General features: G+C 43.4%; 1 protein-coding gene across 3 annotated transcripts; it reads left to right on the top strand.

Moving 5' to 3' along the window:
• The first annotated feature begins 17,712 nt into the window (after window positions 1–17,712).
• On the top strand, window positions 17,713–67,240 carry ATP6V0D2 (ATPase H+ transporting V0 subunit d2). Of its 3 annotated transcripts, none has more exons than XM_043483951.1 (8): window positions 17,714–18,263; window positions 31,468–31,639; window positions 55,233–55,411; window positions 56,593–56,672; window positions 58,463–58,540; window positions 63,011–63,169; window positions 64,355–64,432; window positions 66,307–67,240. In XM_043483951.1, exons 1-8 carry the CDS (start codon window positions 18,134–18,136, stop codon window positions 66,466–66,468), a joined length of 1,038 nt encoding a protein of 345 aa, XP_043339886.1. In that variant the 5' UTR covers window positions 17,714–18,133; the 3' UTR covers window positions 66,469–67,240. The 3 variants fall into 3 exon arrangements, with proteins under 3 accessions (XP_043339887.1, XP_043339886.1, XP_043339885.1); XM_043483950.1 differs by having other exon boundaries at window positions 17,724–18,263; window positions 63,011–63,187; XM_043483952.1 differs by lacking the exon at window positions 63,011–63,169 and having other exon boundaries at window positions 17,713–18,263.
• The last annotated feature ends 4,849 nt before the right edge of the window (window positions 67,241–72,089 follow it).

The following is a 72,089-nucleotide window of genomic DNA, read 5'->3' as shown; positions in this document are numbered from 1 at the left end:
GACACAGGAGATTTGGGTTCAGTCCCTGGGTGGGGAAGATCCCCTGGAGGAGGGCATGGTGACTCACTCCAGTGTTCTCGCCTGGAGAATCCCGTGGACAGAAGACCCTGGTGGGCTACAGTCCACGGGGTGGCAGAGAGTAGGATACGACGGAAGCACTGAACACATACGCACGCATGAATAGTTTTTGGGGGCTTCCCAGGTGGTCTGTGGTAAAGAATCCGCTTGCCAATGCAGGAGACGCAAGTTCAATTCCTGGGTCGGGAAGATCCCCTGGAGAAGGAAATGGTAACCCACTCCGGTATTCTTGCCTGGGAAACCCCGTGGACAGAGGAGCCTGGCTACAATCCATAGGGTCGCAAAGACTCAGCATGATAGTGACTAAACAACAACAAACAACAGTGTGAATAATTTATGAGTCACTTTTTAAATAGTAGAATGAATCATAAACCTAGGGTCAGAATATCTTTATCTCCAGATTTGCAATTATTGATTTGTAATATCTGGGTTTTTTTTAATCCTTAACTTTTTTGAAGTTGGGCTGCCTTTCTTTGAGGTAAGAAGTTTGGTTTTCTGTGGGTTTTTTTTTTTTTAATATTTATTTATTTGTTTTTGGCTACGCTGGGTCTTGGTTGTTGTGCACAGCCTTTCTCTAGTTCTCTCGTTGTAGGAGCCTCCCTGGTGGTTCAGAGGGTGCCGGCAACACGGGAGGCCTGGGTTCGATCCCTGGGCCGGGAAGATCCCCTGGAGAAGGAAATGGCAACCCGCTCCAGCATTCTTGCCTGAGAAATGCCATGGACTGAGGGGTGGGCTACAGTCCATGGGGTCGCAAAGAGTCGGACGACTGAGCGACTTCGCTTTCCCTTGCACTAGCTGTAGAGAGTGGGGACCACTCTCTGGCCGCCGTGTGCAGACTTCTCGTTGCAGTAGCTTCTCCCGTGGGGGAGCGCAGGCCCTGGGACGTGGGCTCGGCCGCTGCGGCTCAGGGCCTCCGCAGTGCAGGCTCAGCAGCTGTGGCCTTTGGGCCAAGTCGTCCCGCGACGTGGGGGAGCTTCCTGGACGGGAGATCCGACCAGTGTCCCCTACATTCCCTGGACCACCAGGGAAGCCCAAGAAGACTGCTTCTGAGGTTCCTAAACTCTTTATAATTTCCAGTACGCTTCATAATCTTACGAAATGTGACACTGGGATAGCTCAAATCAAGAAATTTCTTTTCCAGACTCTGTAAAGAATTCGCCACGAAAAGCCATGAGTGTCTCCATACTTCTTCGGTTGGTATGACATCCTACCAAATTTTCTCTGATAACATCCCTTCCTATGCTAAGATTATAAGGTTTGTATGTATAAAACTGTTTCTGATTACAAATCTTTCTTCTGTGCCATTTTTAAAAATGCAAATATAATGTATAATAATGATCTCTATAATAATGTAAAGTAATGGCCTTTCTACCTAATAATTCATTTTTTCTTAGTTCATATTTTCTCATAGAAATAATGTTCTCAGCATAACAATGCCATTTATTATTCCCACTGGTGAATTTTCCATCATCAGTTCTCGTAATTACCATACAAGCTTACTGTTGTAGCAAGACAGGTCTTGGGATCTCTGCCATCAAGACAGAAAACAATGAAAAATCAGAAATATCTGCAGTGGAAAAGAAAAACACTGTAAGGGTATTACATTTTAAAATACACATGAATTCAAAAATAGATAATTTCTTCAAGTAAAAACATGATTATACAATCATGTGATATATGAGTTTTATAACTTTTTAAAATAACTGATGTTATAAATCAGAATTTCTCAAACACTATTCAAAAGAATACTACTTCTTCAAGTCACTAAAGACATTAGTTGCCCAAACAAAGGGAGCCATTGTCCAATCAATTGTTTGGAAAATGCTATCTTAAAGTTAACTGGCTCTGATCACCAAAGGACTTCCCAGACACTTCAGTATGTTAGCATGCATTTTGATTGTCCAAGTTGGGGGGTACTATCTAACCTGTTTGTTCACAGAACTTTTCCTTCCACCATAGAACATCTCCCAAGGAAATATCGATTGAAAATAAAAATTAGAAAACCAAAATCACAGCTTAAAAGCAGTGAGTTTCAGTTTTATTTGGGAACATTACTGAGGACTGTAGCCCAAGAGACACACTCTCAGATAGCTCTGAAAAATGGCTCTGAAGAGGTAGAGAAAGAGCCACCAATATATATGTGAATTTGGGGCTGGAAAATATATGTAGTCAAGCATACATCTTGATAAAAGGTTATTGCTAATCACACACACACACACAAACCAGATATAAGAAGTCAACGAGTTTAGTGCTTTTCTATTTATGGGAAGGTGCAAGAATCTGGAGTCACCAAAATTCTTCCTTAGATATGCATCTTAACTATCTTGGGACCGAACTCCAAAACACAGAACGCTCATCCTATTTTTTCCATCCTGAGTTCCCTGAATTCAGGACTTACTGTTGGAGGCTGACTGCAGTCGGTTGCAATGTAACCCTTTGTGTAACCGGATGACGAGCAACATTCTGGTTTTTTCTGTTTACAGATCCTTAAAACAAGGTAAATTGCAGTGAATATGTATGGTAAATGCAACCTGATTGTGAAATAACAGATGAAAACATTTTTTTTAAATGCTATTTAGGATGAAGAGAAGGGCTTGCATTATGGGGGAAGCCAGTGACGGCTTTGTTGCAGGAAGGGGGACGCCTACCAGGGCCCCTGAGTGGGCTCTTGTGTAACACTGGGAAATGGGTTATCTGAGGAGACGCAGATGCTGACAAAACCAGAGGCTTCCTTGGGAAGGGGCACCCGCACGGAGAGCAGGAGGGCGAGAGAACCCAGCTCTGCCACGAGGCTCTCCATCTCCAGGCTCATGGTGAGGGGATTGGTTTCCAGGTTGTCTCTGGCCAGTCACTCTGGCTCAGGGTCCCTCTTGGTGGCACACGCATCGATCAGCCAAGATGGATTCCAGCAAGGAGGATTCTGGGAGGTGGGTAGGACACATGGACTGCTGTTTCCTTTTGACCTTTCCCGAATTCTTCTGGTTGGTGGTGGCTTGTCAGTTCCTTGCTCCTGACCAGGCCTCCTGTCATAAAATAGCTGTAAAATAACTCATGCAAATGGTCACTGTGGTGCCTGGCCAGGGTGGACAGTTTCAGTCAGCGTTTCCCCTAACAGTCTGGTCAGCAGAGTAAGAGATAGAAAGTAGGAGAGCTCCTTGATGTTTGTTAATGTATGTTAAAGAAAAACGGTAATGTACGTTAAAGAGAAAAACCGTAGGCCACATATAGTGCCACTTGTGCCAAAGCCCATGATTCTACCTGGATTTAACCTAATTGTGGTGTCAACCTTCCTCCGAAATGCAACATTAATGAAGAAGTTGGAATTTTCTGGGCATAAGCCCTCAGGAGGAGGTCACCATTAACCCCACCATAGAGCCGCCAGAACTTCCACAGGACTGGGAAATAGGCTCTTGGACCTTGTGTACCAGGACCCTGGAGAAGGGAGCAGTGGCCCCACAGGAGACTGAGCAGACTTGCCCATGAGGACCCAGGGGTCTCTGGAGGAGGCGAGGGTCGGCGGAGGCCTGCTGCAGGGTCGGGAGCGCTGAGTGTGGCAGTGCATGGACCTTCTGAAGGAGGTCGCCATTATCTTTGTTACATACAATATCCAGTGAAGTCGCGTAGGCATGTTCCACTCTTTGCAACCCCATGGACTGTAGACTACCAGGTTCCTCCATCAATGGATATTTTCCAGGCAAAAGTACTGGAGTGGGTTGCCACTTCCTTCTCCAGGGTCCTGACCCAGGGATCAAACCCAGGTCTCCAGCATTGCAGGCAGAAGCTTTACCTCTGAGCCACCAGGGAAGCCCCTTTTACCTTCATTACCTCCACCATAGTTTGGCCTGAGGTAATAGCAGGGAGGGAACACAGCCCCACCCATCAACAGAAAATTGGATTAAAGATTCACTGAGCATGGCCCCACCCATCAGAACAAGACCCAGTATCCCCCTCAGTCAGTCTCTCCCTTCAGGAAGCTTCCATAAGCCTCTTATCCTTCTCCATCAGAGGGCAAACAGACTGAAAACCACAATCACAGAAAACTAACCAATCTGATGACATGGACCACAGCCTTCTCTAACTCAATGAAACTATGAGCCATGCCGTGTAGGGCCACCCAAGATGGACAGGTCATGATGGAGAGTTCTGACAAAACATGCTCCACTGGAGAAGGGAATGGAAAACCACTTCAATATTCCTGCCTTGAGAACCCCATGAACAGTAGGACAAGGCAGATTGATAGGACACTGAAAGAAGAACTCCCCAGGTCGGTAGGTGCCCAAAATGCTACTGGAGATCAGTGGAGAAATAACTCCAGAAAGAATGAAGAGACGGAGCCAAAGTCAAAACAACGCCCAGCTGTGGATGTGACTGGTGATGGAAGCAAGGTCCGATACTGTAAAGAGCAATATTGCATAGGAACCTGGAATGTTAGGTCCATGAATCAAGGCAAATTGAAAGTGGTCAAACAGGAGATGGCAAGAAGGAACGTTGACATTTTAGGAATCAGTGAACTAAAATGGACTGGAATGGGTGAATTTAACTCAGATGACCATTATATCTACTACTGTGGGCAAGAATCCCTTAGAAGAAATGGAGTGGCCATCATAGTCAACAAAAGAGTCCAATATGCAGTACTTGGGTGAATCTCAAAAATGACAGAATGATCTCTGTTCGTTTCCAAGGCAAATCATTCAATATCACGGTAATCCAAGTCTATGCCCCGACCAGTAATGCTGAAGAAGCTGAAGTTGAACAGGTTTATGAAGACCTACAAGACCTTGTAGAACTAACACCCAAAAAAGATGTCCTTTTCATTATAGGGAACTAGAATGCAAAAGTAGGAAATCAAGAGATACCTGGAGTAACAGGCAAGTTTGACCTTGGAGTACAGAATGAAGCAGGGCAAAGGCTAAAAGAGTTTTGCCAAGAGAACGCACTGGTCATAGCAAACACCCTCTTCCAACAACACAAGAGAAGACTCTACACATGGACATTGCCAGACTGTCAATACCAAAAGAAGATTGATTATATTCTTTGTAGCCAAAGATGGAGAAGCTCTATACAGTCAGCAAAAACAAGACCGGGAGCTGACTGTGGCTGAGATCATGAACTCCTTATTGCCAAATTCAGACTGAAATTGAAGAAAGCAGGGAAAACCACTAGACCATTCAGGTATGACCTAAATCAAATCCCTTACAATTATACAGTGGAAGTGAGAAATAGATTCAAGGGATTAGATGTAATAGACATGGTGCCTGAAGAACTATGCACGGAAGTTTGTGACATTGTACAGGAGGAAGTGATCAAGACCATTCCCCAAGAAAAAGAAATGCAAAAGGCAAAACAGTTGTCTGAGGAGGCCTTACAAATAGCTGAGTAAAGAAGAGAAGCCAAAGGCAAAGGAGAAAAGGAAAGATATACCATTTGAATGCAGACTTCCAACGAATTGCAAGGAGAAATAAGAAAGCCTTCCTCAGTGATCAGTGCAAAGAAATAGAGGAAAACAATAGAATGGGAAGGACTAGAGATCTCTTCAAGAAAATTAGAGATACCAAGGGAACATTTCAAGCAAAGATGGGCTCAATAAAGGACAGAAATGGTATGGACCTAACAGAAGCAGAAGCTATTAAGAAGAGGTGGCAAGAATACACAAAAGAACTGTACAGAAAATATCTTCACGACCCAGATAACCATGATGGTGTGATCACTCACCTAGAGCCAGACATCCTGGAATGTGAAGTCAAGTGGGCCTTAGGAAGCATCACTATGAACAAAGCTAGTGGTGATGGTATTCCAGTTGAGCTATTTCAAATCCTGAAAGATGATGCTGTGAAAGTGCTGCACTCAATATGCCAGCAAATTTGGAAAACTCAGCAGTGGCCACAGGACTGGAAAAGGTCCGTTTTCATTCCAATCCCAAAGAAAGGCAATGCCAAAGAATGCTCAAACTACCGCACAATTGCACTCATCTCACACGCTAGTAAAGTAGTGCTCAAAATTCTCCAAGCCAGGTTTCAACAGTATGTGAACCGTGAACTTCCAAATGTTCAAGCTGGATTTAGAAAAGGCAGAGGAACCAGAGACCAAATTGCCAACATTCGCTGGATCATCAAAAACCCAGAGATTTCCCAAAAAGATGCCTACTTCTGCTTTATTGACTATACCAAAGCCTTTGACTGTGTAGATAACAAATATTATGGAAAATTCTTAAAGAGATGGAAATACCAGACCACCTTACCTGCTGCTTGAGAAATCTGTATGTAGGTCAAGAAGCAATAATTAGAACTGGACATGGAACAACAGACTGCTTCCAAATCGAGAAAGGACTACGTCAAGGCTGTATACTGTTACCCTGCTTATTTAACTTATATACAACTTATATGCATATACATTATGCATCATGAGAAATGCTGGGCTGGATGAAGCACAAGCTGGAATCAAGATTGTGAGGAGAAATATCAATAACCTCAGATATGCAGATGACACCACCCTTATGGCAGAAAGTGAAGAACTAAAGACCCCCTTGATGAAAGTGAAAGAGGAGAGTGAAAAAGTTGAGTTAAAACTCAACATTCAGAAAACTAAGATCATGGCCTCCAGTCCCATCACTTCATGGGAAATAGATGGGGAAACAATGGAAACAGTGACAGACTTTATCTTTTGGGCTCCAAAATCACTGCAGATGGTGATTGCAGTCATGAAATTAAAAGTCGCTTGCTCCTTGGAAGAAAAGCTATGACCAACCTAGACAGCATACTAAAAAGCAGAGACATTACTTTGCCAACAAAGGTCTGTCTAGTCAAGGCTATGGTTTTTCTAGTGGTCATGTATGGATGTGAGAGTTGGACTATAAAGAAAGCTGAGCGCTGAAGAACTGATGCTTTTGAACTGTGGTGTTAGAGAAGACTCTTGAGAGTCCCTTAGACTGCAAGGAGATCCAACCAGTCCATCCTAAAGGAGATCAGTCCTGGGTGTTCATTGGAAGGACTGATGGTGAAGCTGAAGCTCCAATACTTTGGCTACCTGATGAGAAGAACCAACTCATTAGAAAAGACCCTGATGCTGGAAAAGACTGAAGGCAGGAGGAGAAGGAGACGACAGAGGATGAGATGGTTGGATGGCATCACTGACTCGATGGACACGGGTTTGCGTGGGCTCCGGGAGTTGGTGATGGACAGGGAGGCCTGGCGTGCTGCAGTCCATGGGGTTGCAAAGAGTCGGATACGACTGAGTGACTGAACTGACTGAACTGAGTCAGCACATGGGCCTTCTCCCTGACACCACACCAGAGGAAGAAGAGGGAATCACATGATAAAACCCTGGGGTCTCTTCCTTCCAAAAAAAAGTTGTCCTGGCCCCAAATAATCCTTCCTCTTCTTTTACTAATGACTTCCTCACCCCACCCTGCTTTCTGTAAAAGCCTTCTGCCTTGCCCAGCTCCTGGCCTCCTGTAGGGCCCTTCTAGTACCAGGTGGAATGCTTTCTGGCTCATGAGTTGTCGAATAAAGCTAATTACACCTTCAGAGATACTCAGTTGAATTGGTTTTTGACTGGTAAATCAAATGAAAAGGTGCTTGCTATAATGTTATGATGACCCCTTGTGGTTCAAAGTCAAAATGATCCTTTGAAAAATTAATCCTGGTACCATGAGCAGCAAGTATCTTAGAGTTTAAGTAACTCCTTTCAATGTTTGCCCATACTATTGTCAGTGGTTATCTCTTCTGAGTGGTATTAGAGGGATTTTCATCTCATATATTGCTGTAATAGTCAAAAGTTTTGCAAAAAGTATGCGTTGCTCTGGTGATCAGAGCAAAATACAAGGGAAACAATCACCCTTCTCAGGTTGACATTCATTTCTCTGCAAGTCCAAAGATAGAATCTGGATTAAAGTACATTAATGCCCTTAATCTTTCTAAACAAACAGGATTTTACCTTTATTTTACCTTCGCTTTAGAGCTATATAAATATTTTATCTAAATATTATGAGTGATGATTCATTTTTGTACTTTTCTAATCAGATTAAAAATTTTTTCCCTAGAACATATTTTGTAATAAGTCATTAGATAGGGTCATTGAAGAACAGTAAGATATTATGAAGGAAGACACATATTATATCAGGTCCAGGTTTAATTAACATATAAAGGATATTATTTTGATAAAATATAAAAGATAAATCATTAGGGCAAATAGCACATTACAAATTCCTGACAAAATAGATTTCATCACCAGCTAACACGTGAAGTACTTTTAGTCTTCTATTCAGCAAGAAGAAAAATATTAAAACATCCTTAAAACTTTAAATTAGCCAAAGCCAACAAAGCAAAAATACGCCCACTTTTAACCTGAAACAAGGGATTCTCCTGACCGACGTGGCCCAGAAAGGCAATGATGCTGAGGACAGTTGGCCAACCCTCCTGCTTTTAAGAGAGTTAAATCAGGAGCGCCGCCGGGCGGAGCACCGTGATCGCTGTTCTGAATCAGTGTCAGGGGAGCGCCCTGCTTTGCCTGCGGAGTCCTTGTGCTGAATTCAGGCACGTGCTGTCTGGGGTCTCTCACTGTAACCCCCTCTAATCCAGCTGGGATTCTTGAAAAACACACACGGAAGTTAAGTTCATGTGGCTTCAAAACTCAATTTTTCATCATGATGGGGTGTTTTGGACTGATATGGGAAGTTTATGTTCACATGTTCTAATTGGAGAGCTTGCGTACTGGAGAAAACAGTGAAGGAGAAGTAACCGCAAACCCATCGACACAAGCATTGCCTGCCCTGGGTCCACGTGCTCTTAGAAATCACCCACCTGCAGCTTCCAGTGAGCAGTGTGGGGCCATCACACACCACTGAGCACATTGTCCGCCCCCCTGCAGAGAATGTGCTTTTTTCCTGAACACTCTTTTCTGAACTGCAGTGTTAAACCAGAGCTCCTTGGAGAAACAGCTGATTCTAGGTCTGGGTAAAAATGGAACAAAATAAGCATGGACCAGCCTGTCCTTACAGAAAGCAAGGCAGTTGTCGAAGACTGCTAGGGTTAAATCAAAAGAACATGATGGGGACTTCCCTGGTGGTCCAGAGGCAGAGTCTCTGGGCTGTCAGTGCAGAGAGCCTGGGTTCGATCCCCGGTCAGGGAACTAGATCCCACGTGCTGCAACTAAGGCCCTGGTATAGCCAAGTAAATAAGTAAATATTTAAAAAGAAGAAGATGACGACTATGCTTAAAGCTATGTTAATAATAATGTCTTTATCAAAAAGAAAAACCCACAGATAAATCCATGCACCTATGGACACCTTATCTTTGACAAAGGAGGCAAGAATATACAATGGAGAAAAGACAATCTCTTTGACAAGTGGTGCTGGGAAAACTGGTCAACCACCTGTAAAAGAATGAAACTAGAACACTTTATAACACCATGTACAAAAATAAACTCAAAATGGATTAAAGATCTAAATGTAAGATCAGAAACTATAAAACGCCTAGAGGAAAACACAGGCAAAACACTCTATGACATAAGTTACAGCAGGATCCTCTATGACCCACCTCCCAGAATATTGGAAACAAAAGCAAAAATCAACAAATGGGACCTAATGAAACTTAAAAGCTTTTGTACAATGAAGGAAACTATAAACAAGGTGAAAAGACAGCCTTCAGAATGGGAGAAAATAATAGCAAACGAAGCAAGTGACAAAGAATTGATCTTAAAAATATACAAGCAACTCCTGCAGCTCAATTCCAGAAAAATAAATGACCCAATCAAAAAATGGGCCAAAGAACTAAACAGACATTTCTCCAAAGAAGACATACAGATGGCTAACAAACACATGAAAAGATGCTCAACATCACTCATTATCAGAGAAATGCAAATCAAAACCACAATGAGGTACCATTACATGCCAGTCAGGATGGCTGCTATCCAAAAGTCTACAAGCAATAAATGCTGGAGAGGGTGTGGAGAAAAGGGAACCCTCTTACACTGTTGGTGGGAATGCAAACTAGTACAGCCGCTATGGAGAACAGTGTGGAGATTCCTTAAAAAACTGGAAATAGAATTGCCATACGACTCAGAAATCCCATTGCTGGGCATACACACTGAGGATTTCAGAACTGAAAGAGACACGTTTACCCCAGTGTTCATCGCAGCACTGTTTATAATAGCCAGGACATGGAAGCAACCTAGATGCCCATCAGCAGACGAATGGATAAGGAAGCTATGGTACACATACACATGGAATATTCCTCAGCCATTAAAAAGAATACATTTGAATCAGTTCTAATGAGATGGATGAAAGTGGAGAAATAGATGACCAGTGCAAGTTCGATGCATGAGACAGGGCCCTCAAAGCCAGTGCACTGGGAAAACCCTGAGGGATGGGAGGGGGAGGGAGGTGGGAGGGGGTTGAGGACGAGGGGAGGGGAACACATGTACACCCGTGGCTGATTCATGTCAGTGTATGGCAAAACCACTACAACATTGTAAAGTAATTAGCCTCCAATTAAAATAAATATTAAATAAAAAGAAAAACCTTTATTGGTCACTTTTGGAGGATTCTAGGGAACCAACACATTATTTGGAAAGCTGGTAGATGGAATGAGTTAAGTATTTACCCAGTCTTTTTTTTTTTTTGGCGGTGCTGGATCTTCGTGCAGCCTGCTGACTTTCCCTAGTTGCCGTGTGCAGGCTTCTCCAAGCACAGGCTCTAGAGTGTGCGGGTTCAGTAGTGGAGGCAGGCAGCCTTCTCTAATTGGAGCACACGGGCTTAGCCATCCTGCACACGTGGGGCTGAGTTCTCCAACCAGGGATCAAACCCATGTCCCCTCCACTGGAAGGCAGATTCTTGACCCACCAGGGAAGTCCTTATGCTATCTTTCCTGAATGAAATGTAAGCTAAGGTAACCAACAGTTGATGTTGCAAAGTCTCTTTTTCTATAAGTTCTCCGGCTAATAAATGGAGAAGGGATGATAGTCTAAAATATAATCATTTTGTGACAGTGAAACAATGGATCTAAGTAGTAATCATAAATGGCAGGTGAAATTTAAAATAAAAAAAAAAAGATATGTTACATGCATCCTGATAGAAGTAGTCAATACTGCTAGGAAGTGTTCTTACAAAAACTCTAACATGAAAGTGATCAAGCCGCCAGATTTAGCTACCAATTTATAGGAATAACAGGAGATAGAGCAACAAGTTCAATGACACTTCAGGATGTAATCAGCAAATTCCAAACTGTGAAAAACTCTCTAGAATCTATGACCAGGTTTTTTAAACAAAATGCAAAGCTAACAGAGAGAAGGTGTACCTAAAAGGAAATTAAGATACATAAAATACAACTGTAATGTCTCCTCATTAAAGCAAACCAAGTGTAAAAAATCATTACCTTGAGAAAATTTGGACACTGACTGGATATTTAATACTAAGGAATAACTTCAAGTATAAATATGATTATATTATATAATATTTGTTGTTCAATCGCTAAGTCATGTCCAACTCTTTGCAACCCCATGGACTGCAGCACTCCAGGCTTCCCTGTCCTTTACCATCTCCCAGAATTTGCTTAAACTCAGGTACACTGAGTAAGTGATGCCATCCAACCATCTCATCCTCTATTGTTCCCTTCTCCTCTGGCCCTCAACCTTTTCCAGCATCAGGATCTTTTCAAATGAGTCAGTTCTTCACATCAGGTGGCCAAAGTACTGGAGCTTCAGCTTCACCATTAATCCTTCCAATGAACACTCAGGACTGATCTTTAGGATGGACTGGTTGGATCTCCTTGCAGTCCAAGGGACTCTCAAGAGTCTTCTCCAACACCACAATTCAAAAGCATCAATTCTTTGGCACTAAGCCTTCTTTATGGTCCAACTCTCACATCTTTACATGACTACTGGAAAAATCATGGCTTCGATTATATAAAATTTTGTCAGCTGAAAGTTGTATCTGCTTTTTAGTATGCTGTCTAGTTTGGTCATAGCTTTTCTTTCAAGAGCAAGCATTTTTTAAATTTCATGGCTGCAGTCACCTTCCACAGTGATTTTGGAGCCCAAGAAAATAAAGTTTGTCACTGTTTCCATTGTTGCCCCATCTATTTGCCATGAAGTGATGGGACCAGATGCCGTGGTCTTAGCTTTTTGAATGTTGAGCTTTAAGCCAGCTTTTTCACTCTCTTCTTTCACCTTCATTTAGAGGCTCTTTAGTTCCTCTTCACTTTCTGCAGTTAGAGTGGTATCATCTGTGTATCTGAGGTTATTGATATTTTTCCCAGCAATCTTGATTCCAGCTTGTGCTTCATCCAGCCTTGCATTTCTCATGTTGCACTCTTTATAGAAATTAAATAAGCAGGTAATAATATATGGTCTTGACATACTTCTTTCCCAATTTGGAACCAGTCCATGGTTCCATGTCTGGTTCTAACTGTTGCTTCTTGACCTGCCTACAGGTTTCTCAAGAGACAGGTAAGGTGGTCTGGTATTCCCATCTCTTTAAGAATTTTCAACAGTTTGTTGTGATCCATACAGTTCAGAGGCTTTAGCGTAGTCAGTGAAGCAGAAGTAGATATTTCTCTAGAATTCCCTTGCTTTTTATGATCCAACTGATGTTGGCCATTTGATCTCTGATTCCTCTGCCTTTTCTAAACCCAAGTTGTACATCTGGAAGTTCTCAGTTCACATACTATTGACGTCTAGTTTGAAGGATTTTGAGCATTACATTACCAGCATGTGAAATGAGTGCTGTTATGCAATAGTTTAAACATTCTTTGGCAGTGCCTTTCTTTAGGACTGGAATGAACTCTGACCTTTTCCAGTCATGTGGCCACTGCTGAGTTTTCCAAATTTGCCGGCATATTGAGTGTAGCACTTTAACGGCATCATCTTTTAGGATTTGAAATAGCTCAGCTGAAATTCCATCACCTCCACTAGCTTTTTTTGTAGTAATTCTTCCTAAGCCCCACTTGACTTCACACTCCAGGATGTTAAGTTCTAGGTGAGTAACCACACCATTGTGGTTATGCAGGTCATTAAGATGTAATATAGTATATACTGGTGGCTCAGACGGTAAAGCGTCTGTCTGCAATGCTGAAGACCGGGTTCAATCCCTGGGTCAGGAAGATCCCCTGGAGAAGGAAGTGGCAACCCACTCCAGTATTCTTGCCTGGAGAATCCCATGGACAGAGGAGCCTGGTAGGCTACAGTCCATGGGGTCGCAAAGAGTCGGACACGATTGAGCAACTTTACTTACTTACTTATACGTCAGTGGACTTTCCCGGTGGCTCAGATGGTAAAGAATCTGACTGCAATGCAGGAGACCCAGGTTTGATCCCTTGTTTGGGAAGATCCCAAGGAGAAGCAAATGGTTACCCACTCCAGTCTTCTTGTCTGGAAAACTCCATGGACAGAGGAACCTGATGGGCTACAGTTCATGGTATCACAAAAAGTTGGACACAACTGAGTGACTAACACACACACTCACATAACAATATTATATTATTACTAAAGGCTTTTTGTCTTTTAGAGATACTGACATATTTATGGACAAGACATAAGATATCTTTGGTTTCCTTGACAGTCACTCAGGGAAGGAAGGAGATGGGCGATGTTATAGAATAGATCCAGAAACTGTGATCCAGAGGCCAAATCTGGCTCAGCTCATGGTTTTGGTGAAGTTTTACTGGAAAACAGTCAAGTTCATTTGTTTCTGTGATCTAGGACTGCTGCTCAGGCAGAGGTGAAAGTTGCAACAGAGACTGTTTAAGTGCTGCTAGCTTTAAGAAAGGCCTTTGACTTGGCCTTTGACTTTGTTATCGAGGATGGCACCCTGGGCCCACCCCAGGGTGAATCCAACACAACGCGGCCCTTAAAGACACTCTGAGGGACTGTTTGAGGGCAGGTGTGGCTGTCCACAACTACCTCAGAGTTTAGCCCTGGCTTGCCTTGGTCAGCCACATGGTGACCTGCAGAGGACTGCTCGTGGGAAGGGGTCAAGATCTTCTTTGCTTCCTCGGGTCCTCTCGAGAGCCTCAGTCCAGTCCAGTTCAGTTCAGTCGCTCAGTCATGTCCTCCTTGCAACCCCATGAACCACAGCACACCAGGCCTCCCTGTCCATCACCAACTCCCGGAGTTTACTCAAACTCATGTCCATTGAGTCGGTGATTCCATCCAGCCATCTCATCCTCTGTCGTCCCCTTCTCCTGCCCCCAACCCCTCCCAGCATCAGGGTCTTTTCCAATGAGTCAGGTCTTCGCATCAGGTGGCCAAAGTATTGGAGTTTCAGCTTCAGCATCAGTCCTTCCAATGAACACCCAGGACTGACCTCCTTTAGGATGGACTGGTTGGATCTCCTTGCAGTCCAAGGGACTCTCAAGAGTTTCCCCAACACCACAGTTCAGAAGCCTCAATTCTTCTGTGCTCAGCTTTCTTTATAGTGCAACTCTCACATCCATACATGACCACTGGAAAAACCATAGAAACCCACAAAATACCTTCATTCTTCAAATACAATTTCCAGATATAGTGTTTCCTAGAGACACATGGAGCTAAAGATTCTGTAAGTGTAACTTTATCCAGTGGACAGCTATTGAGTATCTGCTTCCCTCAAGGCATTCTAGTAGGCACTTGAGAGACAGAAAGATGAATAAGATACTGTTCCTGGCTTTCAGGAATGCAGTCTAGTTGATGAACTGAAATTATAGTGTTTTACAGTAACAAGAGGAAGAGGAGAAGCTGTTGCAGTTGCTTCTTAGCACATATATCCACACTTGCTAAGTATATTTAGGATTGTATCTCATTTAATATTTACAACAAACTGAGGTGTTATTATCTTCATTTTACACATGGAAACACTGGCACTCAGAGAAAAGAAGTCATTTAAACTCATGCTCTGTCACACGCCAAAGCCCACTCTCCTAAACATCACTGGTAGTTTAAACACGGAAGTGAACATTTTTATTATGCTTCCACCAGAAGGACCCATTTAAGAAGAAGCTCTAGATTATTGTCACTGTACTGGGTTTCCTCTCATATCCCATGAGTTTGGTCTCATTTTTTATAAGTATCTTTAGCAAGAATAAGACATGTCTGCTCATCCAAGAAAAAGGGAAATACTTTGCTTACCTCATCCTCAAATTTCATAAAAGTAGAGAAAGTAGATGTGTATAATTTTAAAGAAACATTGGAACTTAACTGCTTATGAATATAAAATATGAGAAACAACTTTTCACACACACACAAAATCCATTCTTTTTTGAGTGTGTGAAGATTTTGTGTTGCACGGTAAATGCTTAAGAACTGGCTCTCCCTCCAAAATAGGTACATATGTTTCTCATAAATTTTATGATATAATGGATGTGTATCACCCAACTTACAAATAACAATAAAACAATATTTTTTCATATAAATTCCATTTAGCCTATTGATTTTCACAGTATGCTTTCATTGATTTTTGTTCAGCTCTAGTATCTGTTGCCAACATCTGGTTGCAGCTGACAAACGAGTGTAGTTCCAATGACGGTTGGCTGGCATTTTTATTCACATTAATGAGTAGCACAAAAATGAAACAATAAAGACATATGTAACATGACTGGCTTCTTTGTTGAAAAAAAGAAGTAATCGATGGTTTTTGAATACTGAAAGATTATTTCTTCAAATTTTTTGCAATTCACAATGTAACTGTTACCAGAAGGGGCACCCCCTCAGAGCCCAAGAGTGGGTTCTTGTGTAACATCGGGAAATACACTGTCCGAGGAGACACACCTACTGACAAAGCAAAAGACTTTTATTGGGAAGAGGCCGGAGGGCATCAGGGTAAGGGAACCCGAGAGCTGCCCTGCTGCTTGGCACACGGTCTGAGAAATACCGAGAAAGACTTAGAAATGCTGGAGAATTTCTGACACTTCAACTTCAGTTAAGAATTTGACATAACATATATGACAGTGAAATACGACACGTGTAAAATCATGTTCAGGATACTTGGCACAATTTTTGAGCTAGGTATAAGGGAGAACCAGCGTTCCTTTGGAGCAGGAAACAACCATCACATCCCAGCTTAATTATGCTGTGCCTTCTGAGCTGCCTCCCAACTTCTGAGAGTCGGTTCCTTATTTGTGATCTGGGTAATAATACTATGGCTTCTGTGCGTTTGATCCCTGGGGTCACAAAGAGTCCAAGAGGACTTAGCCACTAAACCACCACATGAACACGATGGCATCCCAGGTGGAGAAGTGGTAAGGAACCCACCTGCCAATGCAGGAGACTAGGTTGGCGCCCTGGGTGGGTAAGATCCCCTGGAGAGGTGGTGGTGGCTAAGTCGCTAAGTCAGGTCTGACTTTTGCGACCCCATGGACTGCAGCCCACCAGGCCCCTCTGTCCATGGGCTTCTCCAGGCAAGAATCCTGGAGTGGGTTGCCATTCCCTTCTCAGGGGATCTTTCCCACCCAGGGATTGAACCCGGGTCTCCTGCATTGCAGGAGGATTCTTCACTGACTGAGGTGCCAGGGAAGCCCCAGGAGTAGGGCTATATCCCCTGGAGTAGGAAATGGCAACCCAGTCCAGCATTCTTGCTGGAAAATTCCCTGGACAGAGGAGCCTGGAGGGGCTACAGTAAAGAGCAGGACAGGACCTACCTCAGTAACAGGATCAGTCCAGATACTCCTCTGAGTAAATCCTGAGATCTAAAAGGGAAAACCAGTCCATCCTATAGGAGATCAGTCCTGGGTGTTTTTTGGAAGGACTGATGCTGAAGCTGAAATTCCAATAATTTGGCCACCTGATACGAAGAGCTGACTCATTTGAAAAGACCCTGATGCTGGGAAAGATTGAGGACAGGAGGAAAAGGGGGTGACAGAGGATGAGATGGTTGGATGGCATCACCAACTCAATGGAGATGGGTTTGGGTAAACTCCGGGAGTTGGTGATGGACAGGGAGGCCTGGCGTGCTGCGGGTCATGGGGTCGCAAACAGTCGGACACGACTGAGCGAATGAACTGAACTGAACTGAAAAGGGGAAAAGAGAATGAAGAGCACCTCCTAAAGACTCAGATTTTGCAAAGACAGTGGCTTATTACTATAGAATGACAGCACGGTGTACCTGCTTCCAAGATTGCCTTCTGGTCTCTGCCCCAGGACCGAGCTGAGAGGGAAGCAGCTAGGAGACTTGGAGAAGGCATTCCCAGGGCGTCCCTGGTGTTTCAGACGGTAAAGAATCAGCCCGCAATGCAGGAGACCTGGGTTCGAACCCTGGGTCAGGAAGATCCCCTGGAGGAGGGCATGGCAACCCACTCCAGGATTCTTGCCTGGAGAATCCCCATGGGCAGAGAAGCCTGGTGGGCTACAGCGCATGGGGTCGGAAAGAGTCGGAGGCGACTGAGCGGCTAAGCAGGGCATTAATAGAGTTTTGTTTTGCAGACACTGTGCTGTCAAATGAGCTTGTCGGGGTTCTCCAAACCGCCTGCTCACATTCGATCTATTCACATAAGGTGTGCGTGGGGTGTGTGTGTGTGTGTGAGAGAGAGAGAGACAGAGAGAGAGAGAGAGAGAGAGAGAGAGAATAACTCCTCTCTTCTTAGTAGCCCTCAAGACATTTAAGAAGAATGTATTTGCAATTGAAAGCACAGAAGCTCGACTCGGGGAGGACTGTTTGCACAACATTCAGGTGTAGCCGGGTTGCAATAGCAGAGCGGGGCCGGGATCGGGCGTCTGACCCTCCGTCCCTCCCACGATCCCAGTCTCCCTGAAGGGCTTTGCTCCCGGGTCCCCCTCGGGTTATCTGGCTGATCCACTGTGGATGGAAAAACAGGGCTGGGCCGGCTGTGTGGAAAGCCGCCGAAAGCGGAGGAAACCGGTCACCACAGCGTGACTATCAGCTGAGAGATCGCCGTCTGGCCACCGGAGAGAACCGCGCGCTCCCTTCCAGACCCGCGCGCCCCTGAGTCCCGCGCGCCCCTCCGGACCTGCGCGCCCCTGCAGACCCGCGTCCCTGGGGACCCGCGCGCCCCTCCGGACCCGCGCGCCCCTGCAGACCCGAGCGCCCCTCCAGCCCCGCGCGCCGCTGCAGCCTCCGGCGGCCGCTCCCGCGATGCTCGAAAGCGCAGAGCTGAACTTCAACGCCGACCATGGCTACCTGGAGGGTCTGGTGCGCGGCTGCAAGGCCGGCCTCCTGACCCGGCAGGACTACGTCAACCTGGTCCAGTGTGAGAACCTGGAAGGTAAGCGCCGCTCTTTAAAAGGAAAAAAAAAGGGGCTAACGCCGCCCGCTGGAAGGAAGCTCCAGCCCCTGGCCCAGAGTCCAAGGCAGGGTGTTCAGCCCAAGATCCAGACTTCAGGGGTCCCTGAATTTGGACGAGGGGGACAAAAAAAGATTGCATCTCTATTTTTCGATAATCTCTAAGTGAAATTTAGCATTTCCTTTCATTGCGAATGTAGGCAACAATCACAGCTGGTTAGCACTTTGAATAGAAATTCAGTGTTTTCATATCCTCTTACTGTTCTTGCAGATGCCTTGAAATATCATTTATGCTTTCACTGCTTCAAAGTATGCTAGATATTGGACTCATCCTTGATATTTACTGTCTTAATAAAGAAGTACGTTGTTACACATTTTACAATATCTTAGTAACTCTATTTTGATATATTTTGTTTCCTTTGTAATTCTATACATTTTCATTCTACATATTTACAAATGTTTGGAGAAAGGTGTCACCAAACTGTCCAGGGATCCACAGCCTAACTACCCACCCCTCCCAAATCTTGGTCTAGAAAATTTTATTCTATCCTCTTTCTCGGTGTATATTAGTATGAGGGCATGTGTATTTGAGATTTGTCTTCATTGGAGCATAAGAAAAAAAAGCAAGAGACAGGCATGTGGTGAGGCCATCCTGGATTCAAAAGTCCTGACTTTGATTTCTACAAAAGGTCAGTAGGTGACCTGAGGCTCAAAACCTCCGAGCTTGATTCCTTATTTGTGAAACTGGATGGTAATGCTGCCTGCTTTGCTGAGTTGTTTGGACAAATAAATAAAGCAGTACATAAGAGAATGTGTTAAGAGCTATGAAGCACTCTTGTTGTTCTTTAGTCGCTAAGATGTGTCCGACTCTTTGCCACCGCATGGACTGCAGCGCGCCAGGCCTGCCTGTCCTTCACCAGTTTGCAGAGTTTGCTCAAACTCATGTCCATTGAGTCAGTGGTGCCATCCAACCGTCTGTCATCCCCTTCTCCTCCCGCCTTCAGTCTTTCCCAGCATCAGGGTCTTTTTCTTCCAGTTAATCAGCTCTTCGCATCAGGTGGCCAAGTATCAGAGCTTCAGCTTCAGCATCAGTCCTTTCAGTGAACATTCAAGGTTGATTTTCTTTAGGACTCTACAAAGGCAATTATCTATTTTTTAAACCACTTTACTGAGATATGGTTGACGTAGGAAAGCTGTACATATTTAATGTATACAACTTGATGAGTTTAGGGATAAGTGTACACCTGGGAAATCACCACAGTCTGTGCCATAAACCCATCTGACACCTCTGAAAGTTTCCTCCGGCCCTCTGTTGTTGTGTGTGTGTGTGTGCATGCGTGTGTGAGAACGATACGTTCTGTGCTCTATAGCAGATCTCTAGGACGTACTTGTCTTGTGTAACCAACACTGCATACCCTTCGACCAGTCCCTCCCAATTTCCCCTTCCTCTCTGGAAACTACACTACAATGTTTTCAAAGCCTTACCAAAGATTTCACATCGATAATATAGTGTTTTTATTATTTAAAAAGGCTACATTTACTAACTTTGAAACATGCTCATAAAATCATTATAATGCCAATAATAGGGTGCTTTAAAATGTCTAGATCGTTCTAGAAAAAGCAAGAAAGTAATAAACTGCCAGGAAGAGTATCAGAAAGCGAAAAGGAAACAAAAAAACAAGGTGACTTTGTAGGCTTCTCAGGCAGGGCTGAGGGCGGAGCCAAGCAGAGTTAAGGCAGAAATGCCCCAATTAAGGGAGTGCCTCTCCTTTCATTAGCGATGGACATGGCTGGACAGATCTTGTAGATGATAACTAATCCTGTTGGCTACAAATAATTGCAATATAATCCCAAATCCTAAATCATTTCAGCATATTTAATTTGGAGTTTGGTGCCCGGAGAATGTTAATCACATATAGAAAATATGCATAAATTGAGGTAGAAAAAATTAACACAAGGCAGAATGCATGCTTCTGAGAGAAGCCATTTGAATGAATTCAGTAGTTTTCAGGCTTTTAAATGAGTTGAGAAATGCAGATTTAAACACAAACCATACATAAACGTCTTCATGATACAAAGCAAGGCTTAAGCCTGCTCACTAAAGAATTCAAAGAGAAACCACCCTCAGCTTCAATTTGGGGGAGAAGGAAAGGTTTCAGACTCTTGAAGGCCTGAAGAGTGAATTTCTTAGAAAAATACACACAGGTGCACACATACAGAATTTTCCATATGATTTCAAGGAGTCGTGACCACCTGAAGTCATCCTGAACCCTGAATAAGAAACCTTCCTAAATACACCATTTGTTATTTTCATCATATCTCATGGTTTCTACCTTTCTTTTTTCCCAGTAATAGTTCTTTTTCAACCATTCATTTCACAACTATGTTTGAATCTGTTTCCAATCTTTTTGGAGACTCTTGGGAATATCAAATATGCCCTCAAACTGCAGGTTATAATGACTGCTGAGAAAATCAATCTAAATAAAGGTTTCATGTCTTCAGTTGAAGACTCTGAGGCTTGGCGTGGCTGTGACCAGTCTAACCACCTCACCAGGTGTGAGGTATGCAGACATCTGCATCTATTATACTTTTTCCACTAAAATGTCTGCCTCCTGAGCATGAATGGAAGATCCATGAATAGGTCGCTGTTGCTCTCAGCTCCATTTTGATATAGAAAATAATAAGGTCTGCCTTGCTTGTTTATCTTATAGGATGTTGGGAAATAAGGCACTTGTGAAAAGCAACTCAGCTACCGCATCTGTGAATTTACTGAGAGAAACCAGCCACCTTCCCAGCTGGTTTAAAACACGCGGACACTCCTTGGGACAGAAGTTAAGAACTTTAGGATTTCTGTTTACTTTTGCACACAATATATACCGTACAAGTGATGGGTAAAGAAGGGCAGGTAAAACTGTCCAGATAGTACTGTGTGTTGAAGCAGGCACTTACTGTAAAGGAAAACTAATTTGGCAAAGATTAAATTTGCCTTTAGTCTTTTAAATTTTTCTAGTTTTTAAAAGAAAAGTATCCTGATACCAACCAATTGTTTTAGAATCATTTATCAGGAACATAGGAGGTTTCAGGTCATTTTGGAAGAGAGAAATATGAAGATTTTTGAGAGGGTAACAGGCAGGAAGGCCAGGGGTCTCCAAACGGAGGAAATAGGCTGCAAGTGCCAGACATTTTTATCTCTCTTAAGCAGCAGGAGGAAACAAACTGGCGATATTTTTTTCCTTCTCTATACAAATTGAAAAGGAGGCTTCTCTTAAAATGCTGTGTTGCCGTGACACCAGGTTTCACCTGAAACTAATTACTCTCAAACCTTGAGTTAACCAATACATTTTTTCTTATGGAAATGTTTGTCTTAAGCTATGTTAATGTACCTCAGACTCTGTCTTCAAGTTCCGCCAAATGGCTCAGAACCTTTTAGACAAACCAGCCTGTCATACTCAGATATTGTTCCCCTAATCTATGTAAACGAAACTATTTGTATGGTAATCTGCCCTTCTACAAGATTCAAGTCAGTCGTTTTATGGCCTGGGATGAATCATGTGGTGCCAGGATTAGCACAAAATGCAATTTATGGATGAGGGGCCTGGTGCCATTCTGAGTTAAGACATTCCTTTCTTTAATTAACAGACTGCTAGTGATTGTATAACAAACAGCTGAAGACTAGCAGGGGGCACTCTTTCTGCCCCCTTCTGATGCCTACAGCAGAAGCTTTCTCTATCTCCTTTATACTTTAATAAAACTTTATTACGCAAAAGCTCTGAGCGATCCAGCCTTGTCTCTGGCCCCAGATTGAATTCGTCTCCTCCAGAGGCCAAGAATCCCAGCGTCTTATCATTCAGCAACAACCTTTCATTGTCCACAAAAGCTTTGAAAAATCCTGGCATTTATGATTGTGCAAGTGAGTGTGGTCAGAAATATTCGTCTTCTCCACGGCCTGACCCTGACTAACAGTCACCTGAACCAGTCACTAGGACCCTCCATGACTCAGTCCTTCCCGGGAATAGGAGAGGAAGCCAGTTCACATAGCCTGCCTCACTGGCACTGCACATAGAAAATTCCTAAAAAGTGACTTTTTTTAAAAAGTTATTTAAAATTAGCTTGAACCAAAATAATAATGTAAAAGGGCCATAAAATAGTCTTTAGAAGAATTAGCACTGCTAATTTTTAATTAATTTTTTTTTAGAGCAGCTATAGGTTCACAGCAAAATTTAGGAGAAAGTACAGAGACTTTTCATATAACGCCTGCTCCCACACATGCATAGCCTCCCCCGTTATCAACATCCTCCACTAGAGAGGTGCATTTTGTATAATCCTCGAGCCTGTGCTCGATACCTCGTAATCACGCAGAGTCCAGAGTTTACACTGCGGTCACTCTTACACATCCTGTGTTGTTCAGTCTGTCAGTCGTGTCCGACTCTGTGACCCCGTGGACTGCAGCGTGCCAGGTTTCCCTGTCCTTCAACACCTCCCAGAGCTTTCTCAAACGCGTGTCCACTGAGTCAGTGATGCCATCCAACCATCTCATCCTCTGTCGGCCCCTTCTCCTCCTGCCTTCAGTCTTTCTTCACGGTCTTTTCTAGTGCGTCAGCTCTTCGAATCAGGTGGCCAAAATATTGGAGCTTCAGCTTCAGCATCAGTCTTTCCAGTGAATATTCAGGATCGATTTCCTTTCGGATTGACTGGTTTTATCTCCTTATAGTCCCAGGGACTCTCAAGAGTCTTCTCCAACACCACGGTTCAAAAGCGTCAATTCTTCAGTGCTCAGCCTTCTTTATGGTCCAGTTCTCACATCCATACATGACTATCAGAAAAACCATAGCTTTGATTATATGGACTGTAAGGCATAGTTCCGGCGAGGCAGAAAAGGAAAGACGACCTCAACAGAAGTAGGTTACCTTTATTCAGGCAAGGCGGGGCGACAGTCGGCCTAACGACCAGGCTGAGCGCCGAGAGGGATCAGGGAGGCTTCATACTTATAGGGAGGTTTGTGGAAGCGATAAGGGAAACGTCAATCAGGCGGGATATTTTGAGTATTCTTTTGTTGAGATGACACTTGTAGTTGGGCAGGGGGTGATAAGTCTTCTGGGCGGGTGTAGGGGGTGGTAGGTTTCCGGACAGGGGGTGATAAGTCCCAGATAGATGCAACTGGCCTGGAGCATCAGGATGGAACTAAAGTTATGCTTTGTTTTCTCCGAAGTTAGATGATTCAGCAAGGGGCCTTTGAGACTGTTGTTCTCTTTTCTAGGCCCAAGAGACTCCTTCATGGACCTTTGTTGGCAAAGTAGTATCTCTGCTTTTTATATACTGTCTAGGTTAGTCATAGTTTTTCTCCCAAGGATCACGTGTCTTCTAATTTCAGGGCTGCAGTCACCATCTGCAGTGGTTTTGGAGCCCAAGAAAATAAAGTCTGTCACTGTTTCCATTGTTTCCCCATCTATTTGCCATGAAGTGACGGGACAGACGCCATGATCTTAGTTTTTTGACTATTGAGTTTTAAGCTCTCACTTAAGTTTTTCACTCTCCTCTTTCACATTCTCTGGGAATGGACAAATGTACAGCACGTACCCACCACTGTTACATTATACAGAGTATTTTCACTGCCCTGTGCTCTGACTATTCTCCGTATCGGTGACCCCCTGCGGGAACCGCTGATCATTGTGCCGTTTCCCTGGTTTGGCCTTTTCCAGAATGTCACACCGCTGGGATCATTAAGTAAGTATGTAACCTTTCCAGACTGGGTTCTTTCACTTAATAACATACATTTGAGGCTCCTTCATGTCTTTTCATGGCAACACTGCTATTTTCATTAGATTTTTAAATTACAAACCAGACTGTTGTAAGTATTCTTTCCTCTTCAAAAAAAAAAAAGACAAAGTGGAAAGATTAACACTTCAAAGCTCAAAAATTTAGTAAGAAATAGCCTTCCCTGGTGGCTCAGAGGTAAAGAATCCACCTGCAATGCTGGAGACGCAGGTTGGATCCCTGGGTGGTGAAGGTCCCCTGGGGAAGGAAGTGGCCACCCACTCTAGTATTCCTGCCTGGAGAATTCCGTGGACAAAGGAGCCTGGTGGGCTGCAGTCCATGGGGCTGCAACTAAACAACGAACAACAACAAGCTTTCTCTGGAATACGTGGGGAAAGTGATCCCTGCTCTCAGGTTACGGTGAGAGGCCTGGACCCAGCCTGGACCTTGTCCTCTCTGCCGTCATTTTTGGGAAGCGAATGAGAGGAGCTGGTTACAGCTTACGGCCAATTATTAATGCTTCCTTTTCAAGGAACATGACCTTTATTCCTTTCCAACGGTGCCTTCACGTGGGAATTAATGCATGTACTCAGCACTTTCTAGTTAGAGCCAAGGAACGAAAGATGAAAACGATATACCCCACCCTAAAGGGCTCCCACTCTAACAAATAGAAATATTAAAAGAATAAGAGCCCCTTAATGAGAGTGGTTGGGCCTCAGAATTCTAAATGCATGTACACTTGGCCTGGGACTTCGTGTAGCACTGTTGGGAATGGCAGAAAATGACAAACAAATCAAATGTCCACGGTAAGGGAGCTGGTTAAATAAATGATGGAGCAGTTATATAATGTAATATCCTATAACTACAAAAAAAAGGAAATAAGGAAGTGTGAAAGGATTCATATGGAACTAAAAATAGTAGTTACTGGGGCTAGTAATAAGTGGCAGGGGTGTGGATATTAGTTTACAAGTAGGAGGCCTTTACCTACTATCTATTAAAAGGTAGTCTAAATTTTAAAAAACTCTCACAGAAGGAAGGCTTTTATTTCAAAGGGCTTTCACCAATCTCCTTTACACATTATTTGTACCTCTCATTATGTGAAAATGAAAGTGTTAGTCACTCAGGCATGTCCAACTCTTTGGGACCCCGTGGACTGGGGCCCACCAGGCTCCTCTGTCTGTGGGATTCTCCCCAAGGATACTGCAGTGGGTTGCCATGCCTCCTCCAGGGCATCGTCCCAACCCAGGGATGGGACCCAGGTCTCCCGCATTGCAGGCAGATTCTTTACTATTTGAGCTACCCAGAAAGCCCTAATTAGAGTACTTATTTTCTCTGCCTTGTATTAAAAATGCATATACAATATTGTCAAGTGTTCAGAAATACTCTCATCAGGCAGGATAAACTTAGCTCAGTTTAAAGGCTAGATAGCTTGGCTGGTACAAGGATCAAACCAGCAATCTTGGCGTTGTTAGCACCACAATCTAACCAACTGTGACTTCTCTGGTGGCTGAGATGGTTAAGAATCTGCCTGCAATGCAGGAGACCTGGGTTTGATTCCTGGGTCAGGAAGATCCATGGATGAGGGCATGGCAACCCACTCCAGTATTCATGCCTGGAGAATCCCACGGACGGAGGAGCCTGGCGGGCTACAGTCCACGGGGTCACACAGAGTCGGACACGATTAGAGCAGCTGAGCAGCGGCAGCTAACCAGCTGAGCTGAGGCCAGTTAGCATCCAGTCTCTACCTGGGAAGCGCTTCCTCAGAGCTCTTCAGCCTTTTTCTAAGGTTATTCCTCAGCCACAAATTCCATTCTGCATCTTGCTTACCTGGAGAACACCCATTTCTCTTTGAAGTCTCCATTTCGAAGTCACTTTCTCTATAAACCCTTTTCTACTCATTTCTATTGGGATAGAATTGACAAGCCTCAATTTTGTGATTCATCGAGCTGAGTAATGTACCTAATTCTGTATAGCATCTGTGATATTTGCCTAAGTATATCACTCTGGGGCAGTTTGTCTCCTTTATCTGTCTCTTCCCCTGAGTGATCACAGTTAAGGGCTTAACTCTTAAGTGAATAAATGAATAAGTGAATAAATGAATCTATCCCCTCCTAAACTGTAAGCTTCTCAAGGGCAGAAACTATAAATACGTCTGCTTATAGAGGTGTTAGTTAAGGAGGTGGGAGAATCCTTTCACAGCGTTAAGAGTGTATCAGAGCACCACGATGTATACTTTAAATGCCTTAGAATTTTATTTGTTGGTTATACCTCAATAGAACTGAACTTTAAAAAAAAAAACAAAAGACTTTTTTAAAGTATAGAAACCACACCATATCCTTCTTTGTCTCCTAGCTTCCCTAGCCTAAGGCTGTGTTTTGCGTGTAGTAAGAATTTGAAGTAAGAATTTGAAAATACACAATAGAGACGTCTGCATGTTTAAGTCCTGACTCTGCTTTCTGGCCCTGGGATGTTAAGCCAACTGCTTAACTTTTAGCCATGGTGCTTTCCTTTCTGGTAGATGGTATCTCCCTGGCCTAACTCCCAGTTACTAAGGGAATCAGAAATTTCTGAAAATGTTTTGTATACTGTAAATCATGAGAATTCCCAGGAAGTCATAAGAACACCGCCTGAACTGCCGTGTATATACAACAAGAGTTAATTTACCCTCTTCTGCTGGACTTTTAAATTCCTGAAGTAATCTGTTCCGTTTCTTGGTTATGGTTAATGGTGTTTGGTGTATGCCTCTATGTTGTTGATTCTGTTTTCCTTCAAAGAGCACTGGTTTGTTTTGGAAACAATCATTCTATAAATAAATAAAAACTATTAAAATTTAAGAAGAGTTTATAGCTAGAGGATATATTCGAAAGTAAGCTGAATCTTGAAGGACAGTGGGTTGGGAAAATGCCAGTGGAATGGGGACCTGGAGGTGGGGTCAGGGGAGTTGAGATGATAAGATGTCCTAGGCTCTTGGGGAGAATTAATGGGCTATAAATAGAAAAACATAAAAGCATAATGGTGAGGATAAAGCGGTTGCCTGCAATACTAGAGTATTACAATAACGCAGGAGTTTATGCTGTGAAAATTTTTGAGGGCCATCAAAGGTCTAATTATGGAACTTCAGAATATTGAGTGAAGAGAGAGGCGTGTCTGAATCTTCAGTCAAATACATGTATGCTTGGAAAGATGGTCAAGTTGTTTCTCTGAGTCTTGGCTTCTTCATCTATGAAATGGGGATTATTGTTAAGGCTTATATTGGTGTTAAAATCATCTGTCAGTGGTAAAATAAAAGTAATTTGCAAATTGCTTTTAATCTGCCTAAAATTCAGTAGCTCCAGGATACTTAAGAGGATTATTCTAAAATCCAAACATTTCTTAGGAAAGATTAAAGTTTGAGGCATGGAGGACAGAAGGGAAACAAACCTGGGAGAATCTATTAGAGATTGCCACAGTGATCTAGGTTTACGATATCATCATTCTAAACTGGGGTATAAGGAGAGGAAATCTGGGAAGATATTCAGAAACAATGCAGGGGATTTGAAGTTAATAAATCTTCAAAGAGGACTTGAAGTTTTATAACCGTGAGATGGCAGTACCTTAGCAAAAATGGAGAAAGAAACATCTGGCTTTTAAAATACTGATAGGTGTATTCAAATTTAAGTAACTGTAAGGTATGATGGTAATATACTGTTTACAAAAATTCTGATTTAGGGAATAAAAATCAAAGTCTTAGCCAATCGAATCAAATTATTTTGGAAGGAGATAGGTACAAGTAAGGGGGCAAAAGAGGTCTTCATCTACATTATCTTCTTTAAAGCTCCACAGTAACCCCAAAAGCATACATTCTAACCCATTTTGTAGGTGAGAAAACTGAGTTCAGAAAGGTCAGGTAATTCCCATAAGTTCAGCATCAAGCAGAGTGTGGGGAAGAGGTAGGGGGCTGCTCAAAGATAGCATCCTTCACAAGCACAGGTGCTGCCTTGGCATAAAGCTACCTGGAGTGTGAACAGTCTGGACGTTCATATTTAAAGAGCTCCAACAGGAAGCTGCACGGGAATGAAAAAGGAACGACCCAGCAAAGCAACAGAGAAAAGATAGCAGCCAGAGAGTGTTCCTGCCTCACTAGTCAAGAGATCTCAGCTAATTCCCCGAGCCCAATGACTGCAACCCACGGAAGAAGCATTTTTACATTATGACTCTTTGTACACGCATATAAGCTATTATACTGTGTGACATGCTCAGATATTTTTTATAATAGCTGAATCTGTTCCCATTGTGCTATTGTGTTTGGGACCTGTAAAACTGATTTAGTTGGCAGTGATCTCATGGTTCCTCATTTGAATAAAAAAGAAAAAGTGTCACTTGCGACACGACTCTGGATAAAAAAAGTGTAATTTTCCAAAGCGTGCTCTGTGGGTGGCTGCATTGTTTTCTAGTGGCTTGGGAAGTTCTGTACCAAACTCTTTCCAAAGAAATCATTCAAATGAATGTATTAAAGGCTTTCAGTTCCTGCAGTGAAGAAGCCTGTTTATTCCGAATGTATCTGACCACAAAGCTCTATTTATCACATACCTATTAAGATAAGCATGGCTTCCCAGGTGGATCGGGGAGAATCACCCAGCCAGTGTAGGAGATGCAGGAGACAGCAAGTTCTACCCGTGGGTTGGCAAGATCCCCTGGAGCAGGAAATGGCAACCCACTCCAGTACTCGTGCCTGGAAAAGTCCCACGGACAGAGGAACCCGGTGGACTGCAGTCCGTGGGATCGCAGAGAGTCGGACACGACTGAGCACGTAGGCACACGTGCTTAGATGAGCACTGGGGGAAATGCGAGGAAAAAATGTGACCCCGTTTGTAAAACTATAAAACTATCAGCATGATCGTTATCATGGTAATAATATTAACTCAGAGCAGATACTTCAAGCCAAGATTTTCTTCGCATCTGATTTCCAGGGTCCCTTGGATCACCTTGGGGTGGGGAGGCAAGGCTCCTTCTGTCTTAACTGTCTGTCCACCAGCCACAGTTTTTTACGAGGTTGCCTAAGCAGGGTCTGAAACACTTGAGACATTTCATTTCAGCATCTCACTGGCAGCTGAAAGGTTTGGAAGTTATTTTGCCTGAGAGAAACATGTGTCACATGAGCCATATATCATGGTTTTGGAAGAAACACGATTTGTGTCACTCCTGTTGGCAAATATTTCTCCATGCTGAGACTACACCCTGTCAAATTGTATAAAAACCTGAACTGTCAAAATAAAAGCCAAACAAGACACGGCAAAAGAGTATGCTTTTTTTTTTTTGAATTAAGCTAATTAAATAGGTAATTGAGCAAAATAAATTCTGCGGTCAGTCAGATGAAGAGCATCTCTGATGCATGATCTACTCCAGACCCTGAAGAATGCCTGTCTGCTGAGACTCAAGAACCACTGAGTGCAAATGCCCCCTCCCCCATCAGCTACCAGAGGGATTAGCTCATCACCCACAGGGGCTCCCTGTTATCCTCAGGATCAAGGATGTCACGCCAAGTCTTCCTGGGGACAGCCCCTGCGTCTTTCTCTGGCTTCACATCTTACCCCTCCTCCCCTCCCACTCAGCACTTCAACAGCACTCAACTGCTTTGAATTTCCTGCCCCCTCCCCACCTGTACGAATTCATGGAACGCCTTCCTTGCACCCTTGCATAGCACTTCAAGGCTCATCTCTGGCTTAACCTTCTTCCGGAAACTCTCCTAGGCTTGTTTTGCTTTCATCCCTCTGAGTCTTGCTCTCATTTTCTCAGTTCAGTTCAGTTCAGTCACTCAGTCGTCCCCGACTCTTCGCGACCCCATGGACTGCAGCATGCCAGGCCTCCCTGTCCATCAACAACTCCCGGAGTTTACCCAAACCCATGTCCATCGAGTCATTTTCTATGTTCCCGTAAATCAAGGTTCTTATCTTTATCCTGAACTCAGCGGGTTGCGTCATCTGTTTTTTCGTGCCTCTACCTCCACCAGATTATGAGTTTCCTTGAAGATGAGGAATATGTCTTGTCCCCAGTGATAACAGCACATAATAGATACTCAATAAATGTTTCAATGAAAATTACAGTGAGGTCTAGAATGCTCTATTGACTCCAGTCATGTGCTAGATGGTGCCAAAGACATTTCTGATGTTCAGATATTTGAGACACTTATGTTGGGTACCACACAAGGAACCAAAAGATAAAAGATATTACTAAGAAACTGGAACTGCCCCTTTGGAGTTAACATATTAAGGCTTTGTGATATCCTGAGACAGGAGGTGTGCTAGAAGTATTATCCAAGTATTTTGAAATTCAGATGAGTGAGGTTAAATAATTCCACCAGACAGAATTAAGTAACAGAATAATTGATAATCCAATTTAATTGATTGGTAATAAAAAACAGTTTTTTTAAAGGTATAACACTGGCTTTGAATCAATTTCTCAAATTGATCTTGATGAAGTGACAGGACCAGATGCCATGATCTTTGTTTTTTGAATGTTAAAACCCATTTAGACACACAGAGACTCAATTTCTTTATCTGTAGGGTAAATATTCTTTGCCATCAAGCTGGGATGGAGGCTTGGTATCCTCAAACAGTTTTCCTAGCACTATTTCCAAATGACTACGTTGGCTCAGTTAAAACCAATTTGCAATCTCTGGACTAGGTGGTTTCTAATGTTCTTTTCAACTGTGCTCAATAATTCTATAGTTCTTATGGATGCATGAGACAAGTGCTCGGGCCTGGTGCACTGGGAAGACCCAGAGGGATCTGGTAGAGAGGGAGGTGGGAGAGGGGATCGGGATGGGGAGTACATGTAAATCCATGACTGATTCATGTCAATGTATGACAAAAACCACTACAATATTGTAAAGTAATTAGCCTCCAACTAATAAAAATAAATGAAAAAAAAAGTTATTTTCAATTATCTGCATTAACATTGAATCCTTTATTGCTGTAGAGATTAACATTCAAGTCTAAATCATATGTAGACCTTATATTAAGGCCTAATAAGATAGCAATAATTAAATATGCATTTATGAGACTTCCCTGGTGATAGAGTGGATAAGAATTCACCTGCTGGTGTAGGAGACAGGAGTTCCATTCCTGGTCCTGGAAGATTCCACACGCTGTGGAGCAGCTAAGCCCCTGAGTCACAACTACTGAAGCCCGCGAGCCCCGGGCCCTGCAAGTCACAGCTCCGGAGCCCACGGGCTGTAACTACCGAACTTCGTGCACCAGAGCCTGTGCCCTGCAGCAGGAAAGGTCATCGCAACTAGAGAGTCCACAGGCAGAAACGAAGACCAGTGCAACCAAATCAATAATAAACAGTGCATAACTATGTGTTTATCATAAAGTTACCGCAAATTCAGTGTTGTAAAGCTTTTTCATGCATGTTCCAAATTTAGCCTGATCTGGTGCTTTCCTTAATTTCAGATCTGAAAATTCATCTCCAGACCACCGATTATGGCAACTTCTTGGCTAATCAAGCCACCCCTCTTACTGTTTCCGTTATTGACACGGAGATGAGGAAGAAGCTGTGCAGAGAGTTTGAGTATTTCCGGAATCACTCCTTGGAGCCGCTAAGCACCTTTTTCACATACATGACGTGAGTGACAGGAGGGGCCCTGCTCCTCCCCAGGGTGACTGCAAACCACCCCTAAGAGCTCCAGGCGGGGGTCAGGCTGGCCTGAAGTTCAAGGCCACGTCTGTTGTTTGTAAGTTTGAATGCATTCAGATCTGAGAACTGATAAGCGCGTGTCTTATCTTAGTGTGAGTCACTCCATCCCCAGACTCTTTGCGACCCCATGGACTGTGGCCCACCAGGCTCCTCCGCCCACGGGATTCTACAGGCAATAATACAGGAATGGGTGGCCATTGCCTTCTCCGGGGGATCTTCCCGACCCAGGGATCAAACCCAGGTCTCCCATATTACTGGCAGATTCTTTATCGTCTGAGCCACCAGGGAAGGGCATAGATCCACATTTTCACTGTTAGAAAATAGATTTCATTTATTTATTTCATTTACTTATAAACATGATCAGGTCACTCACTCTTAGCAGTGATAAGTGCTGCTGATGTCTGAAACATTCCAGCTCTTGGAACTGAAGGTAGGTATTACGCCTTTCAGATTTTCAGATCGCTTGTCAAGGTAGGGTTGGAATATCACAGATCTTTCTTAAAGCCACACCTACCCCTTCAACAGAATAAGGTGTTCCCATCATAGTTAGATGTGTCTTATTTTTATCCCTCTCCATCACCAGTGGTTCCAGTCTTTTGGTGTGAAGGCCCTTCTTTCTAAAATGTTTGAATTTCTATACAATAGTAAATTGTATTTCTTAATGTAGTTAATACACTATATCCAGTGCTCAAAACTTTGGGCCCCTTTAGCTGTCTTAGCTGATAAGGTGAGAACGAACGCCCACAAAGGATGAGCTGTCTACCATGTACGTATAATTTAGATTAATATACAGCTGTGATTACTACATCCAGGCCATAGACTGGTTGAGAAAGGCATATAAGAAAAATATCCCTCTATTCCACCTATCCCCTTCCTCCCCGCCCAGTTCCTCTCCCTAAAAGTAAGCACTTCTCGGTTTATTATTTTTCTTAAAAAAAAAAAAAATTGCATTGTATATGTATATTGATACACATTCAACCCACTCTACTCCCACATTTCAAATTCATACAGATGACATCAGTTTTTCCCCACTTAATATTTGTTAGAAATATCCTCATCCGTGTCATGTATTTTTAATAACTGTGTAGAAGTCCATGTTTGGTATACATTATAACTCAATTTATCAGGCATCTATTAACAAATAACTAACTTTTTTTTCCCTATTACAAAAAGTTTTGTAACTGGCTCTAGCTTATTATAGTGTAGGTCTTGAATTTATTTCTAAGCTAAATTTCTAGCAGTGCAAGTAGTGAGTCAAAGGAATGTCCCTTTATTTATTTTAGAAAATCTGCTAACTTGAACACAACAGAAGTAGCACCAATTTGTACCCCCAAAACAGTGCATGAGAAGGCCTGTGCCCCTACACCATTACCAACATCAGATACTATATTTTTAATTTTTACCTTGACAGTAAGTTAAAAACTATCTCTTTGCTTTAATTTATACTTCTTTATGGGCTTTTGTGGCATCTCAGCTTGTAAAGAATCTGCCTGTTAATGCAGGAGACCCCGGTTCAATTCCTGGGTCAGGAAGATCCCCTGGAGAAGGGATAAGCTACCCACTCCTGTATTCTTGGAATTCCCTGGTGGCTCAGGCAGTAGAGACTCCACCTGCAATGCAGGAGATGTGGGTTCGATCCTTGGGTTGGGAAGATCCACTGGAGAAGGGAGTGAAGAGAACAGCTACTCTCTCCAGTATTCTTGCCTGGAGAATTCCTTGGACAGAGGAGCCTGGCAGGCTGCAGTCCATAGGGTCCCAAAGAGTCGGACGTGACTGAGTGACTTTCACTTTGCGTATTTCTTTATTAGCAAAATGGAACATCTTTTCACATTTACACATTTAGTCATGTGTATTTGCTACCTGACCAAATTCCTTGTCTATTTTTCTTATTAGAATGTGCAGCATTTCTTGTTGATATATAAGGACTCTTTATAAGTTAAGAAAGTTAGCCCTTCATCAGTTTGATATAACTTAATTTTTATTTTGATTTTTTTGCTGTAGGAATAGTGAACTTTTTAATTTAGTTATCACCAGTCTTTTTATTGTACAATCTTTTGATTATTGTGTCCTGCTTAGAAAAGCCTTCACTCCAAAGGATTAGTAAATTCACCTGTCCTTTCTTCCATTCTTTTGTTGTTGTTTCACTTCTTAACATTTAAAAGTTTGATTCATCAATGTATTTTTGTGTAAAGAATGAGAGTAGGGATCCAGCTCAAATTGTTTTTCCCAAATAATGATCCAGTAAGCAGTTAGAAGGAATGATCAAACAGGAAGTAGTCACTGATGCACTTGAGACGTGTTGTTAGCACCTGTGTTCCTTGTTTGTGCAATCTAGCCTCCAAGCAGTGCTGTAGTCTGGGAATTTGTTTACAGACAAGATATAGATGCTGACGTTTTAAAAGAATCCACCAATAAACAACTAGTGAAAATGAAGATCGGATATGAACTTGGGTCTGACTCAGTCCAAAGCCCAAGCATTTTCTTTGAGAAAGATTCTGGAAAGGTCTCCCAAAAGGGCCGACATTGCTGCCAAGGCTGGAAATGGAGTAGAAACTGGAGATTCCGGAGAAGGCTGGGGTTGAAGCAAGCCGATGGGAAGGACGCTGCGTGAGTAACAACCGGTCAGTTTTGGCTGGAGCAGGCTGTGCAGGAAGAGGAGAGGAATGGGGAAGGGAGGCTAGGGGAGAAAATTCCAGTCAGATTATGGAGTCTTCAGTGACAAGTCTTCCTCAGTTCTGGTCATCACCATTTTAAGGATGAGGAAATGAAAACTTAAGAGGAGGAACTTGCCCAAATCACTAAAAAGTGATTCGAAATAAATGCTAGCAGTAGGCTTTGCAGAATTATTTTGCTCAGATTTTAGATGAGTGCAGAAGAGCTGACCTGTGATGAAGACAGGGCAAGTCCAATTTTAACTCAATCTGAAAGCTGCCAGGTTTTGTACTTTTTAGGTCGAGAGACGATCTCACATGATGAAAATTTTCCCCCAAATATGTTAAGAAGTGCTCTAAGAATGACTCTGAGTCATTTGGTCAGTGGTTCCTCTTATGTGATGATTCCGTGATTTATTGTTTTCTAACTATAGAATCTTAAACCTGGAAGGAACCTTAGATTAATTCAGCAAGCCTTCTTATTTCACAACAAACTATCATATCGATCTAGTTAAAATATACTGTTTCTAAAAATAATTACTTAAAATTCCAAATATTTCTAGTCATTAGTGATATTTCAAAACTGTGTATAAGTATGTATAGATAGTCACAGATACCTGGGTAGAATGTTAATGCAGAAATAGACACGAAAGCATAGATTTGGTAGTATTAGTATTGTTAGTAATGGACATGCTTTAATTCATCCTCTTCCTCTCTCCCTTTCTCTCTCTTGATGATAAACTCTTTGAACTAGTTCTTTTAAGGATCTCTATCTGGACTCATTAGTAAATAATGAACACTGAATATTTGTTGAATCAGTATATAATCCTGTATCTAGCAGCATCCTACACATGCATATAGAAACATACTTTCGGACAATTCAGGATTTTATATCTTACATTTAATTAATATATGGTACTTGAGGATTGGTTATTTATTGAAGGTATGTTAGGGCTAAAAGCCAGATGTCATTCCTATAGATGTGTTTTATGTGACCAGGGTAGTCTTTACAGTAATATTAAAAAATATGTTTCATTAAGACTTGCATTCCCCAATTAGCCATGGTCTCCAACACACCCTTCTGTCTTATGATCTGCAGGTATTTAAGTTACTTATCAGACCCCAGATGTTTAGGTTTCTTATCAGACATCAGACCTAGATGTTTTACCTACATCTTTGCACCAGAACCATGCAAAGAAGTGTTTATATCTCCAATTTTCAAATTAGAGAAACGGAGGCTCAATGAATCAATGTGTATTTCAAAGTCAGAGCATTATTAAGGGATTTGGAAAGTATTTGGTGTGGGTCCATCATTCTAGAAAGCTGATGGTCTTGCACTCACTCCATAGTTTGTCAAAAGGCAAGTAAATCAGAAGTATCTGTGGGCCTTTAGAATAGAAGTATATTCCTGATTCCTATCCCAGGAGGTTCTGACCTAGTTGATCTGGGAGTGGGGCCCCCCTGTATTTTGGAAGGCACCCGGGTTATTTAGATGTGCACCCCTAATTGAAAACGTCCCATTATGGTGCCCCAACTTTATGACTTGGACGTCACTTTCACAATTATTCTCATGAGTCTCTTGCCACAGTTAATGACAATGAATGGCGTTCTCTCCTTGTCGGAGACCAAAAGAATCACACCGAAGCCCAGGTCTTCTGAATATCAGTCCATGGTTTGTCCCACCATTCATGTGACCTGCCAGCGTCCAGCAGTGCCTGGATGTATGTTACCAAAACGAAAGGTGTCTGTGTGCGGGACAGGTGTCCAGTAGTTCTGAAACTGTTTTTCTTACTTCTCTTTTAGAACGTGTTGCAAAGTCAAGTGTCTGTCTAGCACCTCTGAACTGCCCTACTAGGGAATTCCCAGGGTATCATTATGAAAATGACTAAGCCAACCCTAATAGAAATGCTCTATATTTAAAGTGGTATGATAAACACAATATGAATGTTCAAGAACTGTACATTCGTGTGATAGAATTACCCTACATGTGAAACTTGTTTTGAAAATCTGGAGTGTATATTTTTAAATGCCTAATCGCAGGAAGATCTGGTGGTTTTGTGTACTATAATTATACATAGTGCTGTGAAACAAAGGAGTGAATCCTATAGTATTTTAATGAAGAGACTATGTAATAGAGGCTTGGATTGTTTTTTCTTCCCTCCTACTCAACACTTTCCAGCAGCATTTCAACTTCTATCTTTTGAGATTAGCTCTCTGACTCAAATATTTTAATATTCAAAATACTGATTTAATTCTTTAAGCTTTAAATTTTATTAATCTTTCAAAATAAATTTTCTCAATATAGGATAACCGAGGAAATATAATCGTCAATACTTCACAGTAACATCAAGCAAGAATCATAGGTTAAGATCCACACAGTGAAGAAATCTTTAGAGATTCATTTTTAAAAGCTAATCAAAAGTTCTTGACTATCTCAGTGACACTTTATAACCCTCCACAGGTTTTGTGTTGTGTTGTACTTTAGAGGGCTATGCAGTTCGGTTTGCCCTAAAAAGCTTCTCAGAATCAGGTCCTTTGGTGCTAACATGAGGAAGTGAAAGTTGCTCAATCGTGTCTGACTCTTTGCGACTCCATGGACCATACAGTCCATGGCGTACTCCAGGCCAGAATACTGGAGTGGGCAGCCTATCCCTTCTCCAGTGGATCTCCCCGACCCAGGAGTTGAGCCGGGGTCTCCTGCATTGCAGGCACATTCTTTACCAGAGTCCTCCACAAACTGCATCACAAACTTGCTCACCCCTTCACGTGTTAGTCAAAAAGTAAATAGTATAATTCTGAGTCAGTGGGAACTCACATTCTAATGGAGCAGGTAGATGCGTCCACAAAGGGTGAAACAATGACAGAATTACGCAGCAGCTGTAATAGAGGCTTGAACATTGAACTGGAGGAACCCGGAGGGTGAAATGACTAATCCTGATTTTGAACGATTTTGCAGAGAAGGTAGCATTTGAACCAGTATTTCAAGTGGGCATCAGACTGAAAGAATACACTGCGTAAGTGAGACATGAGAATATTGTGTACCTAGAGGTGAGAAGCATCTCAGGCGTGGCTGGAGCCCAGGCAAGAGCGGAGCGTGGCTGGGGAACGAGACGAGAGGCTGGCTGACACAGGGCTTCACCTGTCTCCATCAGCAACAGCCAGTCGAGGGGAGATTTCAGGAAGGATGCTACCACGTCCCGCTTCAAACATCCACGTCCTTTCTGTTAGTAAGTAGTAGAGACCCTAAGATGGGACATTGTGTGTGTGTGTGTTAGCTGCTTAGTCGTGTCCGACTCTTTGCAGCCCCACATACTGCAGCCCACCAGGCCCCCGGTCCATGGGATTCTCCAGGCAAGCACACTGGAGTGGGTCGCCATTTCCTTCTCCAAAAGGAACGGTAGAAAGAAAGAAAGTGAAGTCGCTCAGTCGTGTCCGACCCTTTGCGACCCCATGGACCGTAGCCTACCAGGCTCCTCCGTCCGTGGAGTTTTCCAGGCGAGAGTTCTGGAGCGGGGTGCCAGTTCCTTCCCCGATGCGACATTGGGTTTTCCAAACAGCATTTCAAAGATGCTACTTTTTCTTGTTTGTTTTTACTTTTCAACTCTCATTGTCTCGAAAAGTGAGGGGGAATGATCTGCTACATATTTCAGGAAGATGATTCTGCTGGTATTGTGAAAGATGCATTGAAGACATGAGACCTGAAGCAGAGAAACTATAGAGGAAGCTATTTTAAACGTTTACATTGAAAATATCGATGGTAGAGACAGGAAGGAGGGAACAGTGATTGGATGAATTTGATAGGTAGACTTGACAGAATTTAGCGTCTTGATTTATGATGCAACGAGTGAGAGAAAGCAATCAATGATTCCTAGAATCCTAAGCTAAGGGAGAAAAGAATTTGCAAATGAGATAAAGGGTTTTGTTTTATTTCTAGTCAAAAAGAATAAGAAGCCTATTTAACTTAGATAAAATTAAATTAACAAATTATCCTTAGTCTCACCATGATTTGACATATTTTTATACTCACACATTTTAAAGGAATTAAGATCACTCTGTAAAATAATTTAATCTTTAATATCTATTACCAAAATTTTTTCACATCAGGTTTCTTCTAGTATTTTTAAATGACTGCATAGGCTTCCATCTGATCATGAACATTGTAGGTATGTTTTGTTTCTTCCTGACCTCCAAGTCTGCAAAATATTTGTTAAATTCTGATTTCAAGAATCAAATTCCCAATAAAAATATCAGATTGAATAATATCTGGTTGACAACACTGTGTATTTGTGATTCTGACTCTGGCCAGAAAAGGTCTTCTGAAATCTTACAGATTGCACCAACTTAAAGGTTTTATATCCTGAGATTCTATGTGAATATTCAATGGGAGAAGCAAAAATGTCTCTAATCCAGCTGCTGATGAGACCTTCTTTGTGTAAAATTCTCTAAGTGCTGGAATTGAAAACACTGGTGCTTTTCTACAAAAGCAATACTTGTCTTTCTGTAACTGAATGATACTTAATCAGCATGAGTGAATGAGTAAAAGTCACTCAGTCGTGTCCGACTCTGAGAATTTTCCAGGCCCTAATACTGGAGTCGGTAGCCTTTCCCTTCTCCAGGGGATCTTCCAACCCAGGGACCGAACCCTCATTGCAGTCAGATTCTTTCCCAGCTGAGCCACAAGGGAAGCCTAATTAATCAGCATAACCTTTATTAAGTGACTGCTATGAGTGAAGGCCTATGCTAGGTTCTAAGACTAGAGACCAATTGAATACGGACTTGCTTCTCTAAGCCAGTGGAAGAGTTACTTGAGGTGCAGATTCCAAGCCCATGCCTCTAAAAATCGGGTTTTAGAAAGTCCTGGACTGCAGTTTAGGAATCCACACTTTCAGAAGGCCCTCCGGTGACCCTGATCTACATGAGAAATTCTTACAGCCAGTAAGGCTGGGAGTCTGCAATACACCAGCTGTGGGGCCCTGGAAAAGTGCCTCAGTCAGTCAAAGCCTTTTCCTTGTCTAGAATAATAATTATATACAATAGAGTTGCAAGTTTAACTGAAAACACATATATAATATAGAGTCTAAGTGTTAATTGAAAGTTATGTGTTTCATGAGGCCCGGTGAAATGAAAATACATGGCCCTTGTTAAGAAACAGTAATTTCAAGAGACCAACAGTAGAGAATTAAACCGAGCATGGTGATGGTTTAGTACCCAAGTTGTGCCCAACTGTTTGCGACCCCATGAACCGTAGCCTGCCAGGCTCCTCTGTCCATGGGATTCTCCAGGCAAGAGTACTGGAGTGGGTTGTTCTGGCTTCCTCCAGGGGCTCTCCCCAACCCAAGGATGGAACCCGTGTCTCTTGCGTCTCCTGCATTGACAGGTGGATTCTTTACCACTAGCGCCACAGGGGAAGCTCACTGAAAAATGTACACATATATAATATATAAATAAATCCACACACACAGTATATCTACATGCATTTGCTCAATACAGCTAACTTTATGCACTAGGGTCTTATCACCTGTGAAAGTGGGAAAAGGTTGCATAATAAAGGCGGTAACGCTGAGACTGAGGTTGGAAAGATGGGACCCTGTTTGTACCCAGCCAGGAGGGAAAAATCTAGCGGAGAGAGCAGAAACGTAGGCTTAACCAGTCCTGCTGCTGGGTTGCCCACTTAACTGATAACAGCAGAAGTGGTGTCTGAGGATTAAGGATGCTAAGGTCATGGTGTAAAAGACCTCAGGATGCTACAGCAGTTCTCCCGAGTGAGAAATACATCAGGGTCAAGGTAGATGCACTTTCCTTCGTTTTATCAACAGTCTGGCTAGGCAGCAGTCAACCACCAGGGGGCGCGATTGATCCCCGTAACCCTTTTTCCAAATCTCTACTCCTTCCCCGGCAATTGTTTAGTAAGACTTGAGACTGTCCCATAACCCTAGTACTAATTCAGATAACCACTGCCCAAGTTGTATTTTATCTTGTTTATTTTTTTTAATTTAAAATGAAGCACCTGTATTTTTAAAAATAGCTTTTATTAAAAAATTTATTTAGTGCTCTCTGCAGACCAACAATTTTATAGTCGCTTTGTTGTTGTCTAGTTGCTAAGTTGTGTCTGACTTTTGAGAGCCCATGGGATAGCCTGCCAGGCTCCTGTCCATGGTATTTCCTGGCAAGAATACTGGGATGTGTTGCCATTTCCTTCTGCAGGGCATCTTCCCCACCCAGAAGTCGAACCCAAGTTTCCTGCATTGGCAGGCGGGTTCTCTACCACTGAACCACCTGGGAAGCCCTACAGTCACTCTTCATGCATTAAATTTAATTCTCACACAATCCTATGAGGGGCTTTTTAGAAATACAGAACAGAGGTTTTATAAGTTAAGACTGTAATTCAGTACCTATTTCCCAAAGCCCAGAAGTAAGCACTCATAAATTTTATGTACGCCTTTTCAAATTTCTTTCAACATGAAAAAAGTTTGTATGTGTGCATATATTTATATCTAAACCAACATATAAAATATACATAACTGGTTTTAACTTTTTTAGAACAGTTAGGTTATATGATATATTGTTTACAATTTTTCTTTTTAGTGTAATCTATTGATATTAAGAATTTTCTACAGATGTTGTTGTTTAGTGGCTAAGTCGTATCTGGCTCTTTTGTGACCCCACGGGCTGTAGCCCACCAGTCTCCTCTGTTCATGGGACTTTCCAGTCAAGAATACTTTACTGGGTTGCCATTTCCTTCTCCAGGGGATCTTCTTGACCCAGAGATTGGACTCGTGGCTCCTGCCTTAGTCGGCAGATTCTTTACCACTGAGCCACCTGGAAAGCCCATAAGTGCACACAGATCTGTCTTATTTTAAAGCATACATTGTATTCTGTTCCCTCTTTTGTCCATATACTTTATTTTATTTCTTTGTTATTTCAAGTAATACAACAGAAATCATTGTACCTATTATGTTTGCTTCCTTTTGCCGGCATTTCTTTACGAGGGATTTCCAGAAGTGAAATGGCTCTGTCCATATCTGTGCAGGTTCTAGATTTTGACAGTTATTAGCAGATTGCTCTCGCATACTCCAACAATTTGGAATGTTTTGTTCCTCTCCCTATCTTCTCAGCTGTTTCTTTTTTTCTTTCCTCATTGGAAGAAACAAGATTCTCCAAAACCTGTTGTGACTGGTGTTTTGAATATAATAAACGAGATTCACCAGTCACTGTTCTTGACCAGATAGGGAACAGCCTATAATAGACACTCACAGCACGTGTAACTGTCTAGTGGACAAGAAGAATCGTCACCCCGTTGGTGTTTTCCTGTCCATTTCTGTAATATTTACATACACTGCTGTGGAAGAGGCAGCACTGAAGCCATCTCACTAACGTTGTTCTTCTCAATAGAAAAGTATAGGAAAAGCAAGGAATAAGCAGCCTCGATCCCTAGAAAAAGTACCAGGTATCTCCTTCATCCTTTTTACCCAGGGACTATCAGAGTTAACATACTTGTCTGAACGTAGGAAAAAACGTACTCATCCACTGAAAAAAATCATCACTGTGCTCGTGTTCTGGGCAAGTATGGTTCAGGCCTCATGGAGGCCACAAAAAATGAACAGAATCTCTAAGGATATTGGACGAATTATCTGTAAATAATTACATTTAAATGAACATGTGAAATCACTTACCCAAGATTACACAATTGAAGCGTGACAGAATTAATGCTGAATCCAGGTCTCAGCTCCTTAGATATATAATAAATATTTGTGAATGAACGAGCTAACTCCTCCCTGTGTTCACCATGGCTACTGCCAATGTATACTAAAAATTAATTTCACACCAAGATAAATATAAATACAGAGCTTTAGAGACAGAAGAAAGATATCACTTCTAGCTACAGATATTTTAAAATCTTAAATATTTGAATATTGGCCTTAAAGGATGGGGAGGATTTCGGCATTTAGCAATTGGTGGGGAACAGATACTTTTTCCATCTAAAGAGGGGGTAGGAACAAAGACACTGATATAGAAAAGGACGAATGAGTTTGAAGAATTTTTAATCCAAACAAATAGGTTAGACCGAGGTTGTCGAGAATCTTAAGTACTAGGGAAGAATGCTAAAGATTCCAGAGCTACCAAGGGTTTGAGAAATGCATAGTGACCAGCATTCTTGTTCGAAATGTGCTGTTCCAGCAATGCTGACTTCAGGATAATTTTTCAATATTTTATTTTCCTAGAAGGAAAAAAAATGCACGTGACAGCAAAATGAACTGCTTTTAAAAATTGCTGTAATTTTCACTTCCTCTATTTAAAAAGTGGGAAACCTCAGGGGAGTAAGAAATGTTACCCCAAATGTCCACTTTCAAGAAGGTACAGAATATTAATGGGGAGATTCTAAACCTCAACAGCCTCTTTAACAAATCAGACTAAATGCAAGGGCTGCCCCACCTGAGTATCTGGGATTGGCACTGGACTTGGTACATCTGGGGTAACAGAAATGTTTATCAATGCAGTCAAGAAAAGCTTTCATTTGAAAATTAACACATTGGAAAATACTTCCTACATGGCCCTATCGTTTGCTGTCGTGCTAAGGCGCTTCAGTCATGTCCGACTCTTTGTGACCCCATGGCCTGTAGCCCGCCAGGCCCCTCTGAGCACGCGATTCTCCAGGCAGGAATACTGGAGTGGGTCTCCACGCCCTCCTCCAGGGGACCGAACCGTCCGTCTCCTGACCGGCGGGCAGGTTCTTGGCCTGAGAAGCAGCCCCGTTGTCTGGGTCACAGTGAAGAGCTGGCGGGCCTGTTAAGGCGGATCAGCGCCTCTCTCTGCGGGGCGCTGCTGAGGATGAAGTAAGTGCGCCTAATGCATTTCACGCGCGCTCCCCCCACACTTCCCATGAATTGTGCGTTTTACGTCCCTCTTCCTGTGTTTTCCATACGTACAAGCGTGACCCGGAAACATACCGTCCTGCTCACCCGGAACAGAACCGTTGGCGCTGAGAACACCGTTTTACGTGCTGCAGATGAAAGGATTTTGACCCGGCCGCTTAGGTAGAAGGAACCAGTCTTGATATCAGGGTGTGCCTCCCGTGAGGAAGCCAAACCTTAGCCACAGTGCTTTGAGATGATGAATCTATTGTCCGTCTCCAAGTTCACCAAGTTATTTCCTATCCAGCCGTGCCTGGAGGAGGGAGTTCAGTCGGAGTCATGAAGAGCTTCCATCTTCACTAAGGGGTCAGTCTTTTTTATACATAAAAGCAGCTATCGTTTACGATGAGTTAACCAGCATGTTCTGAAATTAGTGATTACATTTCCAAAGAAAACATTAAACATTTTGAAGTTCAGATATCTTAACGGAGACATCGTATGAAACGATGACCACACAAAGATAATTCTAGGGTTAGAAGATGCAGAACAGGTTGGTAACAGATTTTATAAAAGGTATAAATCAGACCTGAGGGCCAGTATCCCAACAGGTATCGTGGTTTATGTCCTGGGGATGTTCTGTCTCTGAGATGACTGTAGCCCTCAGCCTTATATCTCCATGCCATCTCAGGGGTTAATCGCTTGTCTTCTAAGAGCAATAGGTAAATTTTAGAAGGATTCTATTAACTGGAACTAAGTGTAAAAGTATAGAGATATAGAAATCTCAGGCTTGATGAAAGAGTATAAAAGTTGCAAAATTTTTACACTAAATATTATGTATACAGCTTCTAATTTTTACCTCCTCTTCCTCCAAGGTCCAGTTTACAGGGAATTAGCTTCGTCTAAGGGTATGTGACTGTCCTTCACTGGAGGCACTGTACTAGTGTTTTCAGATGTATGACTAATCGTGGTGCCAGCAATTCAAGTTGAATAAATATTTCCATTTGAGACTGAGGAAATGGAGCTCTTTTTAAACTGGTTTTTAAGTGACAGAGCTGGGCTTAGAAGTAGGCTTATCTATTTCAAAGCTTGGCCTCCTTTTACTGTTGTAATTGATGATTTACAAACTGTTTTCATATGTGTGATTTGATTTAGTTTGCACCGCAGTAGTGTTAAGACAATGATATTCTGCCCTTTCCCACCCCTTGATGCCAAGCTTCTTAAAAAAGGATGGTCTCTACTCCTATCTTCTCATTTTCTCAACCCACCTCAGTCTTATTTCTGACCCCACCATGCCCTCAAAACCACTCTAGTTGCTAAGTCTATTGGGTATAAAATTTTCAGCTCTTTTGTTAGATCTTGGTTTCTAAAACCATTCCCCCATAAAGGGAACCAACATTCCTTGGAGAAACAGCTATCTGAGGACTCGAGCAAGAAATATACAAGATGAACTTGAACTATCTTGTAGTACCAGAATATGAGGATGTGAAAAATGAAACAAAGCAAAAAAAAACCTGCAATGGTTTGGGGTGTGTTAAAGGAGCTCACAGGAACTGATTGCAAGAGCTCCCAGGGGCCAAAGCTGGAGCAATTTGAGCAGCGAAATAAAGGAAATTGTACTGAATTATCATCCAAAGTATAAAATAAATATTTTTTAAGACCATCCTGGTCTAAATAAATGATTGACTAATTTAATAAATGAGCGAGAAGGGACACATCTCCCTTACAGAATGATTTGTGTAGATGCTCCATCCTCAAGGAGGGTACCGTATTTCCCACTTCTCTTATGCTTGACTTCCAAAGAGGACAATATGGAAAGAGGAGGCAGGGCCTTTTCGGTGGAGGAGTCTGGCAAACACTGCCTCAGCCGGGTGCTCGTGATGGCACAGGCGGTGCCAGGAGGCTCCTTTGATAGAATGTGATGGCAGTGGGTCCTCCGGCTTCTGCTTTGCAGGTGGAGGTGCAGAACTCATCTGCAGGGGTGACTGGGGGGCTGTGTGGGGCAGAGCCCTTCTCCAAGCTTCTGGATTTCAAGCTTCCAACTTTTCCCTCTGCACCCTTTAAGATTAAGACTCCCCCGGCTCCACCTTCCATCACACCCAGGACTCAATGCAAAGCAGCAGTGAGTCCCCAAGGAGAGAAGAGAGGAAAGGGTGAAAAACTGTTCAAAGAAGCAATGACTGGAAACCCTCGGAATTTGGCAAAAGACACAAACCTAATGATTCAAGAACTAAACGAACCCCAAATAAGAGGAACCCAGTGAAACCCAAGCCAAGATACATCATAGTCAAACTTCTGAAGGACAAAGACAAAAATGCCTAAAAGCTGTGATACTCATGGGGGAAAAGCAATGTGAACAGGAGTGAATTTCTCCTTAGAAACCACGGTGTTCAGAAGGAAGGGTTATAGCATTGTTTAATGCTAAAGGGAAAGAAATGTTAACCCAGAATTCTGTATACAATGAAGGCGTCTTTCAAGATTGAAGGGTGACTCAAAACAGCCTCAGAAGAATGAAAACTAAGAATCTGTGGCCCATAGACCTACCCTAAAAGAATGGCTGAACAAAATTCTTGAAACAAAGGAAATGATAAAAGAAGGAATCTGGGAACAGCAAGAAAAGAACAACAAAATAGGAGGAAAACATGGGTAAATACAACAGACTTCCTCCTCTTGATTTTCTATTTTATAGTTGACAGTTGAAGCAAAAATTAATATTTTTCTGATGTGGTCTGTATATGGAGGAAATATTTAAGACAGTTCTCTTATAAGTAGGGAAGGTAAGAGAAAATCTTAAGAGATAAGATTTATGCAGTTTCTTAAAAAACTAAACATAGTCTACCATACAACTCAAATTGCACTTCTAAGCATTATTCCAGATAAACTGAAATTTATTTCTACATAAAAACTGACACACAAGTGTCCATATTTGTATTATTTACAGGCAACAACTTGTATTACATGTATCTCAAGGGAATTAGTGAAAGTGAAAGTCACTCGGTCATGTCCGACTCTTTGCGACCCCATGGTCTATACAGTCCATGGAATTCCCCAGGCCAGAATATTGGAGTGGGGAGCCTTTCACTTCTCCAGGGGATCTTCCCAACCCAGGGATCAAACCCAGGTCTCCCACATTGCAGGCGGACTCGTTACCAGCTGAACCACAATAAGCTGAATTAAAATAGCCAATCTCAAAATGTCACATAATAAACAATTCCTGTTAAATATTATGCACAAAAATGGCAAAGTTATAGAAAGAACAAATTAGTATTTGCCAGAGGTTCGGAGATGGGCTTCCCAAGTGGTTCAGATGGTAAAGAATCCACCTGTGATGCAGGAGACTTGGGTCCAAACCCTGGGTTGGGAAGATCCCCTGGAGGAGGGCATGGCAACCACTGCAGTATTATTGACCTGGAGAATCCCCATGGACAGAGGAGCCTGGCGGACTACAGTCCATGGGGTCACAAAGAGTCGTGACTGAGTGACTGAACTCTACAGCACAGGAGATGGTTGGCGGGAAAAGGGTGTGACGATGAAGGGGTGGCACACTGGAGGTCTTTAGGTGAGGTGGGAGTTCCGTGCCTTGACTATGGTGGTGCCTGCACCAATCTACGCATGGGATAAAGTAAGACAGAACTACACACATGCGGAGGATTGATGTCGTCTACTTCTAACATTAGAGCTATGAAGATGTAACCCCTGGTGGAAACTGGGTGAAGAGGACGTAGGACCTCTCTGTACAATTTTTATCAACTTCCTAGAGAATCTGTAATTATTTCAAGATAAAAAGCTTTAAAAATTTATTCCATATTTTTGTATCCACATAGTAGTAACAGTAATAATAACTCATAAAATCTAACATCTGAAGCCTATGATCACAGGAAATGACAGATTAGTATTTAATTACATGTATAGAGAGTTATAGAGAGCCATAAAAGACTTTCAACATGAAGACATAAATGCTGTATTAGTGTAAAATTTCATCAGAGAATTGGAGTAGAAATAACATTTCCAGAAAAAAAAGAGAACAACATAATTTCTTTGTTTATGTATCTGTAATTGAATAGTGGTGGTGTCTTAGTGAGCTTGAGTTTCTGTAACAAAATGGCACAGACTTGGTGGCTTGGATAATTGGACTTTATTTCTTACAGTTTTGGAGGCACGGAAGTCCAAAATTAATTGGACTTTATTTCTTACAGTTTTGGAGGCACAGAAGTGCCATCCAATTTGGTCCCCTGGTGAAGGCTCTCTTCCTCACTGTGTCCTCACACAGCAGGAGAGAGAGCAAGATGCCGGTGTCTGTCCTTAGAAGGACACTAATCCTGTCATGCAGACTGCACCGTCAGGACCTCACTTGAACCTAATTAACAGCCCCAGTGGCCCCAACTCCATATACCATCACACTGGGCCTAGGGTGTCAACATGAATTTTTTGTTTAGTCACCCAGTCATGTCTGACTCTTTGCAGCCCCAGGGACCGCAGCACGCCCGGCCTCCCTGCCCCTCACCATCTCCCGGAGCTTGCCCAAGTTCATGTTCATTGCATCAGTGATGCCAGCCAGCCATCTCATCCTCTGACGCCCTCTTTTCCTTCTGCCCTCAATCTTTCCCAGCATGAGGGACTTTTCTACTGAGTCATCTACTGTTTGCATCAGATGACCAAAATACTGGAGCTTCAGCTTCAACATCAGTCCTTCCAGTGAATATTGAAGGTTGATCTTCCTTGAGGTTGACTGGTTTGATCTCCTTGCTGTCCAAGGTACTTTCAGGAATCTTCTCTAGCACCACAGTTTGAAGACATCAATGCTTTGGTGTTCTACCTTTACAGTCCAGCTCTCACAACCTACATGGCCACTGGGAAGACCATAGCCTGGACTGGATGGACCTTTGCTGGCAGAGGAATGTCTCTGCTTTTCAACACACTGTCTAGGTTTGTCATCACTTTTCTGCCAAGGAGCAATCATCTTCTGATTTCATGGCTGCAGTCACCATCTGCAGTGATTTTAGAGCCCAAGAAGAGGAAATCTGTCACAGCTTCCACCTTTTCCCCATCTATTTGCCATGCAGTAATGGGGCCAGATGCCATGATCTTAGTTTAATATTTAGTCTTAAGCCGGCTCTTTCATTCTCCTCCACCCTCATCAAGAGCCTGTTTCACTCCTCTTCACTTTCTGCCATTAAAGTGGTATCATCCTCATATCCGAGGTTGTTGATGTTTCTCCCGCCTATCTTGATTCCAGCTTGTAACTCATCCAGCCCAGCATTTCTCACGATGGGCTCCGTGTATAGGTTAAACAAACAGGGTGACAGCAGGCGGCCCTGTCGTACGCCTTTCTCAGCCTTGAACCGATCGGCTGTTCCACACAGGGTCCTAACTGTTGCATCTTGACCCCCCATACAGGTCTTCTCGTCTCGCTGAGAGCTTTCCAAGTTTGTCATGATCCACACAGTCAAAGGCTTTAGTGTCATCTATGATACAGAGATAGATGTTTTTCTGAAATTCCCTTGCTTTCTCTATGATTCAGCGAATGTTGGCAGTTTGATCTCTAGTTCCTCTTCCTTTTGTAAACCCAGCCTGGACCTCTGGAAGTTCTTGGTTTGAATAACGCGTCCAGCTCCGGGCCTCCGCGGCCATCGCTGCCTGCGCGGTTCCTTACCTTCGCCCGCCCCCGGCCCTCCCGAGCCGAGTGGAGCCGGTGGGCGTCGCAGCGTAGCCCCGAGGGGCGCCGCGGCTTCGGGGGCTGGGCCTCCGCGCAGCGCAGTGTAAGGCGGGCGGAAGCTCAGTGAGTCCGAGGCCGCGGCCGTGGCCCTGGGCGGCGGCGGGTCCGGGCAGGGTCTGCTCGTGGTGCCGCCACGACACCATCCCGGGCAGGGAGGCCAGGTGCGCTGGGTTCTTCACCTCCGTTTAGACTCAGATCTCCTAAGTTTTCAGGCATCGCTCTTCAAGATCTCAGAAAGGCCTTTAAAATAAGACTGCAAATAGTGTGTGTGTTTATCATGAACCGAATGAATTCCCAGAGCAGTGGTTTCACTCAGCGGAAGCGAATGGCTCTTAGGATTGTTATTCTCCTACTTGTTGATGTGATATGGGTTGCATCCTCAGAACTTATTTCGGTATGCAAGCTTTATCTAGGAATGATGCTGTGTTATTGAAATATCATTATATCTCTAGCCATTACTGTCTCTCATGCCCACTTAAGTGATATTTTGAATATTGTTAAATTTTCTCTTCTAACGAACTAGCATGCATTGGAGAAGGAAATGGCAACCCATTCCAGTATTCTTGCCTGGAGAATTCCAGGGATGGAGGAGCCTGGTCGGCTGCCGTCTATGGGGTCACACAGAGTTGGACACGACTGAGGCGACTTAGCAGCAGCAGAAGCCTAGCATGCAAGATTTTAAGCATGACCTTCCTAGCCTGGGAGATGTGTGCAATTGTCCGATGGTTAGCACATTCGTTAGTACCACCCTTCTTGGGAACTGGGATGAGGATTGACCTTTTCCAGTCCGTGGCCACTACCAGGTCTTCCAGATTTGCTGACATAATGAAAGCAAAACCTTGATGGCATCATCCTTTAAGGATTTGAATAGTTTGCTGGAATTTCATTCAATGTGAATTTTAGGAGGACAGAAATCAGCATATAGCAGGTGAGTATCCAGACACTTCACTGAATAATTTAATTTGACTGATTTAAGAGCTTCATTTTAAATACTGGCAGCTATGATACACCAGAAATGTCTTTGCAGTGTGTAAGCTTACCGTAAAAGTTTTTACGGATCGACTTAAAGTAAATGAGCTGTGTGTAGTTTTCAGCAATTGTTTCGTGTGGTTGCACGGCAATGCTCCTAAGACTTGCTGCCTTGCCCCACCTGGGAGGTCACGTCCCTGGAAAATTATTGTAGTTAATTGCCCTGACCCTTGCCTTACAGCCTTGAACCAATTGTCACTGTTCCTGAACCGGCCCAAGCCTGACACCTTTCATGGCAATTTCCCAACTCTGCATCTGCTTTATCACATGTACCTTCTGATCAGGGACTTCTTTTGCTCTAAAGCCATCAACAAAATTCTGTGTTTGAGATCTTATAGAGATTTATTGAAATCTCTTTTTCCCCTCATTTCACTGTATTGATGAATGTTTTCCTTTTCATATATCTTGAATATTAACTTGGTTGGGGAGGGGGGTCAAATGGTGCATGATATGGTTAGACCAAAATCCGACCAGAGAAGCCTAAAGGATTTGTAAAACCCTCTGGCTTTTCCCTCTGCCTACCATCTTAGTAGATGTGTCTTCAGAAAAGACATGACCACTTTCTTCCGAACCTCTGCTAACTACATTCTTAAAAGAAGAATATGGTTCTTTGCCTATAGAGGTACAGTTCTTATACCTCTCTTTGCCTAACTATCTCGCGCCAGAGTGCTTCGGGAATGATGGTCATTTCTCAGCCGCTGCTAATGACACCTAAGTACTTAAAACTTTTATTCATAGAACAGTTCCACTAGCACCAAATTATGGCTCGCTCTAGTGTCTGCCCATATAGCAACTGTTACATTAGCCCAGAATTTGATAGTTATATCACAGGAAAGTTAATTTAGTTAGCTTCCAGATCCTTAAATAAGTTTGGGAGCAGAAGGAAAAAGAACAGCATTAAGTCCAAAAGGAAATATTAAAATATCTTCTGGGCGAAGCTGCTTTATCTAAATCCAGCATGGAGCCGGGCTTTGGCGGTGGGGTCCCAACACTGCCCCTCTGCAGCGGGGTGGCCTTGGACAAGGTATGGAACCCCCACAGCCTGATTCCTCCGTGTGAAGTGGTCCTTAAGCGCTGGCTGGGGGGGAGTCTTGAGTAGAACCATGCGTGTATTGCATGTAATGCCTGACACATATTAACAACCTCAAGCAAGGTTGGCATTTTAAAAAATTCGTCTTTTTAAAACCTAAACTTTTTGAAATTGTTTCATTTACTCTCACAATTTTAGGTTCATTCATGCACTTCCCTGGGGGCTCAGCTGGTAAAGAATCTGCCTGCAATACGGGAGACCTGGGTTCAATCCCTGGGTTGGGAAGATCCCCTGGAGAAGGGAAAGTATTCTGGCCTGGAGAATTCCACAGACTGTATAGTCCATGGGGTCACAAAGAGTCGGACACGACTGAGCAACTTTCACTTCACTTCACTTCATGATTTTCAGAGGTGCCGATGTCAGCGTTATAGAGAAAATATTTAGAAGGGGCTCAGTGAGAATGTTTGTCTAGACCATGAGTGGGAAAAACATTGACCCAACTGAGTGGACACAAGTCTTGGCTCTGTTACTACTTATAAGCACAAGTATTGAAAACATGAGGAGTTTGAACTAGGCAAGCAGCCGGGTGACTTTAAACTCAAACATGACTCAAGTGACCCATTAGAGATTTCATTCCTAACCCCTGGAGGCATGGCCCTGAAGGTTATCGGATTATTGTCTGGAGAGAAAGCTATCTTCTGGGCATATTATCCCCTTCCACCCCAAACCGCCATTCATTATGCACCCAGGGCCTGTGTGATGGAGGTGAGGAAAGAGACGCCTCTCCCCTGCCGTGGTCCAATCTTGAGTTCTCACTTCGTTTTCTGGACACAGCTGAGAACTGCTATTATTATCCCATCTTGGAAACAAGGCCACTTAAATGAGTTGAAATAAAACAATTCAATCTCCATACGCCTTTCTCTTTGCAATGTAGGACTAGCCTCTCCATTAACTTTAAAAAAAAAGCACCCAGTACACACATGTGCACACACACACACGTACACATGCCCACATGCATCATACAGGCAAGGGCTTGAGCCTTGTTACCTGTGGGCTGAAGTCTCACTGACTTTGTTCGCCCCCGTGAGCGTCGGTCTAATAGTTCTCTGCAAATCGGGAATGTTGGCGGCTCACCTGCTTTTACATCACAGGGGTGCTGTGGGGAACAATTAAATATCTCGAGTCTGCTAAGATTATTAAGTGCTGGCAATTCCCCTCTCAGGTAATAGCTTCTGAGCCATAAAGGGACAGTTAAATAAGCACTTCCATTTTAATATCCTTTTCAGGAGGTAAAAAGGATTCTCCAATTCCATAATGTCTAAATGTGGCACTGCTGTTTGGAGGGGGTGAAGAAATTTTATAGTTACACAATTTCATGAAGGGATACGTGCCTTGTTTTAAACTCCTTTGGGTAAAATTTTTGTTGGGATAACTTTGAGAAGCTCAGGGGCCATGCAGGAGACTATTTTCCTGCTGGAAATTCATTCTTGCCCAGGAAGCCTGTAACCCAGGCAGCCAGACTCCAGTGACTGTGCTTCTGAGTGGACAGGCTTATTTTCATCCAGTGAAAGGTGGGTTTTGGGGTTTTTTTTTCACATTTATTTATTCAGCTTTGGCGGTGTCTGGTCAGCTTTGGCGGTGACCTGCGGGATCTTCCGTCGCGGTGCCTGGGTCTCTGTGGTTGTGGCGGGGCTCTGGAGTGTGTGGACTCTGGTTTCCAGCACACGAGTCTCTAGTGAGGCGTGTGAGCTTAGTCGCATGTGGGGTCTTGGCTCTCTGACCAGGGATGAAGCCCGCGTCCTGTGCATTGCAAGGCAGAGTCTTAACCGCTGGACCACCAGGGAAGTCCTGAAAGGCGTTTGTTTTTCAAGCTTGAACTGTGCAGTGGGTGAGTCCCCTTGCTGTCAGACCTGAGGACTGTGTCTCACCGCTTAGCTGTCCTTTCTGGCTCGTCCACCTCAGCCTCTCGCTGCCTCTTTCCCCTCAGCTCTTAATCACGTTCTCTTCGCTCCCATCTTCAGGGGAAAAACACCAAAACTGGAAGTCCAAAGTTCCTTCAGCCCCTAGGTCTCCATATTAGTTACCTTCCGCCGCCCTGTAGCGTGAACTCTTTTAAAAAACAAAGCGAACAAAACCTCTTTACTTCCCTCTCATTCTAAACACACAGTGGCCAGCTTTCTGCTTTCTTCCCTTCCCCTTCCACAAGCAAACCCCCCTGAACGCGTGTTCGCTCTGCGTTAGAGGACCTCTGCGTGGCTGCATCCTGAGAACACTTGCTTTAGTGTCCACCTTGATTTTCCTGGGGCCTTTGACGTCTTCTTTCTGAAATGTCCTAGAACTCCTTCCTGTGGCTTTCTTCCTACCGTCTGCTCATTCCTGCTGAGTTCTGTCCAGGGCCTTGAATGTTGGGGCTCCCCAGAATTCTCAGGACTGAACTCTTGAGGTACCCACCAAGGTGTGACCTCAAGCACTCCCAAACATCTGCTTCTACCTTTAAACTGCCCAGTTCCCTGACCGTCTCTGCCCCAGCGCTGTCTTCAGGACTCAGATGGCTGAAGCCTGCCTAGTATCTCCTCCTGGGCATCTGAGCTCACTCTGCCCCAAACCTGCTCCTATTATAACCTGTTCTTCCTCCAACACTCGCATCTCAATAAATGGCTCCAGCTTCTAACTGTTAAAACCAGAAACCGATGCGTCATCCTTGACAACTAAACACAACATAACCTGAGCGTTCAGAGAAAGGTTCCAGGAGCAGACCGAGTTTGACACACCGCTCTCTCATTTGTTAGCTGTGTCATCATGGCTGAGATTTTTACCTGTCTGGGCCTCTAGTTGCTCATCTGTAAAATTTCATTAATAATAGTACCTATTATCATTACAGTGTGATTATCATAATTAAATATAAATGCAGTATAAGTTTTGTAAAGCACTTTGCTATATAAGTGTATTTCCCTCTTCTGTTTTAATGCCTATTCTGTCTATATAGATCGTAATTCTCCCCGTCCTTAAAGGCACTCAGCATCTCCCATGGCCCTCGATCTACATTCCTCATCTTGTCCTTCAGGACCTCGCCTGTTCAGTCTGGGCCCCACCTCCAGCACTCAGCCTCAGGCAGAAGGATGTCCTTGTTCCTGGCTCTCTGCCTCTGGGGCTTTCCACGTGTTCTCCCTTCTGCCTGCAAGCACTCTTTCGCCCCATTCCCGGCTGCTTTTGCTTAGACAGCTCTTACTCATTCTGCAAGCTGCAGCCTGAAGTCACTCCCTAGGAAGTCTGATCCCAGTTCAGTTCAGTCGCTCAGTCGTGTCCGACTCTCTGCGACCCCATGGACTGCAGCACCCCAGGCCTCCCTGTCCTGGAGTTTACTCAAACTCATGTCCATCGAGCCGGTGATGCCATCCAACCACCTCATCAGTCTGATCCCAGACAGGTTTAAGGCCCAGCTCTGAAGCCGCACGCCACCCTCAATCTTTGCACAGCCTGCCTGCTGCGCTGCAGGGCATCCCAGTGGCTCCTTCTCCAGGACCTCCCTCAAGCTGTGTTCTCTACACAGGAGGCGACTGGGTCTCTCTTACTTCTTCACCTCATCGTTTGCAACATCCTGGGAATATAGGGCTTTGTATTGAAGGAAGAAATCACATAAAGTGTGAATCTGTGGACTCCTGGGGTTCTGGGAGGGGGAAGAGGTTAGAAAGCTCACTCCCTCATAAGAGAAAAAGACCGGAACAGTCTAATTTTAAATACATAAAACATTTTAATTTTAAAATGAATATGTTAATTTTATTCCTTTTTATTTTAAATACTTAAAACTTTGAATCCTCAGTGATGGGGCTTCATCACAGATTTCAACAGTCAGCTTTTAAAGTAGAAAGAAACCCTTCAGTTCTGTGTTTCTCAACTTTGTCAGTCCACAGTCCATTACGAGAAATCAAACAATCTACACCCTCGCGGCTCTCTGCCCCCAGCCCCAACCCCTACATACGATAGTTAGTGTGTAGGGTCATCTCCTACGTGGTTCACCGGTCAGTTATTAGAGCTATGAATACAGTTTTTCAAACTACAGTTCCCTCTGAGCCATGTATCTTACCCCACCCACATCTCTCATACGCCAGAGCTTAAACTTAAAGGAGATGTGATTTCCTTCGTGAACGAGGACGTGCCTGGACGGTGTGTGATGCTTTAACCTGTGGGGTGCTCCTTATCCTCGTGCAATCGTGTCCCTAACCACCGGGTCCCCCTTCCACCCCAGGTGCAGTTACATGATAGACAACGTGATTCTCCTGATGAACGGCGCTCTGCAGAGCAAACCCGTGAAGGACATTCTGGGGAAGTGCCACCCCCTCGGCCACTTCACGGAAATGGAAGCAGTCAACATCGCAGAGACGCCTTCTGACCTCTTCAACGCCATTCTGGTGGAGACGCCCTTAGGTACGAGCGCCCAAGTCACCGTGCGGCTGTTTGTGCACGTTATCACACCATTAGAAAATGCACTTGCCACTCACAGTTGTCTCCATGAATGCAGCGTCATACTATACAGATTCCTAGAAGGGGAAGGGGACATTGCAGAATCATCTGGTCCAGCTCCCTCCTTTTTCAGGTCAAGACGAGTGATGTAATACCACCCCAGACCCCACGCAGACCATTGGTAGCCGAGCAGGGCCAGGCCTCACCTTCCAACATCCAAGCCCATGGGCTTCACTCCTGATCACAGCAAATAAATGATAACACTTGTAATTTTTCAAAAAATTTTCTAGCTGTGTTTTAGGTGATTCAGTTCCTTACCTTTTCATTTTAAATTTCTGTATAGGGCTGTGTCTGGGAAACACTTTGTTTTAGGAAGTTTGGGAATGCCATTTTTTTCTGAGATGCTCAGGAGTGTCTGTCAAACGACCTGAAGCAGTGAGAAAATAAATGTTAATGTCATCATACTTTGGCATGGACAATAGTTGCAGCATTTAAAATGCTGAAGGAATCATTTTATACCTCCATTGTCAGGAAACCCTGATAATAGCTGTTCACTGCTGATCATTCGTCATAATAGCTGCCATTTAAAACAAACTTAAAAAAAAAAAGTAATTGCATCATTATTAAGGGTCGGTTGCTCCAGGAGCATAGCGTGGCCGAAAGACAATGAGTCTGAAAACCCATGTTCACAGGCACGAAGCCAGGCCCTGCCGCCCCCAACCACGGGACGTGGGAGAATTCATTTCACTCAAGTTTCCTCATGCTGAAAACAATACTCTCTTCCTATCAAAGAGTTTTTAAAACTAGGACAGTTTTTAATACAGCTCCATACTTGTCACATAGTAAGGTTGCAAATGGTAACTGTGGCTGGCTGATGTGGGGAGGGACTTCAAAAGCGGAAACCATAAAGTGAGGAGTACAAGGTTGGGAGGATTGAAAACGTTCAAGTGTATCCAGTGATTACTGAGGGCTTGCACAGAGCAAATGCTTCCTCAGTAGTCACTCCCCCATCACTGCCACTGAGCTTCATTGAGGCTGTCAATTGTCCTAGTTAGCAGTGAGCAGGGGGTGGTACATTCAGGAGACATTTTCTACAATTTAAAATCCTCTTTTGATTTATTTTGAATGATAATTTCTGCTTTCAGCTCCGTTCTTTCAAGACTGTACGTCTGAAAATGCTCTAGATGAACTGAATATTGAAATCCTGCGTAATAAACTGTACAAGGTAACTGTTTCCCCAGATATGATGTTCTTCTTTATTATATAATACATTGTAACCAGAGTTCTTCATCAGATGTTATTTACTTGCTAGCAGCTCATCTGGTAGAGAATCCACCTGCAAAGCATGAGACCCAGGTTCCATTCCTGGGTCAGGAAGATCCCCTGGAGAAGTAAATGGCAACCCACCCCATTATTCTTGCCTGGGTTGCAAAGAGTAGGACACGACTGGGCAACTAACACTTTCTCTATATTGACCGAGGATCGGCTCAGCTGTTTGGTTTTGGGCTTCCCAGGTGGTGCTAGCGGTAAAGAACCCGCCTGCCAATGCAGGAGACAGAAGAGATGTGGGTTCAATCCCTGGGTCGGGAAGATCCCCTGGAGAAGGAAATGGAAACCCACTCCAGTATTCTTGCCTGGAGAATCCCATGGACACCGGAGCCTGGTAGGCTACAGTCCATGGGGGCGCACAGAGTCGGACACGACTGAAAGTGACTTAGCGCTAGCACTTGCTAGCCAGCCTCTGAACTGTGAAGTCGGGCATCATGGGAACAAAGCTCTTTAGTCCTGACCTGTCTTCTAGTTAAATACTCGTATGTCAACTTCTGCCATCCAGCAAGATTCCTGAGATGATCCCATTCTTCTCTGTATCCTTAGCTTGTACATGGTGCCTGGCACATAAAAGGTGTCAACTGGATGGATGGAAGGATGGATAGGTAGATAGATGAGTGGGGTGAACAACGTCAGTCCATTTCAAAAGCAGCAGCTTACCCTGTGAGCCCTGTGTTATGTAGTTTTCGTCTCTGACCTCAGCCCTGTTACAGAGCCCGTGAGTCTCACAGTGAACCTGCCCACAGAATTTTAATTTGCTGACGGTGTGCACCAGGATGAGCCGCCCTTGGACACCACACCACCTGGTGCAGCGTGACCGTCTCTCTGGACCACGCCGCCGCCCTCTGAGACGCTCTGTGTGACGGGCTGAGTCACAGGGGCTGTCCGTGTCCCCCATGCAACCGCAGCATCCTTACAGTCTCACAGGGCACCTGGACAGACATGCCCTCTATCTAGCTTCTCATGCTGCAACGTATGAACCCTCCTCTCCAAGGCACCACATTGCTGCTGCCTCCTTTTTATAAGGAGACCATGGGCTTAGACGAGGCATCCCTGAGATACAGCTAGCAGAAGCCACTGTTTTAAGCATTTCTAGGTATGAGTTCATTTACTCTTCTCGGCAAATCTACATGCCATCCCCACTCCCCAGATGAGAAAACTGAAACGTGGAGAGGTAAATTTAGTTGGCAGAAGTCAGCGAGCTAGTAGGTAATAGAGTTGAGACTCAAACACAGACCGCCTGACTCTACGCCTAGACTCTGCCTTCCCCATGTATTGTCCACACTCAGCACCATCCCAAATGTGTCTCCTGAGTGCTTGGACTTTCACTTTTTCATAGGCCCAATTCTGGATTTATTTGCTGAGCTCATAAGAGAGTTTCATACTCTTGTTAGAATAGCGAGAATTAACTATGAAATAATCCAAGAGCCATGCAAAAAAGTGCTTGGTAAGTTATTTCAAGCTATGATAAGTTCAATTTTGTTCTTTTACGGAGTTTTGCTTTTTAGGCTCTGCAGTGTACTGCAAGGTGAAAGTTTGCATCAAACGTATTATAAGATATCTCCCTATGGGAGAAGTAATTCAATTTTCATTAAACAGTTTAATAAGTAGTGAAAAGCTGATCTAGAAATTTCCAAAATAAAAATATGTTCATTTTCTTGTTTTGTGGTCTTTCTTCTTTTTAAGTCCTACATCGAGGCATTCTACAAATTCTGTAAGAATCATGGTGATATCACAGCAGAAGTCATGTGTCCCATTCTGGAGGTAAGAAAGAGACCTTGACTTTTTTATGCCAAATAACAGGCTAACACGCTTTTTACTTATATAGTCCTACCATTTTTTTTATTCTTAGAAGTTATTTTATCTAGAAATAAAATAGCAATATATTTTATTATGTGTATCATTTGATGTCTTCAAATAGAGTGGTGTTTTCCTAGTTTTCTACAGAGAAGAGCTTATTTGGAAATTAAAAAAGAATAATGCTTATAGAAGTTTGATCATGATTTACTTGGATGTAGTAGGAAGGAAGCAGATTATAATTCATTAAAAATTTAGTATGCTTTGGACAACTGGTGCACTATAGGTTCCCATAACAATCACCAAGTTCCCTCCCGACTTTGGGCCTGTTGGGAACCCCCACAGCTTGTCAACAAAACCCCTGTGGGTGGCGCTCCTCATGTAAGTCCTAAAGTACAGGCCTCCACGAGCAACCCCTGAGCATCACCACCCCCAGCAGAAAGACCAGGGGTGGTGATTCCCAGTCGGTGTGCCCACTTACTCCTCACAGAGTGGCAGATGCCACCATCGGCGCCCACCTCTCTAACTGATGCTATACTCCCTATAATCCCTCTTCATCATCACAGCTTTCATCTGTGCCCAGAGGCCCTCCTGCTTGCAACTGTCAGTCTGCACACACACGGGAGACTCAGGCCAGAGATCAAGGGATCGGAGGGGAATTCTGGGCGTAGTTTGTGCTGAGTGTTTTACCTGGATCTCTCTTGCTGACTTACTATTTCACCTGGATCTTAAAAAAAAAAGTATTCCCCGGTGGTCCAGTGCTAGGATTCTTTGCTTTCACTGCCAAGAGCACAGGTTCAATCCCTGGTTGGGGAACTAAGAATCCCTGAAGCCATATGGCACAGCCAAAAAATAAAACACAAAAGCTTACTGGGCTTAGAAAGCTCTTGCTTTGCCCTGTGGAAAGGAGTTTTGTCTAAAGAATATCCTTAATCATTAGATTATCAGTTATACTGGCTTCATTGGTGGGTTCAGTTCAGTCTCTCAGTCGTGTCCGACTCTTTGCAACCAGCACGCCAGGCCTCCCTGTCCATCACCAACTCCCAGAGTTTACTCAAATTCATGTCCATCGAGTCGGTGATGCCATCCAATCATCTCATCCTCTGCTGTCCCCTTCTCCTCCCGCCTTCAATCTTTCCCAGCATCAGGGTCTTTTCAAATGAGTCAGCTCTTTGCATCAGGTGGCCAACATATTGGAGTTTCAGCTTCAGCATCAGTCTTTCCAATGAACACTCAGGACTAGGTAGATATTAATATTTACAAATTTGAATGACTTCTGATTTCAAGAAAAGCCTGATAAGAACTGTTCATTGAAGAAGAAAAAAAGCTGAAATAACGTCATCTGCACGTATTTTAACCTAACGTTCTGATACTGCGTTTGATAAAAGTGTGTGTGTGCTTAGTCGCTTCAGTTGTGTCCAACTCTGCAACCCCATGGACTGTAGCCCACCAGGCTCCTCTGTCCTTGGGATTCTCCAGGCAGGAATACTGGAGTGGGTTATCATGCCCTCCTCCAGGGGGTCTTCCCGACCCAGGGATCAAACCACATCTCTCACATCTCCTGCATTAGCAGTTTAAGTTCTTTACCACTAGTGCCACCTGGGAAGCCCCTTGATAAAAGTAATTCCCTTCAAATATCTAATTATTAAACTTTTATAGTTAAAGATACTGTTGAAAATTTAAAGTCAAAGCAGTCCTTGAAGTAAGAGCTCTTTGGAGGACTCCAAAAATATTTTCTATCTCTATCTGTATTACATAGGCAGTGGGCATCAAAAATGATTTTTTCAAGGCATGCCAGTTGTCAAAAAGGGAGTTCCAGACATGCTGAGCGCATAACACAAGCAGCCTAGTGACCCTCTGAAGCATCTCACTTTCTTTTCATAAATTTAAGTACTAGCCATTTTATAAAAAGCCACATTATCTATGGCTCAAAGTATAGATTCTACATGGCATAATTCCTGTGGCTTAGCAATGATTCACATACTTTGTACCTAACAAATATGTGGGAAAGAGTTATGTTAAGATTAATAACTTTCACATCTGTCAAAATGACTATCACCAAAAAGAATATAAACAACAAATGTTGGCAAGGATGTGGAGAAAAGGAAACCATCATCACTGTTGCTAGGAATATAAATTGGTGCAGCCGCTGTGGAAAATGGTATGGGATTTTCTCAAAAAAAAAAGAAAAGAAACTAGAACTACCACATGACCCAGCAGTTCCACTCCTGATACATATCTGAAAAAAGCAAAGGTACTAATTTGAAAAGATACATACACTCCAATGTGTATAGTAGCATTATTTACAATTTCCAAAGTATGGAAGCAACCTAAATGTCTATCAACAGATGAAAAGGTAAAGAAGATGTAGTACATATATGCAATGGAATACTATTCAGCCATGAAAAAGGATGAAATCTTGCCATTTGCAGCAACTTGGATGGATTTGGAGGGCATTGTACTAAATAAAACAGAGAGACACAAGTACTGTATGTTATCTTATATGTGGAATCTAAAAAATAAACCAGTGAATAAAACAAAAAAGAAGCAGACTCGGGGATAAAGAGAACAAACTAGTGGTTACCAGTGAAGTGAGTGAAGGGGGAAGGACAGAACAGGGGGAAGGGTTATTATGGGATTATATGAAACGTGAAATTTGAAAATCATTAAGCACTATAGAATAATCTTTCATTTAATAAAAATGAAAAAAGAATAATAACCTTACAGAGGTATACAATAGCACTATTAATAGCTAACATATATTATATACCAGAAACTGGGTTTCTTATTGCCATGAAATCTCCCTCTTGCATTTCTTTTCTTATCCCTGGAAGGCCTAAGATTACTGACAGGATTGGTTATATTCAGTAGCCAGAGGCAGCTGCCTTTGCTTCCATATAAGGCCTCCCCTTGCTTCTGACGTGCCCATAATTTCCATGAGAGCAATCAAAAGAATCAGAAGAAACCAACTCTCGCTCTGATAGGAAACACCTGTTCTAACAACACAGTTCCAGTAAGATGTGTTGTAAGTCTGGATTTGCTATTGGTTAATTAGTAAAAAAAAAACAAAAAATGATACTGCAGAGCAATTCATTTCAGCTCTGATGTGCATATGAGTAATCTTGGGATCTCATTTCAAATGCAGATTCTAGTTCACTAGGTCTGGACTACAGTCTAAGATTCTGAACTTCTAATAAGCTTTCCATTGATGTCAAAACTACGAACCCTTGAAACACACCTCGGGTAGCAACATGGTGGAGAATTTTAGAGTGGTAGGACGGTAGACCGTTCTGTTGGAGTTGGTAAACATTTAAGATCTTCCTGTGTCAGGCACTAGATATCCAAAAATAAGGAACAAGACAGACATGACCCCTCAAAGATTTTAGAGTGCAGTGGGATGAAAGACACACGTGGAGATTTTAAAATAATGTGGTAAGCGCAGGTAGCTTTGGGTAGGTGGAGAAGGCCTTCTTAGCCCAAGGTCATCATAGCAGATTCCCCCGGCAGGCAGAGGAGGTGAAATGGGGGACAGACTGAGATGGAATGGTCAGAGTGGGGAGAAGCAGAACCAAGAGGAGTGTGAAGACATAGAAGGCGATTTCAAGAAGGGTCTGGCGGTAAGATGAAGCAGAGAGTCGGCACGTGGGGCTGGGAGCTCAGCGTCTAGGAGGGCTCAGCGCAGAGGAGACAGGTGGGGAGCAGACTGACCCCTCCTGAGAGAGCGTGTGGTCAGACCTCACCGTTGACAAATGAGGAAACAGGTATTTCCTTGTCCCAAGTCCCATGATCCTTAGCGACAGGCTTAGATTTACTGATCTGAGTGAACTCTGGGAGTTGGTGATGGACAGGGAGGCCTGGCGTGCTGCGATTCATGGGGTCACAAAGAGTCGGACACGACTGAGTGACTGAACTGAACTGACCCTAGGACTTGAAAGAAGAAAAAAGTACAAACAGATGGTAAGTAGCCCGGTTTGTTTTAAAGATCCTACTGATGTCAGCATTCAGAAAGGGATGTTAACTGGTAGGACATGCACTTTCTGGTTCTATACATTTTGCCAGGACCTTCTATCTGCATTATCTTGTCCTGTCTCTGAATCGATCCCAGCAAGTAGGTCTTACTCTGATCTTTATGGAAGAGCCGTTCGAGACTCTAGGCGCCTATGCGAGAGAAACGCTTGAGTAACTGATAACAGAGCCTGGGAACTGAGTTTTAGTGGAATGCCCTGGCCTCCTGGGTTGTCGTCACTGCTGTGAGCTCCTTCTCTGGCCAGCCGAGTTGCTCCGTGACAGGAAGAGACTGTGGGAACATTAATAACACATGTCCACATTATAATTAGCCATAGATTGGAAAGAAGGCAGATCGTTCTGAAAATGAATTTGTCTAGAGCATTTAGTAGCTGGTTCAATTTCACTGACTCTGATGTCTTGCAAATTAAGTTTGAGGCTGACCGGCGTGCTTTTATCATCACTCTGAACTCCTTTGGCACCGAGTTGAGCAAAGAGGACCGGGAGACCCTCTACCCGACCTGCGGCAAGCTCTTCCCCGAGGGGCTGCGCCTGCTGGCCCAAGCCGAGGACTTCGAGCAGATGAAGAGGGTAGCGGACAGTTACGGAGTGCGTGCTTGCCCTGGAATGTCTCGCGTGCTTTCGTCTCGCGTGATTTCGTCTCGCGTGCTTTAGAAAGTCCACACATCACATTGACACTTTATCTAATGCGGTTATAATGTTTATAGGCTAGAAGGCAGTCTCTCTTGCTAGGATGTCTCTCCCAAAGAAATACACCAAGTTTCTAAACCAAGCTAGTGTGTTTTCTAAGATTCCTGCCAAGCAAGTACTTGTTTAAATCTCCAGGGGATGGTCATTTGAGCCTTTTTTTTTTTTTTTTTTATAAAGTGCTTGATAGAGCAAATTCCCCAAGGGACTGGTGCGGTGGAAATGTGAGCTCATGTCAGAGTTATGTGAAAGAGCCTGCCCCAGCCGCCCTTTCAAGTGCCCACTGGGCAAACATTGCTAGGTACAGAATGTCTCCTAGGAGGGCAGAATATGGTCATACTGTTTATAGCACTCTCTTTGCTCAGTGGCCAGCATTCGGGCAAGAGGGCTGCCACGTCCTCTTACTGCGCGCCTGGTTGCTCTTGGACAGCCTGAAGCTTCTCAGCTCAAGGTTATAACCTCATCCCCTGGCACCCTCCCTTCTCACTTGCAGACAGTAACACACAGAGCCTCCAGGGAGCTTTTCCAGGACTAGAATGACACCCCTCTCATCTTTGCCCCCAGGGAAAGATAAGCCAACCAACAATGCATGAACCTTTGTGTCACTGCAAGAGGCTCTTGAGCATAATCCTAAAATTTGAGCTTCTCCCCGTTTTCACCCCTTCCTCACTTAAAATTCCACATGAATTTTATCAGTTGTCATCTCAAAAAAACCCGTGAACCCATACCGATTAAACCATTTAGCCTCTACGATGTGTCTAACCAGCGCTAAGAGACAAATATGGAAATTAGCTTAAACTGTGTGCACAGAGAGTAGAATTGCTTTTGCCTCCTGGCTTATAGGCCTGAATAAGCCAACAGAATGGAATTCCATCCCTACTCTCCTTGTTTGGATTTTTTTTGTTATTTCCTCAAGAGACCAAAGAGCCTACAAAAAACATCCAGGCCTTCTGGATAGATGTTCTAAAATAGATGCGCAATTCTTTTGTTGCTGGGAAGATATAATTTTTATGCTTGTAAAACGTGAAAACTTGTTTTAAAAAACGATGTCTTGTCTTTCTTTTTCAGGCATACAAGCCTTTGTTTGAGGCTGTAAGTGCCAGCAGTGGGGGAAAGACCCTGGAGGATGTGTTTTATGAGCGTGAGGTATGATGGAAATGGAAATGCTCCTAACGTTTACACCCTTTTTCTCATACTCTGGGCTTTAGGGGTTTTTCTTATTTTGTACGCTTTGGGTTTTCTTTTTACAGTTGACCAGGCCAACTGACTAGGCACATTCGTAGCTTGGACAGGTATCAGTTAGTGTGCCTGCCGTGGAGCGTCAAGGCCCTGAGGTTCACAAATGGTGGCTTCGCGTGGGATTGTCCCATCCAGACAGATGTGCTCACAGTGAGGTTCCGGGAGTGAGCCAGCCGTGTGTGCTAAGTCGCTTCAGTCGTGCCCGATTCTGTGCGCCCCCCTGGGCTGTAGCCCACCAGCCTCCTCTGTCCAGGGGATTCTCCAGCACAGCATATGCTAGTGAGGCAGCTCGTCCATAGTTACCTAGGGAAACAAAGCTAGGATGCCCTCATGATCGCGTGTTGACTGTCATCATGGAGCTCACTCTGTTAAGTGCACACCCTCTAACCCATCCCTTCTTCAAGGAGGATTTATCACTCCTGTGCTGTTATAACAGTTCAGAATTATTTGCATGGAAATCCATCCAGTCTAGATTATTGTGTTTCCCTGAAAAGGCAGAAGAGTACTTTAATCTTATAGCCAATTCGTGGGCTACTGGAATGTGCAACAAGAGGCAGGTAGCTCTATGGGGGCCCCCAAATCTGGAGAGTTTTTTACGATGTGTTTTATTCATCTCCCTAAAACCACTGGTTTTAGAGAGAAGCCTGAAATTTACCCACACTTTAGGGTCAGACTGGCTCCAGAAAGCAGTATGAGAGTCTTCCTGTAAGTCCTACTCTAGGTATTTTCTAACAGCTCTCTAGAAGGAAGTGAAAACAATGCAAGTTGTTTCATATATTAGGGATGTTTTAAAAGCCCACACTCTTGCACTTCTGCTGCAAAGACGGCTGTTAAAGGGGCCCCCTTGGCAGGAAAAATGCCTGCCTGCTCCTGACAGAGGGGAGCCTCCCCTTCCTGACAACTTTGCTTGAGGTTTTCAGAACTAAGGGACTTGGTACCTCTTCTTTTTCCTAAATGGAAAAGAATAAAGGCATTGTTCCATTTCAGACTGTACCCTAGTTAAAAAAAAAATTTTTTTTAAATGTTCTTTTAACAGTTTAACTATATGTCAAGTTTCTAAGGAAACTCATAGCGTCACTTGGTCCAGATTCGATTCCTGTATGACATTGCCCTGAAAAGGAGTTCAGTAGCTTAAAAACTACTTGAGAATTGTAAACGTTGTGGCCAAGGGAAAATATCTAAATGAGAGAAGCCCACTAGCTAGAAGCCAAATCAATATCACTACCAAGTTACACACACACACACTCACACACACACTCACACACTCACACTCTCACACACACTCACACACTCACACTCACACACTCACTCACACACAGTCACACACTCACACACACACTCTCACACACACACACTCGCACACACTCACTCACACACACACTTGCACACTCTCACACATGCACTCACACACACACACTCACACACACTCTTACACACACTTACACACACACTCACACACACACACACACACAGTTGCAGTCCTAGGAATGAGTGAGTCAGTGCTAGCAGTGCTGCTGAGATCTGGAGCCTGTCTTACAATTTTCCAAACTTACTTCCTAAACTGCTGGTTGTCTGCCTTTCTCTGCAAAGTGACACCCTCCCTTTAGACTTGCTAAATTTCCTGCTGTTTCTCTTTCTTTGACCCAACTTGGAAATTGTCTATTTAAATACAGATAAACACTAAACAAGCTGGTCTGTAGCTTCCTATTCTTTCACTAATGTAGTATGTTCCATATAAGGTGATGGTCGATGTTTTTCTTTTTTTTTTCTTCCTTCCTCAGGTACAGATGAACTTGCTGGCATTTAACAGGCAATTCCACTATGGCGTGTTTTACGCATACACCAAGCTGAAGGAACAAGAAATGAGAAACATCGTGTGGATAGCCGAATGCATTTCACAGAGACAACGAACTAAAATCAACAGTTACATTCCAATCTTATAACCCAGTGAGGGGCCTCAAATGCAGAAAATCATAAATGTTAAGAGGAGGTGATGAGGGCAATAAAGGAGTTGTGTCGTATTATCTAGACGCTGCACTTCATGAATTATACACCCACTGGAAGCACAGCAAAGCTACCCGGAAACAAAGCGTATCTTTTTCCGGGAGCCTTAAATCTTGTTATGCCTCATTCTCCACTGGGCCTTAGACATTAATTTTAACTAACCTGTGGTACTTTCCCTATTCTCGTTTTCTTCTTATAAAATCAAATCTATTAAAAAGTGTTTTGCTTTCCCATGTTTATCCACAGGCCCAAATACTGAGTGTCTCCTTTACTTGTTAACTGTCCATTCCTTATCTATGTCCACAGAAATCCAGAGTAGTACATAGGCATCAAGGACCACACTTGGTGGAAAACACTGTATTTTTTCCTAATACACTTTGATCTGGTATGCTTGGGAAAGCTACACAGTTCCAAATCATATTCCATAGGTGCAGGTAGTGTTAAATTTCCTACTAAGGCTACCAACTATAACTTATTCTCTCACAACTTTCATTTAAAAAAAAGGTATACCTCTCTTTCTTACAGTTTCTTCATATTAATACTTTGAGAATAAAAAGTTGTTATATTTTATTTCGTTCAGAAACATAAATCATAGGTTCACAGGATATGGCAACTCTATAAAACTCAAGTTTACCAGAGAAAGAAAAATCAACAAACACTGCTCCAGTGCTTTCTTTAAAAATAAAAATAAAAAATTCCTAAATAGAAAAATCTGGGTTTTTTTGTTATATTTTAAAAGGTAAACATATTTATATTTGAAAAGTTCTTGAAGTAAGAATATTTACAGAGAGTATAGAAAGTGAAATCACTCAATCATGTCCGACTCTGTGCGACCCCCATGGACTGTAGCCCACCAAGCTCCTCCGTCCATGGGATTTTACAGGCAAGAATACTGGAGTGGGTTGCCATTGCCTTTTCCAGGGGATCGGATCTTCCCGACCCAGGGATCGAACTCGGGTCTCCCGCACTGTAGGCAGACGTTTTACCGTCTGAGCCACCAGGGCAGTCCAGGAATATTCAGTATACCTATACTGAATTAGGTCCAAAGACCAAGAAGTAAATCCATTTTGGGGGAAAAAAAATTAAACTTACCGTAAAATAGTTCTAATTTCAGTGATAGGAATTTTTAAGCAGGAGGAAGAGCAGTGGCTCTCGGAGTCAGAAGGAAGGCGGTGCCTCTCCGCCCAGCGGCGCAGGGGACCCGGGCCGTGTCCCCACGGGGAGGCCGCCCTGCTCAGGCTCCAGCGCGGATTCAGCAGCCGGACCCGGGAGCTGCTCCAGGGCCGCCTCTGGCGTGGAAAGCGTCCTCCCCGGCTCGCCCCTGCCCCTACCTGCCGCTGCCGTCTTCCCCTCCGAAGCCCGGAGGCCAGGAGACGCCCGTAGGCTACATTTCCACCCAGGGTGTCTGCAGCGGGGGAGACGCGTAAGACTGGGCGTCCGGAAGGGTCGAGGGCAAAGATGCTGGTTGCAAAGCGGCCCCTTAGAGAAAGTCCAGTGCTTTCTCAGACCGGGCCGTTCCCACCCGCCTCTCCATGACCCGTGTGGGCCCTTCACGTGCCCCAGGGCTGCGGGCTGCGGTTACCTCTCATCACCTCCATGCCAGCAATGAAGCCGCCAGCCCCCCGAAGCCCTCCCTAGCCACCAAGTCTAACCATCGTGCGGACAGAAGAGAAAGAAATTTCCTGTCCCTTCATGAGGCACATTCTGTAGGATGTGCCCTGTTAGACATCGGGGCGCACACTGCTGTTGGGAAAACTTGGCTTGGAAGTTACAGCCTCTAAGTGGCTGGGATCCGATTTCTCTGTAATACCTCGGGGACCCTTTGGAAACGAGGCCAGCAAATCAGGTACATGGAGCAACACAAAAAACTATGAGGCAAAAATGTATTTCGTTTCCTAAGTGGTGGGAGCTGAGGCTGCTTGTCATCCCTTTAGCACCCACCTCCCAGCAGTATTCCATCAGTCTCAGATGTCCACCTCCATAAACGGCTGCAGTTGGTCTTGGAACACTGTATTCTAGTGGATTCTACACCCAGAAATGCTTGGTCTGCACCCGGTCCAGCCCGCGCAACAGGCAGACTTCCGGCCACTCCCAACCCCTTCATTCCCACCCCCTTCTCGAAGGTTCCAAAGTCATTTATCAGTTTATCCGTGGGCAGGAACCTGTTAAATCTCTAAGAAAGTTTTGCAGTCAGGAGAATTTGCGGTGCTTGGGGATTCAAAATCAGCAATTGCAGTTCTCAGGAAATTTGGAGAATATCTGGGGGGTGGGGGGGAAATTGCAGTCCTTTTATTTGTCGCAATGCTTTAGGGATGCTGAGAGCAGATAAAAAGGACCGTTCTGACTCTGGGTGAACTTCGCCTAAGGCTGTCTTGCTGAATATTGGACAAGTTGAATTAACCCTTCCCCCCAGCATGGCAACAACTTAATAAAGACATTAAGAAAGATAAATAAAACTTTGTAGAGTGAAGAAGGACTTGGTGGTCAGATTTGAGAGGTGTCATCAGTAATAACTTTTAACCTACCACTTGAAACATGCTGATAATGTCAGACCTCACAGGTAAGATGCAGATATATGTGAAAGTGAAAGTGTTGGTCACTCAGGCATGTCCGATTCTTTGCAATCCTATGGACTGTAGCCCGCCAGGCTCTGCTGTCCATGGAATTCTCAAGGCAAGAATACAAGGGATCCTCCCAACCCAGGGATCCAACCCGTGTCTCCCGTATTGTGGCAAGACCTGATAGTGGGAGTTTTTATGTCAGTTTGGATTGCTGCATAGTTACAAAATGTATGAGGGTTATGAATAATAGGCTGCAGAAACTATCATAACGGCCAAACCACCTGCCCTGAGCAATTTCCCATCTTCATTTTTCTGTTTTACATCTTCATTACTCTATCTGGCCTCCCATCAATTACTTTTTCACTTTCTCCTCAGTCACTTTGTGCTGCAATTTCCAGCTTACACAACCCGCTTGATCACTAAGTGAAATACAGTTGCTCAGAGCACTGCTCAATGAGAGAGTCTGGCTGCTTGTCCCACGGAAGGCAAGTTGGACTTCTCTTTGAAAAGGAAAGAGAATACACTAAGGAGATGCACACAGAAACAAGTGTCAATCAATGTACTGGAAATGGTCCCCAGGAAATTGTCATTCTGTCCAGATCCACAAAATGTCATTTAAAGACTAGGATCATTGATGAGCTATAAAAGTACATTGGTAGCTCTAGGCAGACTTCTGATATCTGTAAGAATGTTGTTAACATTCCAGTTAGTGTGGATCTTATTGACAAAGTTGGAAGCAAGTTTTATAAATAAATAATAAGAAATTATTAGATCTCCATTTCAGGAAGCAAGTACCAGACTCCCTCTCAATAGAGCAGGCTGTCATTAAGACTGTTTGCAGTGGCTTTTCTGCAAGGTTGCATATGTCTTCACATTCTTTAAAACCCCTCCACCTAGAGATGGGGGTCTTTGTCCCCCCTCCTTGCACATAAGCTATCTTTAGTGACTTACGCTAACCCACAAAATCCAGAAAAGCAGTGCTGTATGCCGTCCAAGGTTATTCCGTTCCCTTTGCTTACTGGATTTTAAGTCCTGAGCTACCATGGAAGTCGTCCAGCTTACCTGAGCCTCCCAGACTGTGAGGAAGGCAAACCACATTCAGCAGCCAAGTTTAGACACTCAGACAATATGGAGAAGCAAGGTATATTCAATATGACAATCCCAGTTGAACTCCTACCAATAGTATTATGTCTAGACTGCCGTGTCTAGCCCAGGCCAGCCTTCAGGTACTAAAGCTTAACCCAATACCTAACCACAACTGCATGAGAGACCCCAGGCAAGAACTACCTAGACAAGTCCTGTCCTAAACTACTGACCCACAGTATCCTTGAGCTCAATAAAGAGTTGTTGCTTTGAACCAATCAATCAGGGGTACTTTTATGCGGTAGTACAAGTGGAACAATGGCGCTCAGTAGTCATCCACTGATATGTCTTACAGTGTCTGTGGCCACCCTGAAGTCCTTCTTTGGCCTGCCTAAGTCGTCCACTCTCCAGTCATCTTTGCAGGCGGTTGGGGTAGGTAACGGTTTTCTACATATATCACCTGCAAATGAGTCTTGACGCTGACCCGGAGGGACTACTTCTGTGCCATTTGAAGACAGACATGTCATGCCCAAAGCCAGATAGGAGCAAGCAACTCTAGATGACACTGTAGCATCTTGCTTTCCAATAAGATCGGGCAGTACCAGATTCACTGACACTGAGTCTAGCTCTTCAGAGGTGATAGTCCTTATTACCTTTGTCATTTTTTGAACAAACAGCAATTTTAGATTTTAAACTATTTAAACATTTTCAGATTCTTCTTTTGTAAGTTTTTAAAAATTAAAGCAGTTCATTCTGTATTCAACTCTTCATGCTGATGAGATACATATTTTGTTGTATAAGATGTTCACTGTTTTTAAATTTTTGGTTTGTTTTACTGTTCTATTTTTAATTTTCTGCTTTTTTAAAAAATGAGTGAAATGCTAATATATTATAGTTCATTTCTGCAACATCAGTTTAGTTCAGTTCAGTCACTCGGTCGTGTCCGACTCTTTGCGACCCCGTGAATCGCAGCATGCCAGGCCTCCCTGTCCATCACCAACTCCCGGAGTCCACCCAAACCCATGTCCATTGAGTTGGTGATTTAATCCAACCATCTCATCCTCTGTTGTCCCCTTCTCCTCCCACCTTCAATCTTCGCAGCATCAGGGTCTTTTCAAATGAGTCAGCTCTCCACATCAGGTGGCCAAAGTATTGGAGTTTCAACTTCAACATCAATCCCTCCAATGAACACCCAGGACTGATCTCCTCTTGGATGGACTGGTTGGATCCCCTTGCAGTACAAGGGACTCTCAAGAGTCTTCTCCAACACCACAGTTCAAAAGCATCAATTCTTCGGTGCTCAACCTTCTTTATAGTCCAACTCTCACATCCATACATGACCACTGGAAAAACCATTGCCTTGACTAGATGGACCTTTGTTGGCAAAGTAATGTCTCTGCTTTTTAATATGTTGTCATAACTTTCCTTCCAAGGAGTAAGCGTCTTTTAATTTCATGACTGCAATCACCATCTGCAGTGATTTTGGAGCCCAGAAAAACAAAGTCAGCCACTGTTTCCACTGTTTCCCCATCTATTTCCCATGAAATGATGGGACCAGATGCCATGATCTTAGTTTTCTGAATGTTGAGCTTTAAGCCAACTTTTCACTCTCCTCTTTCACTTTCATCAAGAGGCTTTTGAGTTCCTCTTCACTTTCTGCCATAAGGGTGGTGTCATCTGCATATCTGAGATTATTGATATTTCTCCTCACAATCTTGATTCCAGCTTGTGCTTCATCCAGCCCAGCGTTACTCATGATGTACTCTGCATATAAGTTAAATAAGCAGGGTGACAATATACAGCCTTGAGGTACTCCTTTCCCAATTTGGAACAAGTCTGTTGTTCCATGTCCAGTTCTAACTGTTGCTTCCTGACCTGCACACAGGTTTCTCAAGAGGCAGGTCAGGTGGTCTGGT

The sequence above is a fragment of the Cervus canadensis genome, chromosome 12 (assembly GCF_019320065.1).
Source record: "Cervus canadensis isolate Bull #8, Minnesota chromosome 12, ASM1932006v1, whole genome shotgun sequence".
In the NCBI taxonomy this organism is placed as follows: Eukaryota; Metazoa; Chordata; class Mammalia; order Artiodactyla; family Cervidae; genus Cervus; species Cervus canadensis.
The sequence above is the reverse complement of the archived record's forward strand: the minus strand, read 5'-3'. Positions and strand labels throughout refer to the sequence as shown.

What these genes read in the sequence shown, in the direction of transcription:
- ATP6V0D2 (XM_043483950.1), top strand. Translation starts at nt 18,134, where the DNA reads ATGCTCGAAAGCGCAGAGCTGAACTTCAACGCCGACCATGGCTACCTG. An exon ending in ACCTTTTTCACATACATGAC is followed by an intron (nt 31,640 to 55,232) that starts GTGAGTGACAGG and finishes CTTCCACCCCAG; the next exon opens with GTGCAGTTACATGATAGACA. An exon ending in GGGTAGCGGACAGTTACGGA is followed by an intron (nt 63,188 to 64,354) that starts GTGCGTGCTTGC and finishes TTTCTTTTTCAG; the next exon opens with GCATACAAGCCTTTGTTTGA.